Below are 72,089 nucleotides of genomic sequence, written 5' to 3'. Positions count from 1 at the left end.
AAATACTTCTATAACTTTCGAGAGAAGCATTTTCCCAAAGAATACACACGCATTAACTGTTTTAATCCTATTTTATGAACTACCTAAAAGCACAACAATCCTCCTTTTGTAAATCGTAAAATCCGACAATTTTATTCATTCTAATTTAATGTACATATTTTCAGAACGATTACATAGTTGGACGATTTTGGAAGTTCTTCGAGTTTTAAACATAATTTATTTTACGTAAAATATTTAAGGGAAATGTTGTCGCTGACATACTCCGATATACAATTATTATTAGACACTATGGCCCAAATGCTTCAATAGGAAATAACTTACATAATAAAAAATATTTTAAAATAAAAGCCGGTCAAATATTGTTCGTAGCTACCACTTACATATGTAGGTACATATTAAACTTCCTTATATTTTCTGGTAGTCATTTCTGAACATAAATCGAAAAACATAGGATCTAGATACGATACGCCGATACATTACCGAAACCGGAAATATTGAAACGATAGGTCTTTTTGATATCAAACATCAATCTGCTTATAAGCAACCTCATCAACATGTTTTCCTTATGATTCTCTTTGAGTTTTACTTTGTTAACATTATATTTCCATTGTTTACCATTTTTATAGCAGACATAAAACAACATTTTTCGGAATATTAAAATAACAAACCTTTTTTGTTCTGGGTTGGATCTTAAGTGGTTCTCGTGGTCTGCCACACATCCACCATAGTCAGTACATCCCAATCAATCAATCAACACTGCTTAAGTGTACATATCTGTGAATAGTACCCCTAATTTTGTGACAGGTCCTGAGTCTTAATTAAATTGTATGACAGTTGTTCCATACTTTAAACCGCAACGTAAAAAGTACATTCCAGTTTGTCCTTCTGGTGTAGTATCGTAAAATTTGAAGTATATATCGATAGGTTTTTTTTTTTTGTTTTCTAAGAATTAATTTTATTTTTAATGGAAGTATTTGGGATGGATTTTAAGTGGACACTGTGATGGAGAAATACGTGTTTTGCGTATAGAAATGATATTACTTTGATAAGGCTATGCATCATGAAAATCGCTTTATCGTTGCCACCGCTGACTACTGTCTAACTCCTGCTAGCGCAGAAACCAGTCACCGTCGACGACCTAGACACGTCCTTACGGATCCATCAGTTCCATTAACCTCAGCACTAGACGCCTTCAGCTCTAATACTAGGGGTAGGCTTAGGGACCCCTGTAACCGTACTCTTCGAACTCTGCAAAGAGTTCGACGTGCAATCTAACCATCAGCCCATTAAGTTTCTCGCCGGATCCTCTCAGACACAGCCCACTGAGCCCACTGAGTTTCTCGCCGGATCTTCTCAGTGGGTCGCGTTTCCGATCCGGCGGTAGATTCTGCGAAGCACGGCTCTTGCTAGGGTTCTTGTTAGCAACGTCGTCAGGTTTGAGCCCCGTGAGCTCACCTACTAGTTAAGGTTACGCTGGAATAGCCTCTCAAGGCTACCAGCTAAGGTAGGAAAAAAAAAGAAAAAAAAACGCCGGATATTCTCAGTGGGTCGCGATTCCAATCCGATGGTATATAGATTCAGCAAAGCACTGGCACCTTGTTAGGGCTAGTGTTAGCAAAATCGCCAAGCTGAGCCCGTCAACTCGTCTACACGTTCGGTGAACATAGTATAATCCCTCGAGTCTACTACGATAGGTAGGCATAAAAAGGCTCTTTCCTTAATGACATATCTAAACAAAAGTTGGTGTGAAAAAAATCCGAAGCACTCTATAAACCAATCAAGGTTTTATAAAGTACTTCTTTAATAAAATGATAAGAGAATAAGAAAGAAAGGAGATTAATTTCAATTAGACCCTTACACTAGTTTTTTACAAAGCAAGTTCTTCCCTAAAAACTCGTATACTATGTATTTAGTCTTACGGTTGTGAGTTAAGGCTCAGTTTGTATGATTACGTAATTTCAAAAATTCTTGCCTTTATCCTACATTATGTGGGGTCGGCACAGCATATCCTCTGATCATGGTGCTTAAGGATTTAGCATGAGTTTTACGTTATGCTACCTGCCTGACGTCAGCCCTCTTTGGATTATATCTCCAGTAGTTTATCCATTTTTGCCAGACTAGTGAAAACAAAAGAAAATAATACTCTGATTTTTTCATTACAATTAATAATAATATAATAAAATTTAGATGGTACTTCCTCTCGCCCTGGTTTAGCTGCAGCTTCAGTAGAAATTTCAAAAAAGCGGAAGTATTCGGGTTTGGGGTCTTCTTATTCTTTTTTGCCTTTTGCGGTTGAGACGATGGGCTCTTGGGGCCCTGAAGCAAAGAATTTTTTATCAGAAATCTCCAAACGCTTGAAGGAGGTTAAGTGTGATCAAATCAAATCAAACTTTATTAGCTAAAACACGGTTTACAAAGATGTTGATAGTTATTTTATAGAACAGCGTGTTTCTACCAGGTCGGCTTGCAAATATTATTAAAAAATTATTTACATCAAATGCAGATGATGATGCTAAGGCTGGCTGGTACTTTGCACAGAGGGTGAGTCTGGCTGACCAACGAGGTAACGCAGCCAGTATCTTGGGAACTGTGCCTCCTTCAAGCGCATTGGAAGATTTGTTCTACTGTGTGAATTGATTTATGTTAAATTATTTTGATTTGTTATTTATTAATAAAGTCGTACATTCATAATAATTATATTTTTGTTAATATTTAGAGATAAATTAACGTTATTGTAAAGACTTTCACAGATGGGAGATTTTTTTTTGATCAGGTGGAAATCGCTAGACTTCCGCCCTCCACTGGGGATGGAGGGAGGCGCATGTCAGAGTCGAGCTGACTAAAACCTCCTGTCGCTCAAAAACCCACGTCCGAATCTCGCTTGATACAGAACTCATGAGAAGGCAAAGGAGGGAAAGTGAAGTGTTTAGTACTGAGCACATTTCTCCCATCACCCTCCCCCTCGGGACGCCGGAACGGCGGTCGTCAGCGCCACGACCACTAGCCCTCTCGGTCGGCAGGCTATCCGGAGCCCGCCTAGATGGCGCTGGTTAGAGGGGGTTATGCTACGGAATACCCCGCTGGGTCAGAACCAGCGTGGGTCGAGGATAGCCGTCCTTCCATCACCCGGATGCTCTTGCGTAAAACGCGTGCCGATCTCTCACGCGCCCCACCGCCTCCTCCTGCGAGATCTGCACTCACAGAAGTCGAGCATCGCCTTTCACGGCTCGTCGCCGCCGAGCATCGTTCACAGACATCTACTCACAAAATGTTTCTGTTTGAACTTTTAAGAGATAATAATAACATTATATGAGAAAGAAAAAGTTTTTAATATATATTCACAACGCTACTACGTTCAATGGAACTATATTATGTTTATAGCTGTTCAAGTTTATTACATTTTATAACGGAACGTAATTTCCGAACGTGTGATACCGCCCCCGCCGCCGCCTTACCGCCCGCTGAGACAGACCTCTCTAAGCGCGAAAACACACGCCCTCAGCGCGCGCGACGACGACCAGTAAGATATTGCGAGTCTTAGTGTAACTGTACGATTCTCAACTCATTTTGTATTTTATTTTAGTTATTGTGTCGCTTTTATATTAAAACCTCATACCAAATCGGCGTAAACATTATTTCTATATCATCTTCGCCAACAGCCCGGAACAACGAACTCACGAAAACTCACAAAAGCCCGCCAGTCGGACTTGTAGTGTTAAAAATGGCGCCCGAACGTTTAGCTGTGAAGTGATATTTATATGAAATTATTGTGCCTACATGAACGATTTGTGTTTTCCTGACTTTACCGACTAAACCGTCGTCAAATAATGCCGCCAAAGAAGATGCCGAATTCCGAGGAGCGCGACGCGAGAGCCGCGTCGCCGCCCCACGCGCCGTCGAGTGACGCGCCGCCCGCCAGTGTTTGCTTCCGCTCGGAAGACATCACCATGCTGATCGACACCCTTCAACGAACGCAGCTAGACGCGTTCCGGGAGCTGTTAGATAGCGTCAGGCAGTCGGCGACTCCTACATTCGACCATCGGCCCGCCAACAACTTCAGCCGCTGCAAATCTGTATTCAGCGGACGCGCAGACGAGTCAGTAGAAGGTTTTATCGACGCAATAGAATCGTACAGAGACGCCGCCAATGTTCCCGATGACGTAGCCGTAAAAGGTATTTCCATGTTGCTAACACACACCGCCGCTACCTGGTGGCAGGGTATCAAGCATCAAGTTTCTACATGGGAAGACGTCATCTCAAATCTACGAAGTGCTTTTGGTGATCGCCGCCCACCCCACAGAATTTATGTCGACCTATTCGCAGACGGCCAGCAGCCTATGGAGAAAACCGACCTGTTTGTCGCCAGGGCTCGAGCACTCCTCGCGAAGCTACCTCGAGGCGACCTATGTGAAAAAGTGGAGCTCGATATGATATACGGATTACTGCATCATAAAATTCGTAAACGCCTTCGTAGAGAGGAAATCACCAGTTTCAATGTTCTCCTGCAAAAAGCACGAAGTATTGAGGATTCTACGAAAGAAGCGCATACTTCAAACGCCGTCGCCGAGACATCAAAGGGTGCCGCCGCCGCCGCCCGCGCTCGACTCGAGCCGCCGCGGCCTGCAACGCAGCGTGTACCTACGGCCGCTGTAGAAGTTTCCCCGCGCCAACGTTCGTCAGGCGATAACGCCGACGCCACTCCGACCGCCGAAAAACCCAAGAAACGTCGATACTGTGTTTATTGTAAAAGTTACGGTCATACGCGTGATCAGTGTCGTAAATTGTTATTAAAACAAACCGCGAATGACAGTAACGATAACGTAGTTAGTAAAGTAAATAATATTAAATGTTACGGTTGCGGCGCGAGCGGAGTCATACGTTCTAATTGTTCCAAATGTAGTTCAAATTTTAGCGCGGTCGATTTTATTCAAATACCGCGAACACGATCGCGAAGTACAACGACCGCTGAGACATCAGCTGTTGGTAAGCCGTCCGCCCAGGTGAGTAATTTGGCAAGTTTACCTATGGTTTTTACTGGGGCTGTACCTGACTTGTTTTTATCCAGTAGTGTTCATACCGAGCGCCCAAATTATGTTAATTCATCGCTACACACTGCTCAGATAAGTTTGGTATCATGTAATAATGTAAGTACACCCCCCGTAAATAATAATTTTGCCCGTAAATGTAATGTAAACTCGTCCCATAAACGTGTTGATAAACAAATTGTTTCAAATTTGCCGCGTTCCGATGATACGCCTTTGTTTACATACTTATCTCGTCCTGTTAAGCAGGGGGAGTGTTTTAACCGCACTCATGTACCTAGCGAATTGAAATCAGTATCTCCTAGGGAATTTTGTGTTAATCAGTGCGTCGTAAATAATAGACATAAATGGAAAACGAAACGTTCTCGTCAGTGTCCATCACGTGGTCCGTTACCAACTAGGGCGACCATGATTTTTTCAGGACAAAACCAGAAATTCGATAATAAAAGTAGGGTGACCAAAATTTTTTCAGGACACAACCTGGAAAGTTGTGCACCGGTTAAAGGGACCACAAATTTTAATTGTGATAGTTTTGTCACCTTTTCGTCTGTAACTTCTTCGCAAAATGGCAACGCGCGACGACCTATTTTAGGTATAGAGATTTTAGGAATCCGAGGTAGGGGTTTAATCGACACCGCAGCCAAGCGAACTGTTGCCGGTTCTTCACTCTACGCCCTACTGCAACAGCATAATCAACCTTTTGTGCGTAGTTCTATGCGTGTTAAGCTCGCCGATGGTTCAATGCAAACACGACAAATGCTGACAACGACACTTGACGTGAAGTTATTACCGTGTAAGATGATTCTCACAGAATTCGTCGTATTTCCGGACGCCCAGGATAATGACACATTATTGGGTGTAGATTTTTTAGTAGCAGCTGGTTTAGCCATTGACTTCGATACTTCGACATGGCGCTACCAAGGTTCTGAACGAGTTTTTCCATTGGAGTTCGAGTATCCCAGTGACCTCACGCCTTGTTCTGCTGCTAATTTCTTAAGAGAAGACGAGGGAACTATGCTGTGTCCTCCCGAGCGTGACCGCCTAGCTACTCTTCTGCAGTGCAACGAGGATATCTTCAGACCAGGGGGAGACCCAACGCCGTACGCTGAACATCGTATTGATACAGGAGACCATGCGCCCATCTCAGTCCCGCCGTATCGCCTCACACCTGCACGTAGAGATGTCATGAAAACTGAACTTGACAAAATGCTTGCGGATGGTATTATTGAGGAATGCGAGTCTGCATGGACCTCTCCTGCTGTTTTAGTTCCCAAGAAGGATAACGGCATCCGATTTTGTGTCGACTATCGAAAGTTAAATGCTGTCACTAAAACTGATAATTATCCACTTCCGCTCATAGACGAGCTTTTGCAGCTGACGAAACGTCATTGTTTTATGACTTCAATAGACCTAAAGGCTGGCTATTGGCAAGTCCAGGTGCGCCCAGCTGATCGCGATAAAACTGCATTTATAACGCCGTTTGGGACGTTCCGTTTCACGCGAATGCCATTCGGATTGAAGAACGCACCGTCCACGTTCCAACGTTTGATCGATCGGTTCCGTTCTGGCTCTAGTTTACAAGGTATTGTACTGCTGGCTTATTTGGACGATTTATTAATTATTTCTGAGGATTTCGAAAGCCATCTGGAGGACCTACGAAAAGTATTTGAACGTCTGCGTCTATTCGGCTTAAGGGCCAATCGTGCTAAGTGCTTCTTTGCTCGTCCAGAGATTAATTACCTGGGCCACGTGATAACCCCTGAAGGTATCAAGCCGGATCCCTCTAAGGTCGACGCAGTCCTACAAATGGCTAGCCCTAGAAATTTGAAACATTTAAAGTCATTTTTACAGACGTGCTCATGGTTCAGAAAGTTTATACCAAATTTTTCGCAAGTAGCCCAACCATTAACTAAACTCACTCGTAAAAACGAGTCATGGAGATGGGATAGTCAGCAGCAAGAAGCATTCCAGTGTCTAAAGGATAGGTTGACTTCGGCACCCATATTAGTTCAAGCAGACTATAATAAGCCTTTTGTGTTGCGGACAGACGCTAGCAACTATGCCTTAGGGGCTGTGTTATTGCAAGGTGAGGGCATTGACGAAAAACCCATCGAGTACGCCAGTCGATTGTTGATTCCAGCTGAGAAAAATTATACCACCACCGAGAAGGAGGCTTTAGCGGTTGTTTGGGCAACCGATAAGTTCCGTGGTTATTTGGATGGACATCCGGTTTATGTAAAAAGTGACCATCAGCCTCTCAAGTGGCTCTTAACTCTCAAGACGCCCAATGGACGTCTCATCAGATGGGCCATGAAATTGCAAGCCCTGGATATTCACTACGAATACACGCCTGGTAAGGCCAATGTTGTGGCTGACACTCTTAGCCGTCCTCAGTGCGATGATACCATCCTTGACAGTTGTGATGTCTGCAATGTTATCGTCGATTTGCCACGTATAAGTTCCGCCGATTTACGTAAGGAGCAGTTGGATGACCCAGAGGTTGCCAAAATCATCACTAGTCTTGAAGACCCCGAACCGGTCAGCACTCAATGGTTGGATAGAGGGTACCTTATGAACCAAGGTGTTTTATACCGTTATCTTCCAGATTCGGATAGTGATCAACCTCAGCTCGTGGTGCCCATTACTATGCGTGAGAAGATTTTGCAAGAATTTCATGACGCTCCCACAGCCGGCCACCAAGGAGTGGAGCGGACCTTTAATCGGATCAGTCATAATTATTATTTCGTTGGCATGCGCAAGTATATTGCAGATTATCTCAAGAATTGTGAAGAGTGCCAGCGTTACAAGGCATCCAATCAAAAGCCTTTTGGACTCCTACAGACACCAGTCCTCAATCAGCGTGGAGAAGTACTCGCCATCGATCTCTTCGGACCCTTACCGGAAGGCGAGCGTGGCGAGAAATGGGTACTATTAGTTGAAGACACCGCCACCAGGTGGGTGGAATTGTTCGCTCTGACAGAAGCCACTGCTGAAATTTGTGCGCCCGTACTCATTAATGAATACTTCCTTCGATATGGTTTCCCACGCCGTATTATCTCAGACAACGGTGTCCAATTTATTTCCGCCACCATGCAACAATGCATGTTCATTCTTGGCATCAAGCAAAACCTCATTCCTCTATATCATCCCGAAGCAAATCCTGCTGAAAGGAAGAACCGGGACCTACGTACTCAGCTCTCGATATTGGTCAAAAATGAGCACCGATCATGGCCTAAATTTTTGTCTTCCGTGCGATTTTCCATGAATAGTGCCACGTGTGCCACGACAGGTGCCAGTCCCGCTCAGGTTATGTTTGCCAGAGAAATGCGTACCCCATTCGACGCGCAGCGTGATTTAAGGGGCATACTAGATAAAGAGAATTTCCTTCCTCAAATTACTCCGTATCTCCGTAGGTTTTTAGATAATTGGGATTCAATTAGAGATAGGGCTGAACATCATCAGGATGATAGGAAGTTGCAATCCGATAAAAGTCGATTATCTGGTCCCAGTTACCAAGTAGGTGATCTAGTCCTTCTCTCTACGCACTTGTTAAGTGATGCCGCCAAAGGTAGAACGAAGAAGTTCATGCCTAAGCGTGACGGACCCTACCAGATTAGCAATATCGTTAGTCCTACTACCTATGAGGTTACTGATTTGAATTCGCAGGTTTTAGGGAAATTTCATGCTTCTCATTTGAAGCCGTATCGTAATCGAACCGGTCAGGTCTCAGCTCCAGTACAGCCTCGACGCCTGCGTGGACGGCCCCGTCTTGTTGTTTCTGCCGAGCCACTAACGAGGCGTTCTAGTGACTCGGAGGGGGAGGATATAACGGAACGTAATTTCCGAACGTGTGATACCGCCCCCGCCGCCGCCTTACCGCCCGCTGAGACAGACCTCTCTAAGCGCGAAAACACACGCCCTCAGCGCGCGCGACGACGACCAGTAAGATATTGCGAGTCTTAGTGTAACTGTACGATTCTCAACTCATTTTGTATTTTATTTTAGTTATTGTGTCGCTTTTATATTAAAACCTCATACCAAATCGGCGTAAACATTATTTCTATATCATCTTCGCCAACAGCCCGGAACAACGAACTCACGAAAACTCACAAAAGCCCGCCAGTCGGACTTGTAGTGTTAAAATTTGTTTTTGATCAGAAAATATTTCAATGAACACATGCTGCGGTCCCGAGCAGGAGTGAATAGCATCACCATGTCCATTTCTGCGAAGGAATATTAATGGGTTCGGCTTTGAAGGGTAGTTAAAGTGTTGCATCTATGCGTGCAATAGAATTTTCACTTAGCAAGCGAGTTCTGATCTCTGCGATGTCCAGTAACCGCTAAACTTGAAGTGGACTATAAAGCCTTCGTCAAACAGAACGCGTACTAAGCGCTTATAGCGCTGGCGCTCTGTGTGACGGTATGATACCATAGTAGTTAGTACAACACATCTCGGCATCATAGCGCGGCATTAGTTTAGCGCTCTGACGCGCGCTAATTACGCGTTCTGTTTGACGAAGCCTTAAGATCGTCTGTTCTTCTATATTATAAAAAAGAAATGCTGATAATTTTCTGCATTTATTAATATATTTGAACATTTTTGTTGCGTGCCCGAAAAAGATGCTATATGCTATATGATTGATTATATTATCATTATAATCTGTGGTATGCCGATTCATTCCCTGAGGATTTTTTTGTAATGATCCTGTCATCTCGTTTTCACCATAGCCCGCCACAAGAGCAGAATTAATCCATACTTTTTTTTTTAATTGCCGTATAGGCAGACGAGCATACGGCCCACCTGATGGTCAGTGGTTACCGTCGCTCATGGACGTCAGCAATGCCAGGGGCAGAGCCAAGGCGCTGCCTACCGTTAGCCAAGCCGCTGCCTACCGTTACTACTACTTAGAACCGCTGCGTTCATAGAGATATTTTTTTGCCAAATCTTATACCATCCGGCTGTGGTTTGGTTTGAGGTATTTAGCGGTAATAATGTAAGCTATATGGGACAAAATGCTTAAATAAGTGAACGTGCTGACAGTCTTCCTGGTGTTAAGTGGTTATTATGACCAATACACATAACTTGAATCCCACCACCGATCTTGAGACTTATAGTATATGTCTCAATTGTTAAAATTATTATCGGGTTTGATTTTTACTTCACGGTGTTATTGGTGTTATTCTCTCATCGTGGAAGTCATTCGTGAACATGTTTTAAGGACATATTTCATTATAAAATTGGTACCTGCTTACGGGATTCGAATCTTATCCTTTAGGCCACAGCAACTTCTTAGCTAATAATAGCGTATTTTCGTGTCATATAGTTTCTAGGTTTATTAAAAGCCACAGCATAGCTGTTAAGAAAAAGGCATATTTTTTATAGAAATTATCTGCAACATAATTTCTAGTAGAAAATATCATTAGTAAGGATTTTTTTCTAATCATAACAAAATAATGGGCGATTCGAAGTTTATGTGGAGGCAGGCTGCTGTCTAAGTTAACGTCTCTTTAATAACCCATAAAGATGAGAAAATGTTTCACATTCGTAATGCTTAAAAACTCATTTAAAACAAACGTTATACGAAATTGTAAACAGAATACTGGCTAGACCGTTAAAACTAAATTAAATCGAATATAGCCGCGTCATGAGGGGAGAATCATAAAAGTTTATATACACTAAATTCGTAACCACTTTGTTGACTCGCATTAAGGTTTTTTACCGGTCCAAATTATGAAACGAGTCATAGAAATCTCGTTATAATTAAGATCAACACCTTAATAGGTTAGATATCAATCTTCCTGCCCTCCAATTACGATTTATATACTTGGTTTAAATATACCATCCTCCACATGATACAATTACAAATTTTTAATTCATCCATCCGTTATCTAGTACCTATCGCACAGCTTGGTACAACCATTCTGCCTAATCGATACAAGTGCAGGCGTCATTTTCTTTAAGCCACGACCATTTGTACAACGGTAGGAATAGGCAGGATCGCATTGTGCATAGTTGGCGACATTGACTGTGGGCTTTCAAGCCTTTTTACTGGTGGTAGGACCTCTTGTGAGTCCGCACGGGTAGGTACCATCACCCTGCCTATTTCTACCATGAAGCAGTAAAGCGTTTCGGTTTGAAGGGTGGGACAGCCGCTGTAACTATACTTGAGACCTTAGAACTTATATCTCAAGGCGGGTAGCGCAATTACCTCGTAGATGTCTATGGACTCCATTAATCACTCAACTACTACAAATTCAGGTGAGCTGTGAGTTCGTTCACCCAACTAAGCAAAAAATTAAAACCGCATACATTTGCAACATAACCAAGTTAGTGGTAAATAAAATTCGATTTAATACATTAATATGTATACTTCGTCAAACCTTTTTTTCAAACTGAAGTTATAAAAAACATGTTTCAAAGGGTAACGACAAAGGGAAGACCTTCCACCCAGTGGGTGTTATTTCTCGATAGACCGATGATCCGAATGTTCTCACAACATGTATAGAGAGTGCCTCACAAAGGGCATATCAATCGGATAATGGTAGATAGTGTTCTATATTTAATCAATTCAATATCCCTGTGATATCGCTTTCATTCAGCCCTCGAGGTTACGTAATTAGGTACTTGAAAGACTTTTATCTCACCAAGATTTATGTTCGTAAATTAATTCAAGGTATAAAAGAGTAAAAATTAATGTAAAAATACCAAAACTGCTACAGATCTAAACGTATCCGTGACCTGGCCCCCTAAGAGCTAGGGGTCCCACCCGTTTTGTGCGGGGAGAGACCCAGACGTGGGGTGGCGTGCTTTGCACGCTCACCCGCAGTAGGAAGCCGGGTGATGGTAGACCGCGTTCCCCCGACCACTCTGGGGGAAGGTGTAAAGCGGCGCCATCAAAGCGGACTCTCGGCCCGCTGAACGAGGGAACCGGTGGTCGTGTCGCTGGCGGCCGCCGGTCCGGCGTCCGTGGGACGGTGGGATGGATGTAATGTGCTCTGCGTCAACCCTGTCCCGCCGTTTCAATAGCCCCGACTGGGCTCCGGCCCGGTCCGAGGTAGGGCGCCGGTTGTGAGCGGCAGGAGTTTTTAGTGAGGTTCAACTCCCACATACCACCTGCCGCGCGGGTGGGGATCCGGCGATTTTCTCTTGTAGAAACAGGTCTAAACGGGCGGTTTCTCTGAATTCAAAAATCACGTTATGTCAGCTGATTAATATACACACACATAAACACTTCACCGGCTTTTTTTTATTCGCTGGCAACGGTAGCCTATGAGTATTCCAGCTATGACCAGAAGGGGCTTCGCCTGTGCCTCTAACCGCTCCGACTGTTTCGGCACATCAAATAACTTCTTTGTCTTTGCAATGAAAATGAAATTTAGTAATATGTAATGGCCGTAATGCGTTTGGAATTTTGGTTTGCGATTTTGAACCTTAAGCGTCTAGTCATATGATAGCATTTTTTGTCGTTTTCATTGATTAAAATCAATTGAACGAATCTGCTGTTATCTATCTATTTCTAACGCGTTTAACCAAATTAACGGATTAATGGCATTTTTGTTGTACAATTCCAGGGTTATCATCAACCAGTTGAAACAATTAAAATATTAGTTTTTGTATGAAACTAAGTACGGCTTAGACGTTTTTAACGTGATCTGCATTTTTGAAACTATAGTTCGATTTCGGCTTGACATACCCATTATACATCCTCGACACCCTGAGGTACCTAAAAGCACCGATAGTGGATCAGGAGGATCCTAAATGGCGTGTTTTGGGCGACTGCGACTTTTTACCATTCAGTCCACAGGACCAGGTAGGTATGTATTCGGAAATTGAATCATTGTTGAAAGGAAAATCTCACGTTCACAATATCAAATATTTATTCAGAGATCACATTAATACAACTACAATGACTAGAATTACACTTCGCATTAACATACATACGTAGTTTCTAAGGATATTTATATAAAAGAACTATATTATTAAATTGGTAAACTTAAAATACAGTCTATTAAAATCACTTATATATGACTTCTATGTAAATATAATATTATAGGATTCGTAGTTTAATTAGAAACCATAATCGAACTTTACCCAAAACAGGGTAAAAGATTTGCCAAAATCACGTGGATTGCTTTGAATTTACGATTTAAAATCATGTATTAAGTATATCCGCCCTACTACCGCCGTGTACTAATTATATCAACTTTGAAAAAACATTACATTTTGTGATCAAATTTTCACGCACGAAATATAAATCAACCTGAACGAACCCATACTATGACTATCGTGTGCTATTTGCAGTTGTTACTGTCTATTATTTCCACATTACACTCCCCAGAGTCCTCAGCGGAGAGCAGCGGCTTAGCTGTAACCCTGGCATTGCTGGTGAGTGACGCCGACCACTCCCTATCAAGTAATTGTCCCCTTTTCGTTCTAAGGCAATGAAAACCCCAAACTTATGGCCCTCGTGGCCTAGGCAACGCGCCAATTATGTTAACAGAATAAATGATCCGTCGCAGTCCACAAACAATAATCCACAAAGAAGTGACGTTTGTCGGTCGGCTAGATAATAAAGGGCAGGAAACAAAATTGCAAATTTCTCTCGTGTAAGCCAGATTAATGCCGACTGGGATTACCCTCGCAGCCGCTGACTTGTAAAAAGTGTCATTCGTTTTTTTGTCACTTTCGGATCCCAGTCAGTCCTACTTTTTTCTTAGATTTTTTGGTATTTCAATGCTACTGAATTTTTCGTACTTCTTCAGTCTCAGTTCTATTTCTGTCAGTCCATTATACAACTATTATACCTATGTTCGAATATAACATGAACTTATTCACAATAGACACCCGTGAAAATATTTTAAGATCGACGAAGATTACTTAATTTTGTATGTGTCATGTGTTAAGCAAATACCTACCAAATCCCGCAGTAACTGCAGTACGAATCCCATGACCCACCTTGAACTCAAAGTGTCAAATCTTCATACGTGCCAACGGTCAAACATTGTCTACGCGAGGTAGATATTTTTGGGACACTTAAATAGAAGAAAAATATAAGTTTGCGAGATCCCATACCCGTATTTTTAACCATACCCGGGAAAGGCTTAAGAGAACCTATATTGTAGAAAATTTTAAATCAAAAGACAAAAAGTCACCTTTCAATATTCTTTGAAATTCGTGAACGCATATCACATACGTGCCCTTGTTTTATTGCACATTAGGTTCTTAATTGTTAAGCACCGTCTGGAATAAATGTAAATAGACATGCTAATTAATTGTAAATAGACATAACAAAACCCAACATCAAATAGAAAAAAAAAGATATTCCAAAAAAATATATACACTAAAAACCAATAATCATCGAAATCGGTTGACGTGATATTGAGTTATGCATCTACCACCATTATCAGAACTGGACTAAATTGAAATGTGACCACACGGGAAGCGTCAGCTTTCTAATAAAAAAAGAGTGATCAAAATCGATTCACTCAGTCAAAATTTATGAGGTATCTAACAAAAAAAAACGTCGAATTGAGAACATCCTCCTTTTTTGAAATCGATTAAAAAAGATATCGTTTTACTATACGCGATAAGAATAAAAAGCTACCAGAAAAATTTAGATATAGTAGGCATATCATACCTACATAGTTAAATAAATAGTTTTTAATGAAAAGCTTTTAATTTACCATAATTAACACTTTAGTAAATGCTTGAATTTTCCTATCAAATAGTCACTTCCTCGATTCCGAATTCAAACCAATTTCAATTAAAATATAGTCAAGTAACGCAGTTGTACGACATCTTCAATTAACGTGCGAATAATTAGTAGTTCTTTCGGTATTCGTGGTCACAAAACCGGAATGGCAATAATAAGGTTTCGTTAACATTCAATATTTGTTTTTTATTTAAACACGCAAGCTTATATCAATACGTAAGCACATAGTTATAATTTAATTCTCAGAGCGTTTTTTTTTTTTTTGGTTCGTTAGGAAATCCTTAGGCTTCTAACTAGACGATAGGTTGGCAGTCTCGGAGTTGAACCAACTAAAAGCCCCTATCGCTCAACGAGCCTTGTCCAAACCTCGACTGACACAGAACTCAATCGAAACAGACCCCTCGTCTGTTTCGATTGAGGTTTCGCGCATTTTTCCTCTCTCCCTAACTTTGGTATAATCTCAACAAACAAACAAAAATCGTAGTCACCCAGGATGCCGTGATCTGAAGTTTACATGATTTTTTGTAAACCATCAACTTCTTCTTCTTCTTTTTCTCCACCTTATCCCACTAGGTGGGGTCGGCACAGCGAATTTTTCTATTCCATTCTCTTCTCTCAGCCGTCATCTTGACACTCCCTCCTCTCTGTCTCTCATATCGTCATTCACATACTCCATCCATGTCTTCTTCGGTCGACCTCTTCCCCCTCTACCTTGCATTGCTATTTCCATACATCTCCTAGTCACATGCATCATCTCTCTACTAGCTTCTATTTTTCTAGGCCATCAACGGCCTCCGGATATCGTCCTCTCCTGTATTATACATGTAAAAAATATATGTGCAAAAAATGCCTAATAAATTTTACAAAGATAGATTCCGATCGGGAATCAAACCTGAATTCTGTAGTACAGTCGCCAGGGTCACTAATCACTAAGCCTACCGGGCCATCAAATTTCATCAAGCATGTCGACGAGGATCTTGTAATCGTCGACACTTTCATGTAATATTTAATATCACGTGAAAAATACATATTTAATACTATCCTATATAATATCATTATTACATATATATAGACGAAGACCTGAAAAAGAGGTTGCAAATAGATAAGCTTTCAAACAAACAAAACGTTTAAATATTTGAGTAATATATCGTATTAGTTACGTTTCGATTGAACCCAACAATCCGAAACTGATTGAACGCGTATAAGGCAATCGTCATAAAACATTTTAATAAAGATTTACGGACGCCAAAGGTCTCGGCGTGGCAATAAAACTGAGCCGCTTTACAAGGATCTGAGGACTACAGTCAGCAAATCGATCGAGTTATCATATTCCATGGATGACGTCGACAAAACTTTACAAAGAGAACTGATATTTTATTTATGTCTAAGTACGTATTATGAAATAAAATCCTTTACAAAGAGAACTGATAATATGTTATTTATGTCTACGTATTATTAAATAAAATCATAAAGATAATTTTTATTTTTAGTCTATGCACCTTTTTTTGGACAACTTAGTCGTTTCCCCAATGAGTGAACGAATTGGCCTTAGATAATTTTGATAAGCATATACTATCTTTGAAGTGTTTTGTTACGATCAGTTGGCAAATAAAAAGAATAAACTTTTAAAGATCACATTAAGTCGCGGCTATGTGCCAGCAAAAAACAATTACTTTTAAATTCATTACACGTTTTTTGTCGTCACTCCCCTCTTTCTTCCTTAACATTAGTGATAACAGTACTTATATGTATAGAAAAGTACAATAGATTAAAATTGGCACTCAATTTTCACGAACATTCCGTTCCTAAGCCCTTTTTTTTAGAAAAATGGGATAATAATTCTAAGTCAGTCGAACATTTATCAATACAAAATTCTATTTTTGAAGGAATGTTTAAGTATTTTTGCCCGAAAACGGAATACCGTGGGCTTAAATTAAATTTATGCAATTCGCAATTGTGACTCAAAAGTCAAAATTTAAAATTCAGTCCGATCATTTCACTCTCAACACATTTTTCCATCTATCAATGGAAGCGAATCATTCCCGAAATCAATTTCGTCTCCCGATTTTCGCTAATGATTTGCATAGCACCTTTGTTGCAGCTTCGAGGGTAGTTACATTTTACACCGCGTATAACTTACCAAACATTTTTATCAAAATCTGCTCGAATATTTATCATTACAAGATCTAAAAGTTATTAAATTTTACCCTTTAATCCAAAACGTGTTTTGCGGTTGAGATAGGCCAATAGATTGCCAATTTTTCGCACATTTCTAAGCGGACTTTATGCAAGGGCTAGTCTCAATTTATAAGTATTTACATACATATATCATAACTAAACAAAATTTTGGTAGTTGTGATTTAAAAAATAAACGTTTGCGCAAATTTTCATAATCGTCTTTGCTTTCGACAATGACATGTTATCGATCTACTTGTTACTGCCGGAAACCGAATTAGCCTTGGGAAAAGTCCACTATTCGATTGTTTGATACTGTTAAGTAACGAACTAACGTGTTTATCAACATAAAATTATTGTATGTAGGTCATAAACGGAATGTTTTATTTTATTTTTATTGCTCAAATGGGTGGACGAGCTCACAGCACACCTTGTGTTAAGTGGTTACTGGATCCCATAGACATCTACAACGTAAATGCGCCACCCACCTTGAGATATAAGTTCTAAGGTCTCAGTATAGTTACGGCTGCCCCACCCTTCAAACCGAAACTGATTACCGCTTCACGGCAGAAATAGGCAGGGTGGTGGTACCTACCCGTGCGGACTCACAAGAGGTCCTATCACCAGTAAAATGTTAAATGATAATAAGTAGACCGGGAACCCCAAACTTCGTTATTTTCAACTTTATAGTTGAAAACCTTTCACTTTAACTATACTTGTAAATAGGGGGTATTTAAATAGGGTAGACAATATAAAAAATATTCTTCATATCTACATATCAGACTACTCGATAAATACTATTGAACCAAAAAAAATCACAAAGATTTTTGACACTTTCAGTTTGATTGCCAGCCAACATAAGAAAAGAGAAGGCTTGAAGGTCAGAGTCAACATAAGTCATGTAAATTTTTTTAAAGTGGAAACTCATCTATCACATTCATTTTTTCACACAACATCAACTACAAATGTATAAATTGAAATACATAAAGATTCATCTGCTTAAACACAACGACGTAGGTTTTTATTTAATTCTATAACATCCCCAGTCCACCAGAACGTCAAACAATTTTCACTGTGACTAGAGTATCGTATATCATACTGGTTAATAGAATCATCAGAACTAGAATCTACGGCTTCATTATTCGTTTTCTCACTCAAAGATTTTATCGGGTCTGTGAAATGATATTGACCAGATCCGGTAGCCAATATGGGTCTATATGGATGAATTGATATGCTATTGCAGCAATCTTTGTATAAAGGAAACTGAAAATGAAAAAGTCAAGTCAAAAATAGAGTTTAAGCCGTCAAATTAATTACCATGTAAGCAATATATTCATTAAATAGTAAAATAGAATCTCATCCAGTAGCTGTACAATTGTGATGTCATGCAGGCTTCAAAATTAAACTATTTATTCAATTACTCTTTTTCAATAAAAGCTTTTAAAATAAAGCACACAAGCTATTAATATAATTAAAAATAATACCTTATAAGTAACATCATCAGTTGTATTATTAACTGGATCTAAACTAGAATGCCAATCTATATGATCAAGTGACCAAACTTTTACCACTCCATCTGTACCACCCGATACCAAATATTTTCCACAAGGTGATATATCAAAATAAATTCGTTGGTTCGTATTTACAACTCTACTCAGAATGTTTAGTGGTTTCCTATAATACCGTATGTCCCAAACAAACAGTCTGTGATCTTTTCTTGCACCAGAAACAAGCTTCAAAGTACCAGGAATGAATTTCATGTGCGTTACTCCACCTGAAGCAATAGAAAAAATCAAAACATTTCGCAAAGCCAAATGAATATTCATGAATATGCTAAATGATTATGAATGCACTTAAAGGATTTAAGGTTTCTGATAAAAATATATACTTGTTGTGCTATATATTATTATATAACTTAGTCTGGCCATAAATACTGTTACATAAAAACTTTTCTTTTTTTTCAACTTTTTAATTATTTTGTATTTGGAACATGTATATTATTTTAAAAACTTCTTTCGATTTTGCGCCATTTCAGATATTTTTTCGTGTTCATTATCAAATGACAAAGGAATGTGGTGTTAAGGAAAATAGGATTGCAGTGATCGCCTTGCGCAAAGTGGGTATTGAGCCGTCGGTCATATTCCAGACACTTCAAATGCTAGGTATCAGCCATTATGTTGGTACATCGAACTATCAACAGATAAAACAACACTTCGTCTGTCGAAGACCAGAAAAGATCGGTGCAGCCGCGTCCTGTTACAACTACAAAGGCTTAATGCTGTTAAAGCCAGAATCCGTCGAATTAGGCAGCAAAATATCTTATAGCGAGAAATGAAGATTCCCGATAGGACTCTGTCGCGTATTATAAAACAAGACCTGAAGCTCGCAGGATATACCCTAAATCAATCTTTATAATTAAAGTGATTGGATAAATGAAAATGCCTTTTGATGCGATATGCAGGTGAAAGGCACAGAAATATTCTCTTTACTGATGAAAAAAATTTCACTATTGAAGAACACTGCAATAAACAAAATGATAAAGTGTACACTCACAGTTCTAAAGAAGCTGCTGAAATGGTAGGAAAGGTACAAAGTGGTCATCATCCTGCATCAGTGATGGTTTGGTGGGGCGTGTCTTATCAAGGAATCACAAGCTATATTTTTGTGAAAAAGAAAGTGAAAACTTCAGTCAATGTGTATCATTGTCCATGTATCCATGTCTTGGATTATGCTGTAAAACCTCTCAGCAATACACTTTTTAAAAATATACTGTGGACTGGCCCGCATGTCTCTGCACCTGGTCACAAGGCAGGAACTACCCAAGCCTGGCTTGAAACCAATGTTCCAGACTTTGTAAGAGCTGAAGTCCAGCCTCACCGAGCCCAGACCTCAACCATTAGACTTGAAATTATGGTCAGTTTTAGAGAACATGGCCTGCTCTAAGCGATACAGCGACATTGAGTCTTAAAAAACCTTTGGAGCAAGCAGTGAAATTTCCCTTGGAAACAGTGCGCAAATTCATAGTTTCATGGCCAAACAGATTAAAGGCCTGTATAAAAGCCAAAGGTGGCCATTTCAAGTAGAATATTTTTCTTTATTTTTTGCTGACTTCATTTCTTTTTACTTCATTAAAAAAAAAACATTTTCATTTGAAACAGAACTTATGGCTGGATTAGGTATATATAGGTATTGGGTATATATATAACAATATGTAACAAACGTTACACCAATTATTCAGTGCTATTTACCTCCATGTCCATACATGTCCCCAATTTTCTTAGTACCAATTTCTGATTCATTATACAAAGTTATTGTTGTATTCCAAGAACCAACAGCAACTAAGTTATTTTGTGTTGAAATGCTAGATGCTGAACTAGAAATCTTTTGCTCAGTAAATTCTCTGCCAGGCCTAAAAAATTTACTGATTAATATACAAGCAAATAAAATAGACCTAGAACTCAGGCAGGATTGCAACAATTATGTTGTTGAAGTCTATGAGCTCTAGTAATCACTTAAAACCTAGTTGTATACCAATCAAAGAAATAAAAAAATTGTCTATCTTGAGCACATTACTAACTTAATGAGTATATTAAAAGATTTTACTTCCATACAACAAATTCTCTTTATATTAGTATAGATACGATAAAAGCTTCCTGCCTTGATATAAAGTAGTTATTAGCAAGTCTAAGCTTTGCTTAAATACCCACACTGAGCATGAAATTAAAGTTTTAAGATAAATTTGATAATGAAGAATTACCGCTCAACATCAAAAATTCTTAAATGCTTCTTATAGCCAGCAATGATTTTTCTACCATCTGAGGTAAAGCTAACTGATAAAGCTGGTTCCATTTCATCTACTGCATTGAATCCTCTGTATGAACATCTGAGTGATCCATCAAATGCATCCCACATTTGTATGGGAGAATTTTGTTTTGTTGTTAACCAGCTGTCAATAAAATTATTGAGTTACATGAAAGTTAGGCATTTCTTAAGAAATCTATTTCAGCTCCTTATTTTAAAGGAAGAGAAATTATGTTTACTGACAAACTAAAATTGATATTTTATCATAATCTCAGCCTGTCCACTGCTGAACATAGGCCTCTCCTACTGATGTCCACTATGTCATCAGCCCATCTGGTACACGGCACACTGCACTTGACAGTACGTGGTCTCCATTTAAGGATTTTTCTGCCCCATCGGCTGTCAATCTTCGTACTATATGGCATTCCCACTGCCGCTTCAGCTTGCTAATCCTAGGGCTATGTAACAAGTTTGGCTCTTCTATGGATCTCCTCATTTCTGATTCGATCTCATAAAGAAATACCAAACATAGCCCTCTCTATAGGTTGCTGTGTGACACTAAGCTTCTTAAAAAGTTCCCTTGTGAAACACCATATCTCAGAACCGTACGTCATCACTGGTAAAACACATTGGTTGTACACCTTTGTCATAAGGCACTGAGCATTTTTTTAATTTTTAGATTGGTTGATATTTAAGTAACGATATTTTATATTTACATCAATTCCATTGTAGACCAAATATTGAGTTTTAAATCTCACTCACCAACAGGAAGGGGGATTTGTGCTGTTCATGAATGGGTACCAACAGAAGTCGTAAACTGAACCTGTTTCTTTTAAATGTATCACTGATTCTAAGACATCGATTATACGATCGCCACAAACAACGCCCTGGTACAATTCACTAGGAAGCTCGGTAACATGAACACCATCGTTATTGACAACACTTAAGCAACAGGTTCCATCTGGGGACCACTTACATCCACGTAAATAAGGCTGTATATTCTCATTAGCATTACGACCCCTTGACCACGAGCAAGTGGACAATTCAAGAAAGCTTTTGCTTGTAAATAATGCTGGATATTGAAAAGCGTTTTCTGTACACGCCGAACCCAATGTAAGTTCACTCGGATTTTGAGTTATGGTTTGAGGTATATTTTCAGCGTTTATTCTTGATGGTGTCTCCATTGACCAATTTTCCATAATAAAGGTAGATCACAACACAATTTGTGATTATGTATAACAAATTGACAATTATTCCGCTCACGGTTTCAAAATAAAAACAAAATCGTCGTTCGTCAATCGACCTTACCGCCTTACTTTTTTTTAAGGGATTTTATGACCTGGTAACTAAGATCTTTAGGTCATGTCTTATATTAATTTATAATATTCTTATTTTTATGAAAAATGATAATTATATGGAGTGAAATGAAATGAAATGAGATGATATGGGATGAAATATAATCTCGAGATCGGGAATGATCAATCACAAGAACGGTCGTACATACATAACAACATAATTTTTTTTTGGGGCCGGGGGCTGAACCTCCCATGAGGTTCCCCCGCCTAGGGGGCACGCAGGGTATATGAGACTTGACGATCTGCAGATGTTGGAAGCAGACCGTAGGTCCAAAATTATTTAAGGACCCTACCGCACTAAACGACTCCCCTGCCCCTTATACGGTTGCTCTTCCACAGTATGTTCGACGACGACAGCGACGACGGCAATGCGGACCGCATCGCGGACCGCTTCCGAAGATGCGTCGTCACATGCCAGCACGCTACAGTGACAATAGCGTGTGGCGCAACCTCGACTACCTCAGGTCGCCCCGTGAACATCACCGGGAGGAGACTGCTTCTTCACAGGGGTTGGAGCTGGACGAACACCCTCCTCCAATTCCCGGCTCGGTGGCGGTGGCCCGGCGCCGAGAGGAAAGAAGAGCTCTCTCTCCCCGTTCCGCCGCCTCCTTCTGCATGATGGTGGACTCACAGAAGTCGAGCATCGCCTGCCAGGGCTCGTCGCTGCCGCACATAGTCCGGACCTATTTTTGCAACGAGGGTGCGGCGCTGCTTCGCGAAAGCGGGGCAGTATGCGAACGTGTGCTCCGCCGTGACACCACAACTATACATTAACCCACAGACACAACCCTTGAGTTTCTCACCGGATCTTATCAGTAGGTCGCGATTCTGATCCGGCAATAAATTCAATAAAGCACTACTCTTGCTACAGTAGATGTTAGCAAAGTCTCTCAGGCAGGTTAGCACGGAGATTTTATTATATGTTTTATGTATTTAAATTCAGATCTCACACAACTAAAGGCGCTGTGGCGTGGCTTGTTTTATTTTAAAATATCATCAAAATTCACTCAATGGTTGTACACGTCACGCTTCAATTAATTCAAAATAAATTAACTGAAATGCAGTCAAAAAAGTTACTTTGGAAAGTATATTATCTCGCAATTTTTATTATCTTCGTTCAAGGACGGTAGGTATAACCTTTATTCATTATTGATCAAATTAGTACATTGATGAAAGTGAAATATATTTTTATAAAGTATTTTCAGTGATTACTCGTACAGTAAACATATGAAAAATAGTTCTAATCTTTTGATAATATAAGTTTAAAAACTTTAAGAACATTTTTAAGTAATTAAAACTACTGTTAAGGTATAATCTCGCGGTTTTTATTGTCATCATCAAGATCGTAATCAAGAAAACATCATCATTAAAATATCGTCAGTGACCATGAAAACTGTAAAGTATTCAAAAATTAAATGTCGTATATTTAATGTCAGTAAAAAACGTGAGATTACATCGTAAAAGTAATTTTAATTGTGTCTATAAATAGCGGAAACGAACAAAAATACTTACTTTTATGTGATAAAGTTCGCAATAAAATAAAACCTAAATATCGCAGGGATTCTCTTCTGTTTTAGTATATTTAATTATTTGTGAAAACTGGTTGTGTATTTTGCTATAAGTTGGTCGTAAGACGTTATTACAAATTGTAATTTATTATTAACGACATAACTAATTAACAATTGCTACTGCCTGCTAGATCATTGATCAAACATAATAAAAAAGAAATCAATGCATTCATTGCGTTAAGAGATAGTTATTGAAAATGGAAAATATTTTCAAGGTTTGTATCTTACAAGAAAGAATTCTCAGCAATTTTATTTAATTTTAGTACATAGTTAAGAGGACTTTTTGCTGTCAATTCTCAAAACAGCTGTCGCTGTCAGATGTCTAACCTTTCGTCCATCAAAGATGACAAAAAATCAGGGCTATTACATACGGTATAAACTTATATAGAATACGATTATTGTTGTCATATATTCGTGCAATAAAGTCCCGAAAAAATAAAACTGAAATATTAATATAATTAAAATGTTGAAATTTTACTATATTACCATTCAATTAAAAATATAAAGATCACCTTGTAAATACAATGCTAACAAATTCAGCTCACGAAACATTTTGTAACTATGTTTTAATTTAGTATTAATAAATTTATTTTATGCCTTAACAAAATGTGGTCCAGATATTTATATTAAACTCTTTGCAGATGAGACTTAAATTCATTACTCGCGGAGTCCGGTTTGCTTCCAGTACGCTTAAAATAATGGAATTTTCCGATCCGCCTGCAAGTGCTTCATACTGCTGTGCAGAAAGCAACGATGGTATTCCACCAACCTTCGCTATGTATGAAGCGCTAAAAGACTCTTGTCAGAACAACGCGACATTCTTCAAACCGGACGATACAGAAAACGGACAACGTTTATATCAAGGATTCATGACATTAAGTGACCATATAGAAACGGTGTGGCCCCTGGTGGACCATGTACGAAAAGTAAGTACATTCCACTGAAACTTACCAACCTTGAACCAGTGTAAGGGACTATATTCAATTACTACCAAAACTATGCAATAGGAGCAAAATCAAATGGTTTCTAATCAGCTTAATAAAACATTTCATTTGTGTCATGACCTTGACAGAGCAAGAAACTGAATGCACATGCAATTAGAACAACAATTCAATAGAATTATTTAAAAATCACATTGTCATCATAAATTTTATTCAACATGTTTTCTCAAGCTCATTTAAATTACAATTCAATTGAATATGTGGTTTTTTATATGTGAATTTCAATTAAATAGCTTTACAAATAAACTACTCAGTGATTCTATGATATTATTCTAAGACTTCCTAATTATTTATATTGTAGTGATTTTTCATGAGAACTTTGAAACAGAGTTGTTGTATAAAACTATTGTATGAAATTAGCATGCAGCTATTACATACAAAGTCTGACACAATTTATCATCTTGTCATGACAAAAATGAATGTTAGTTAATGTCCATAGTCATATATTCTTCAAGGGAACAGTAAACTGTTTGAATTTTAAAATAATGTGGTAGATTACAATAAATAAAATTGTTACTATTTATATACCTACTGCAAAGATTTTTCTCTATGATGGGTAATATATCAATGTGATTCACTGGTGGTAGGACCTCTTGTGAGTCCTGTGATATGATTTACTGTTGACTCTGAGGAATCATAGACATAATGAAAACTGCGTTAATAGTTTAATCTCACCTTAATTATTTCTGATGTTTCAAATATAATTTGGTTTCGTGGTTGGTAGGTTATTCGTTGACAGAATAAAAATCAATATGCAAGGGATAAAATAATACTTCTAATTTATTATGCGACTAAGCTTAAAAATATCATTATGAGTTTAAAATATTTCATGTTGTAATAAAAGTTAACATTATTACCATTAAATTAACATTAATAACAAATAACTATTTATGTTTTCCATTTTTTTTTAGGTAGCACCACAATATGATTTTGATACAAAATCTCCCGGAAACGGATACCGAAGTTTTGTTTCAGTTGTAGACTCGTGTGTGTTATACAGTCTCAAACTAAGTCGGCAAGTCAGTACAGGACGTGAAGCACTTCTATTCCGAAAAAGCCACTTTGTGAAGTAAGTTCAAAATCATTCTCATAGTGCTTAGAAACTGGGTCGCAAACAGATTATGTAATGGACTTTTCACACTTAAATCCGGAATGCAACATTGCTTTACAGGAGTACGGAGAGTGGCAGTTTCAACCTATGCGAAGACACAACTCGCCCTGCTAGTAGTTAATGCTGGTTCACAATCTCAGTGTATTGATAGATATATATATATCTCATTGCCCTTGTAGGCAGATAAGCCAATCTGATGTTGAACAGTTACCGTCATGGATGTCAACAATGGTGGGGTCAAAGCCAGGCCCCTTCCGTTTTTTCTTTTTTTTATTGGCCTTGTAGGCAGACGAGCATATGGCCCACCTGATGGTGAGAGGTTACCGTCGCCCATGGACTTCAGCAATGCAAGGGGCAGAGCCAAGCCGCTGCCTACAGCTTAATACTCTCCACAAGCCTCGATTGAAGAAGAACATGTCATAGCGCTCGGGAAACACCTTGGAGGGGAGCTCATTCCATAGCCGTGGCAAAAAAGACCTCTGGAAACGCACTGTGGATGACCGCAGTGGCTCCAGGTAGTATGGATGAACTCTACTCCGGTGGCGGGCGGTGCGATGGTAAGAACGAGATGCCGGTATCATCTCGCGCAATTCCTCAGAGCACTCCCCATGGAACATACGAAACAAAATACAGAGGGAACCGAAGTCCCTCCGCAGACCCAGAGGTTCCAAACGATCCGTGAGAATGGGATTATTGACAATCCGAACGGCCCTCCTCTGTATGGAGTCAAATGGAAGAAGCTGGTGTTTGGGAGCCCCGGCCCAGAGATTGGAGCAGTACTCCACGCGAGGCCGGACTTGTACTTTATAAAGCAAATTCCTTTGTCCAGGCGTGAAGTACCGCTTCGCTCTGTTGAGGACTCCCAACATTTTGGACGCCAACTTGGCTTTGCCTTCCAAATAACTCCGAAACTAGACATCGCTCGAAATGTCGACCTCAAGGATCCTGATACTCTCGGAAGGTTGCAGGGATACTTCTTGGAATTGCGGCGCCATGACAAAGGGGTCCTTCTTCGCAGTGAACGCGCAAACTTGTGTCTTTAACGGGTTGAATTGAACCAAGTTCAATTCACCCCATTTGGAGACTCGCCCCAGAGAGTTCTCCATTTCAGACACAAGTTTTGATCGTTTCTCTTGCACCACGCTCCGAGAGAGACTCTGATGGCCGATATATCGCGCATCCCCCGTGCTGTCATCCGTATAGCAATGCATGCCATCAATAGACAGCATATCATTGATATACAGCACGAAAAGCGTGGGGGAGAGCACCGAACCTTGTGGAACGCCAGCGTTAATGGTCATGGTATCAGAACAGTCACCGTCTACAACGACCGTGATGCTCCGCCTATCCAAAAAGCTAGCGATCCACTTGTAGAGACCCTCGGGGATTCCGTAAGATGGTAGCTTCGACAGAAGTGCCCTATGCCAGAACCTGTCGAAGGCCTTCGCGATATCAAGGCTCACAGCAAGAGCCTCGTCCCTGCTCTCCGAGGTTTCAGCCCACCTGTGAGTAAGGTATACAAGAAGATCGCCAGCTGAGCGACCGTGACGGAAACCGTACTGTCGGTCACTGATCAGCTGGCGATCTTCAAGATACTTCAGGAGTTGTATATTTATTATTCGCTCCATCACCTTGGAAAGCAAGGAAGTTATCGCAATAGGCCTATAGCTCGATGGGTCCGACCAGTCACCCTTCTTGGGAATAGGGTGGACGTGGGTGGTCTTCCATGAAGACGGAACCCTGTTATCGCAATAAGAGAGACGATACAAACGCGTTAGCGCAGGCATCAACTCAGGGGCGCACGTTTTCAGAGCCACACCAAGGATGCCGTCTGGCCCACTCGACTTATCGACATCCAAGAGTGGGAGTTCCCGCCTGACTGCACACTGTGTAAAGCAGATCTCCGGCAGGGAACAATCACACCGGGGGATGTTCCATGGTGTGGCACCCCCGTCGTCCACAGTCGAGTTCGAGGCGAAGAGTTTGACCAGAAGGTCAGCCTTCTCTTTCGCACTATGGGCCAGACTGTCATCGGACTTGCGTAGTGCTAAGTAGCTATAAAATACCTGTTTACGGCTTGCTGAGCACAGAAACAAAATATTTAAATTACATTATGTTACATTGTGTATGTTTATCATTTATAGAAAACATGAATTGCAATATATTAAAGAATAAAGTTTATGCAAATTTTATATGTATCTTGGCCCTAATTTGCTACGGCAATATGCTAAAGCTATTATCAAATTAATGTCATTCGAATCAAAGCTCAAAATCAATCAAAAAAACGACTCGCTCAATGTCTTGTCCTCCACATAATTTTAGTTGTTACCTGAGCCCATGGACGTCTCAAATAAATGCTGCCTTCAGATTATTTAACCTTGCCTATTCCTTCTGCGAAGCAGTCATGCGTTCTTATTAAAATGCTGCGACAGGCGTTTTTTTTTTTACAATAATATTGATACTTCGGCCTCATGTCTCATTGACGGCATTAACGTTGTGATTTCTACGAGGAACGATAATTTTACACTAGGTGGGTCGAGAGCTTGTTAACCCATCAGCCCAATAAATAAACAAAAAAACATCAGCTACCCTTGAAATTAAAACACGTGACCGCTTCGGACCCAAAATATGCATCTCTCTTTCTTTCTCTGGGGCCCCACACGTACGCATCACTCAATACGAACACACCAAGCATTTTACGTAACAAGCCAAGATTCGTTCTCTGACTCCATATTTTAAATATTAAATCACATAAAAGCGATTTGCAACTCACGTCTCAATGGAATACTGGCTATATTATTTTGTTTATGTGTTATTAGTTAATACATACCATCATTACAGCATGCGTATCAAGGGTCACTATTTTAAAATGAACGTCCTCAAGAGGGCTTCCGCTTGGCAGTCTATCAACAGCAATAATACAATTATTGGCACTATGAATAAAATCTATATTATCTTATACTCTTCTTATAAATAAATAAAAATAATTGTAAACTGTTTGTTTGGTTTATAACATTCTTTCATTAAGTTTCACCTGTATCTATTTATCTATGTTACTTAATCTTTCAAGGTAATTTTCACCAACTTCAAGAGTTCAGATTTACTTCAAATTTGCAGGACCCATCAATGACCGATAGCAATACAATATTGCCGTTACTTTAGGCCAATTACCCTAACTAGGATATCCACTAAAAAGGCTAATTTAAATTTTGAGTTCGATTTGCTATTACAGTCGCTATAATAATATATTTTCAAAGAAATTGTCAGCGAAATGATTAGTCTATTTTAAAAAATAAATAGCTTTGCCCGTGAATTTGCTCCCGTAAAAAACAACTTTCCCGAGATGACATCTTATCAAAATCCGTTTAACGGCTTACGCTCAATATCTCAATTAATCAAGCCATTACTTCATTTTGCCGAAAAAAAAAGAAGAAATCAACAATTTTTGTTATGATAATGAAAAGTTATTTCCGGTTGAAATATGATGGTTTTGTTTGGGATAAAAAGTAGCCCATATCACTCTCCTGACCTAATACTATCACTATGAAAAAGGGAATCAATGCAAATCGATATGAAAGTAGGACAAACAGACATTTTCATATTTATATTATTAGTATGGATAATAAGAACAACTTGCGAAACTTCTTCTTTCACTACGGGCCTACGTGCTAGGGGACTTTCTAGTGTTGTATTAGTACCTTAAAACAAAGTCCAATTTTATTGAGAAATGATAATCCCACCGCCTAAACCGAAATGCACGACTGCTTCGCAACAGCAATTAGGGTTCATAATACGTCTCAACGTGTAGGGTAAAACCTGGATAGATGCCGCAGCGGGATAGGTGCCTCATGTTCTAAAAACCTAACTTCCCGCACTCATTGCAAAAAATTAATTTAATAAGTAAGAAGCACAGTCACCCTATACCTTATGTACCATTTGACAATCGCGTGGTGACGAAGTGTTTTCCTCGTACATATAATTTTCTCCGCGCGGAATTTCACGAACACGTCAAAGATTTAAAGGTTAGTATTTAGCGTGGTATAACTTTATAATTAGTGTAAAATTCCATTATATTTTTTACTGCGTAAATATATTGGTTCATTGAGCCTGCATCTAGGTATAAATAAATGCTATTATGTTTATAATTTATTTACAAAAAATTTGGGTATCTATCCTTATCACAAAGGATAGTTGCCCTGATTTTTTGGGGTATAGGTGCCTTTAGGGGCATCTATCCCTCCATACTCTGTCATTTCAGAATATAGCAGAAATATGCCTTGAAAACATAAAACACAAACAAATTATTTACAGTTCAAGCAGCGAAGATGAAGACAATCCACTTAACTATAAAATGAAAGGAAGTAAAACAATAGATTTGCCCCTAAAGAAATCTAAGGGATAAACCTAAAACGCATGTAATCTGCATAAAATATCTGCATTGAATGTTTTGAAAACTATAAAAATACGAAGTCGCAATCCGACTGGATTCAATGTTTAATGTTTCAGAACTAGCTACATGAAACGTGTTTTTCAGAAATGATGTAGAAGATGTGGAAAATTGAAAGCACTATCCAGTTAAACTTCAATTGGACAAAATAATAAAGATATCTTTATTGTGTTAATTCAATATAAAAAAGTATGATTTTGCAATGTACACATTGACACTTAATGTGAATATTTTATAAACAATTAAGAATTTATATTTTTGTTAAATAAATATTTGTAAAATTTTATTTAATAAAAAATAGGATGATGCATGTTGAAACAAAAAAAATTGTAGTTTAGCTTACGCTTACTTAGCGCTTTAAAAATTTAATTATGATCATTTGTGTGATATGAGAATTATCTTTTAATTATAAACATTCAAAGACTTAAAAAATACAAAATATTTTTTATTATTATGACCAATGTTTCTTGTAGACAATTGCTCTGTTAGGAATAGAACTTCTTAATATTTGGTTTGGTTTTTTCGTTTATACGGTATAAAGGGCATGTATCCTTCACTGCAGGCATCTATCCTACTCAGTATTTTCTTGGTGGGGCAACTATCCATACAGGTAGGCATCTATCCTCCAAAAAAAGGTTCTACGATAAACGAATTTCTGCAAAATCTGTATTTTATAGGTTAAAAAAAATGTATACTAATTAAACATAAAGGATTGAGCTAACTACATTAATAGAAATTATTCGTATAAAACTAATATTTTCAAAATTACATGACTATTTCAAAAAGTGGGGCATCTATCTCGGCTTTACCCTATACCAATCTAGGGCTTAGCAGAGCTTTATTTTATCATTTCCGTTTTCAGGGAAATAGAGTCGTGCGGCCAACTTTTAGCATCGCTCGGAACCTGTTTACATCACCTTCAGACTTTACTTGGTTGGGCACCCCCCGGAGAACTGTTTCCTACCGAACATCATACACCCGAAGAACTATTCTCTCAAGCCGACACAATAAATCAGTATTGCTTCTACGGAAGATGTCTTGGCTTTCAAGTAAGGATCTATATGTATATAAAAAAAAAACTTACATAGTCTGTGGGGTAAACGAAAAATGGAAAATCTTCTACACAGCGGGTGAAATGGCTTGGTGTACCAGCACTTCGAAAATATATAAAATTGTGTTGAAAATTTCGTTAGGCGTATTCAGCTTTTTGTCGATATCTTTAATTCTATGACAGCTACAAACGAATGCGGTAATTATGACAAAGAGCAGTCTACAATCTTAAGCTTGGAAAGTATTATTTAACAACAACATCTGGTATTTTTAGTGATGTAAGAATAAACCGAAAAAAAATTACAATCAATGCTTAAATTATGATATAAGAGATCTGGCCTAGTGCCTCACGGATGCTTCTCATGCTAAATGTCAATTCGAGATTTTGGCAATGGACAATCAGAGCGAAATAGTTCACAGTTAAGGAAGGAAGAAAAAAGCCTGTCTTTTAACGCGGTAAGATCCTAACGAGGTTCCACTTCGCGCTGTACGTAACCTCGATACGAACTAGGTAGCACCGTGGACGATGACGACGGTATTAAAAACTACTTTCAATATGTGACGGGCAAGATTGTTTTGTTTGCAACTACCGCGGCTGTCGATCGTTGTCACCGCCGCAACGGGGTCGTTTAGGTGGTAGCCAAGACTAGGTTTTTCGACCCGGGATTCTACTAGCAATTACGTCCAAACGCTATTATGTAACGTCAGGGTTAACACATAGGCTTTACGACCCACCGGTGAGCCCAGCGTGCTATACCATTCGGGCCTAGCCAAATTCAGGGATTCAGTAATACCAATACCATTTCTATACATCTTCTAGTCACATGCATGAATCTCCTCTCTACGCATCACATGTCCCTCGCATTGATATTTTCATTCTAAAATTTATAAAATGCGATAATTTGGACGGAAGATAAAATTAGCGACTTTTACCGTCTAGTTTAGATATTTCAAGAGACTCACAGGTGACCATCATAGCAATAGTTCAGTAAAATAAGGCTCACCTGTGAGCACCGCGACCCGAATGACAATACTCGATTTTTCATATGTCGTACAGCGTGTTAACATCCCCAAGAGGGCTTTTACACATACCCGTCGAATTTCACCCAAACGCTACAAATTTGTTGGCGTGTGTTTTAGTCTATCCGAAAAACCAATGGTTATGTTCAAGAAGACCACACTTGATTACGCCTTAATGATTACGTACATCAACAACTAGTTTTCGTAAGATAACTAAAGACATTAATGTTTGCTTGCACGTATGATAAAGTAATGTAAGCACATTAAACAAAAGATTAATTGAGAAAATAATAACATTACAAGATTTGTGTTTTTAGATCGGATATTGTTTTCATTGAAAAAAAAACGAACAAACTATTAGTTGCCTTTCAGTTTTAGTTATAATTATTAATTGAAATAGAGACAAACTAGTCAGTTAACTTCAAGATGAGAATATCATAAAAATCAATGCGTAAATAATTTAATATTCAAGGTCGAACCAGTTTGCACATATTTAGTTGCTATTGCTTTATTATAAAGTATCTATTTTATAATTATATACATACATATACGTATACAAGAATTTATTTTAAAAACAACCTTTGGCCTCAAGCTTCCTCTTCATTAGATATTTAATAAGATAAAACACATCGTTAAAATTCAAAACATCTATTATTCAATAGCGAAGTAAGTTATTTCGTATTCTAAACGATTTGAATAGTTAGTTCCTTAAAAATTAAACACTTCTTAATTGTAAGATTTTTGTTCATTCTACTCTCTGTTGCAACCAATTTCACCCTACATTAATTAAAAAATGTCTTCCCATAATTTCGTCGAATAGGATTTTCAAATGCTCGAATACATTTCTGTCCATATTTTGTAAAAATTCGTGTATTGCAAACGGTTCATTGCAATGGAAGATTTGTCATTTAAATGAATTCAAACATTGCAGTTCATACCATCGATGCGCGGAATACTAAAAGGCATATCCATATGTATGGCGGGTTTCTCTGAAGCGTACTACTGTCACGGAAACGTGATTAGCTCTGTTTGGACCGGAGGGCAGTACCTGATCAACCCTGAGTTGAGGGCTAGGCGTATCGTGAATATATCGCAGTCGGCGAGTATAGAATTCTGCAAGGCGTTTTGGTTTTTAGCTGAAAGCGGTGAGTTTGTTGTGAGGTGTCTTATTTATTCATTTATTTAGTCTACTTACAAATTAACAGTATAAACCAAAACATTTGTAAGGTATTAATAATTAGCTTAAGTAATTCCTAACAACAACAATAAATCGCTGCAAACCATCATGGAATATATCCATTTCCGGAGCATAGGCTAGCAAGCCATTGAGTAGCGAGACAGCACGATGCGTCGGAGAGTTAGCGGTGTGCTGCGTGCGCGCTTGCGTAGTACTAATGTTTTGTGTTATTTAATTTTTTTATTTAAAAAAGGTTTGTGTGTTTTTGTTTGGGTGTAATTTTTAAAGTAGAAGCTATCGAACAGTACTGGTGGTAGGATCTCTTGTGAGTCCCCACGGGTAGGTACCACCGCCCTGCCTAATTCTGCCGTGAAGCAGTAATGCGTTTCGGTTTGAAGGGTAGGACAGCCGTTGTAACCATACTTGAGATCTTAGAAATTATATCTTAAGGTGGGTGGCGCATTTACGTTGTAGATGTCTATGGACTCCAGTAATCACTCAACTAGTACAAATTCTAATCAAAATGGCTTTTGGTTAAGTACTGACAAAGTATATTCCAGAAAAAGAATGGAAGTTATATAAATTTGACCCGCCCTTTCAGCTTACGCACAATATCACTATATCGATTTTTACAATTATAGAGTAGGACACAATTAATACTATATATAGGAAAGATGTCATTGATAGCATAAAGCCTTCAATAATTGGTTCAGAATTAGTACGCAGCGCATTGTCCAATTCTTCGAGTTACATGGCAGCGTCTAGATTAATCATTCATGTCCTAGATTGTCGAAGGCGTACTTACAGGACATAATTATGTTGATTGGTACAAAGTTTTATCGATTAAAGTCTTACGAATATTTCGTAACACCAGGTGGGCTGTGAGCTCGCTCATCCATCCACCTAAGCAATAAAAAAAAAAACGAATTCGTTTTTACTAATATCACGTTTATTAATAGATCAAATAGATAAATGTCGTCCTAAATCTATACTAATATATAAATCTACAGTGGTTTTTACGGATGTTCCGTTATAACGACTGAACCATGCATCCAATTGACTTGAAATTTGGTATCCATGTAGAAAATACATGTACCTAATGGATAGGCTAATATATGAGTGTTGGACTCCCTACACCAGTTGCGGGGGCGTTAATGATGAGAATCTTTGTTGGGGGTGAGAAATAATAATGTTAAATTTAAATGCCCAGCGAAGCGGACGGGTACAGCTAGTTTTCTCATAATTATCTACAACAAATTTAAAAAAAAAATTACAGAACAAGGTCATCGCCTACGAAAGGTCATCCGGCCCTAATTTAAGATTGTGTAGATTAGGATTTGTTATCGGTACCAGAGACTGACAAACACACTTACATACGTTTAAATATACCCATATATAGATAATAACCGCCCTGACAAAGAGCAAACAAACATGCTCATCACATGAATGTTTGCCCGACATGGGAATTGAACCTACGATCCTCGACGCATTAAAACAAATTACTAGATTAGATGATCAATCTGAAATATTTAACGACCTTCGATATCTAATATTGTAAATGCAAGAAGTGGTACTTAAAAGTAACAAGGTCGTAGTCCTAGCACAAAAGTCTCGTGTAAGTTCGCTTTCATTGAATTCTTCACAATGATTGTGGGGCTTTCAATAGCACCACCATATCTCTTCTCATAGGTGTCTTAAAAGGCGTCTACGATATTCAATAGAGAATGAGCAGTAACGTTTTCTGAGTATCCTACGAGTATATTTCGATCACCAACCAGCATTTACTGGAGTTAGCGCGTATTGTAAATAGGTACGGGTAGGTGCCAATCTTCCTACTTACCTACCATACCTATGTAACAACGGCGGATCCAGGGGGGGTGGGATCATGGGGGTCATGACCCCCCCCTGAGCTATTTCCAGGACTTGAATTAACTTGGACTAATTGAAGAACATCATGATTTATTTATTATCTATTGTTATCAAAATTAAATTATAAGTTCTTAACTTGCCCACGACTATGTGACCCCCTCCTGGCGCCAAAGCTGGATCCGCCCTTGCCTATGTACTCCTTCGCTCGCGTGCGCAATAAAAAGAACCCATTAGTAAGGTCTACGTTTTCTACGTTGCTAATAAATCATTTAAAACAGATCTCCAGTGACGAGTTCCACAACCATCGGCGTAAATTGTTTTCACTTTCAGAAATAATGAAGCGTGTCCCCAGTTTGATGTCTTCGACGGTGGCCGTTAATAAAATCATAACGATACCACCTGAACCGTTGACGGTGACCACCCTCGAAGATAAGGAGATCACCGTCCTACCACCCACCGTACATATAGGGCTTCAGGGACTGAACATCAGACTTATTAGTGTAAACAAGAGGGTCGGTATGGTAAGTATGAAAAATAACGTACATTTATATAACAATTTAAAATAATTAATTTTAATTTAAATACAACAGTTTTGTTCGTACAGGCCGGCGAGAGTTCCTCATCGCTGCCGCCGTCGGATGGCGTCCTTTTCCACTGCCACGGAGGAGGCTTCGTGGCCCAAAGTTCCAAGTCGCACGAGACTTACCTCCGGGACTGGGCGGCCAAACTGAACGTGCCAATTATGTCGATCGACTACAGTCTTGCACCGCAGGCGCCCTTTCCTAGGGCTTTAGAAGAGGTCTACTACGCTTATTGTTGGCTGTTGAATAATTTTAAAACAGTCGGAACTACGGGTTAGTTTTCCTTTTACTGCTAGCTATCTTTAGGTATCTAAAATTGCATTAATTGAAATGTTTTAAATTGACGGTAGTCAGCATAATATACAAATATCTACGAATAACACTTTGAAAATAATATAATGATAGTAATGTAAGATTAAAGAGTTATAATAGTTTTAATTTTTAATTTAACTGCTACAATATACGAGTAGGTATTAAAAAAAAAAACAATGAAATGCGTTATACAACTTAAGCTCATCAAATTTCACATATATTTAATTAATATTTAAATCAAAATAAAATAATATTTAAATTACAATTTATCAGAATTATTAAAACATAAAAATGAAATCCAACCAATGAAATTGAATTAAAATTATTAAAATAAAAATCGTCAAATACTAATATAAAATTAAAATTATTTTTCATTTTTTAGTTGAATTTCAATTTATTCAATTATTTTTTTTAAATATGGAATTGTCATCGGTCCTTAATAAGTATGCCAAATTTCGAGCTAATCCAACGTTTTGAAGAGGGTCAAAATCATGTTCAAAGATTCCGTTACATACTAACATCCCTTACATAGGTACGTCTGAAGCTAATAAAAGCGTATTAAAAAAAGAATTATTTTTCATATCGCCAAGATCGCGTGTCCTTACACAAATATATATTAATATTATAAAGATTTGTTTGTTTGTTTATATTGAATAGGCTCCGAAACTAATAAACCGATTTAAAAAAATTATTAACTGTTTGGAAGCTGCACTATTCCCGAGTGACATAGGCTATAATCTTTTTTGAAAAAAATTGGGGATCCCTACTAAAACTCCAATAGTGTAAACCAAGGTGTAAAAAAATTACCTAAAATATTTTTTACATCGCGTGCCCTGCGAAAACTATTGATGATAGAATAAAATAATGTACTACGACTTGGTAGAACACATTATTATTTAAAAAAAAAGTGTCGCGACAGCATATGTCTATTATAGTTATGCCGCAATAAGTGTTCTTTTATTTAAAAAAATAAAACAACGTCAAATATCGTTGAAATTTTTGTTAAAGACCCGAGCGGAGCCGGAGCGGACCGCTTGTAAACAATAAGCTGGTTTCAGGTAAAAGAATAGTGTTCGCCGGGGATTCGGCTGGTGCCAATCTGGTCGCGGCTTGCACTGTGAAGATATTATCGACCGGCCTGCGTAAGCCTGACGGCATGTTCCTGGCGTATGCTCCTCTCAACGTGAACTTCGTGCCGAGCCCGGCGCGGCTGCTGTGCCTAATGGACCCTATACTCCCCTTCGGGTTCATGATGAGGTGTCTGAAAGGTAAGGTCTTATATATTTTGATATCTTTGACAGTTTTCAATGTGCACTCAGCTCAAACTCTATAAAGAATAACATTGATATCTATAATGAAACTGGTGATAGGACCTCATGTGAGTCCGCACGGGAAGGCACCACCACCCCGCCTATTCCTGTCGTGAAGAAGTAATGCGTTTCGGCTTGAAGGGTGGGGCAGCCGTTGTAACTATACTGAGATCTTTAGAACTTATATCTCAAGGTGGGTGGCGCATTTACGTTGTAGATGTCTATGGGCTCCGGTAACCACTGAACACCAGGTGGCCTGTGAGCTCGTCCACCCATCTAAGCAATAAATAAAAAAAAATACAAAATTGGATTAACTTTTACGCTATCGAGAACGTTAAAAAACTCACACTAAGCACACTGATCCCAAGTTACTAAACGATTATTAATTGATAATTGAAAGAGTCGTTTAGAACAGTCGCTGTATCAAATCGCTTCAACCTCACGTCTCAAGGGCAACAGCACTTGATTTCAGGTATATTGTGAATTTCTACCTACCCTCTGCAAATAGTATTTACGAGATTCTATTAATTTAGCCTACGCCAGTCCAAACATGAGCGGGAACAGCAAGGACAGCAAGGACGACAAAGAGAACAACCAAAGCGTTTTGCCGAACACAACAAGCACTCCGAGCGACACAAACGGCTTCCTGAAAGTTAGCCAGTCTCAAGGTATCTATCTCCTTTTTCTCTATATATAAAAATGAATTGCTGTTCGTTAGTCTCGCTAAAACTCGAGAACGGCTGGACCGCTTTGGGTAAATTTGGTCTTGAATTATTTGTGGAAGTCCAGAGAAGGTTTAAAAGGTAGATAAATATGAAAATGTTCGGAATTAAATAAAAATAACAATGTTGTTTTTCCTTTGATGTGTCCCCCGTCGGACGGATTCCTTTTGTTTGTTTTAAGTTTATTTTATACAAAAGTTTAGGTATTTTTATTTATCGATTGAGGCACTACGAAGTCTGCCGGGTCAGCTAGTTTGAAATAAATATTTAACTATAAAATAATTACGTAGGACGTACAGAAACAGTTCGAAGGTCAAATAAAAAAAATGCAGTGTATTTTTTTTTAACTCGCTCCTGGACTATTAGATTGACTATTAGCTATTTATATACACATAACGGAATCTTTGAACGTAATTATCATCGATTTCAAGATGTCCGATTAACCTGAGAATCTGTATGATGAGGATACAATAATCTTACTCGTTTTAGCCTTAATGTCCTGACCAGACATACATAAAAGAGCAAACCCGACAACAGTTCCAAAGAGCGTCCTAGAGGGATCGCCCAATTGGAGTGACCTTATTTATGACTTTTCTATTAACGTTTACCCTGCATATATGTTCGAGTGTGATTAAAAAAACTGTATTTTAAGCTTTTAATCCTTGACTTGCTTACTTCTGCTGTAGAGCACTAATGATTTGTAGGGTTTGGTTACTGGATGGGGCAGCCGTTATAATATACAATTCAGTCTTAGACCTCGTGTCTCAAGGTGGGGAGGCCTCATTTATACACAACAGTATTGCGTACGGGCTTCCGGTAAACACTTAATACCTGTTGGGCCGAGAGCTCACTTACCCTATTATAATATGGCATATTTTTTAAAGGTTACATACGAATGCAATATAATAAATAAAAAATAGAATAAAAATCTTTTATTTCGAAACATCATAGTCTCATAGTGTGTTAATATTATTACAAATAACTTAAGAACTATGTCGGTGTTACTTTTTTTATTAAAGTAAATCTAAGTATATCAAATCCGTCTCCGGCAGCCTCATCGTGTAGAACATGCAGCTTGATTAACTTACCCAGGGTCGGTCCATCTAGCCTTTCTGCTAATACCCTCACTATACATAGTTAACATATCGACGCTTGAAAGGCAAACGTGACTAAGCGACAATGCGTGAACTTTACAGTAGACTAATTTAAAGTTGAAATACCTGAAAAAAATCTATTTTAACGAATCTAGCTGTAGGATTGTAATGATTTTAATAGACCTAGAAATATTTTTTTTTTGCGCATCGAATGCCTATCATTAATGTATAAAGCAAGTTATTGTCGCTTAGTCACGTTTGCCTTTCAAGCGTCGATATGTTTCGAGAACGTTATTTCTTTACAATTTTTTTGTATATGTAATTTTATGAATATAGTTACATGGTACTGGTTTAAATCGCAGAAGGTATCAGCGAAGGTCCGTCGTCGTTCGAAGAGGTTTCACCGTCGGACCTCGCCGAGCTTCAGGCGCACAAGTCCGGCAGCGAACGAAGGAAGTCTTCGGACACCACGATCAGTGCGGCCTCGTTGCAGAGCGAACACACCGTCACCGGTTAGTGAACAAGACCGGCCGCTGTCACCACTTTCAGGGAATGACCACTTATAAGCAATAAAAAAAAAAAAAAAAACTGAAGTGGACTGGTGAAGTGGTGAATTGAGTTCGTTCGAGTCAAAGCACTTGAAGTACATATGTGTGAGAATTTATTCCAAATGTATCCGGATTTTGCTTTCCGGTGCACACTAGAAAACTCTCCTTACTATATATATTACTTTGTTAACAATGAACTGAGTATGAGAAAATACATTTTTTAATTGTTTTTTTATTAGTGAGACGAGAAAGATGTTTGCTTTTACTTCATTTTATTTCTATAGCCTAGCAGAATTTTATAAGAATTATATAATAACATGTTGAATTTTCCAACGTTTCACCTGAAGAATTGCATAATTTGCATAGGTGACGCTATCGCACCTTATGTGTGATATGCGATCAATGAAACTGCTATACATTGATTACTTCTATGGATCTTTGATGATGTAGTTCATATTACTGATCTAATGATGAAGTCCGATGGTGGCGTCTCAACGACGAAACAAAACAACGCCATAACTTAGTTAGTTTTAATAATAATAATTGAGAGCAAATCGCGCATGGTTATCCGGCTCCAAATTAGGGTTCCCTGTGTTATGGGTACCAGAGACGGACATACATTGTTGTGTACGTTTAAATATATAGATAATAAACACCCAGACAAAGAGCAAACAAGTCTGCTCGTAACACGAAGTTTTGCCGGATGTGGGAATCGAACCCACGACCCTCGACGCAACAGTCAGCGTTGCTAACTACTGCACCACTAAGTCAATCAGTCAGTTAGTTTAACTGTAGTTTATACCACGGATAGGTACCGCCACCCTGCCTAATTCTGCCGTGAAGCAGTAATGCGTTTCGGTTTGAAGGGTGGGGCAGCCGTTGTAACTATACTGAGACCTTAGAACTCATATCTCAAGATGGATGGCGGCATTTACGTTGTCTATAGGCTCCAGTAACCGCTTAAAACCAGGTGGGATGTGAGATGGACCACCCATCTAAGCAATAAAAAAAGCCCGTTATTGGTTCAAGGCACAACTCCTCCCGAAGACAAGTCGCAACAGTACGTCACGGATTTCTTAGAGCGTTACGTGCTGGACAGTGATACTGACTCCGAGGGGCGGAAACTGAATAGAGCAGCCAACAACGATGGCTCGCAGAGGTACTGGATTTGTGTTTCAATAATAATAACTCTCGTCATTACGGATGCTCCCGATCCACTAACGGTGTTTTTAGGTACCTCAAGCACCGGTCATCGTTCTCGAGTAAATTATCCCACAGACACGGCCCACTGAGTTTCTCGCCGGATCTTCTCAGTGGGTCGCGTTTCCGATGCGGTAGTAGATTCTGCGAAGCACTGCTCTTGCCGAGCTTAGTGTTGGCAACGTCGTCAGGTTAGAGCCCCGTGAGCTCACCTACTACTTTGGCGAATCTAGTATAACCCCTTGAGGTTACTAGAATAGGTAGAAAAGACAATATCGACAGCAGCGAAGTAAGGTGCATTTCAGAATGAGGTTCGCTTAATTTAAAGTGATTTTTATTAAAAATACATCCTAAAAATAAAAATGGTGCTCGTGGAACTTCGTGCACATGAAAGAAGTTAAACTTATTTTGCGGTATGTAGTATAGTGGTTTTCTTCATTTTTCACCCTTAAATCAAATTTCGCTAGTAATAGGGAATGCTTTGTATAAGATAAACGACCTCTTCACCATTTATATTTATTTTAAATGATGTATAGAAAAATACATATTATTTTCTTAATTCCTTCATTAAAAATAAAAATTAAGATAGTTAATATGTTATTGTCATCTACAGGAACAATAAGAAACTGATAACAAGCCCTGGTCGATGCCCGTAAACATAATATATATAAGAGAAACGACCTAGCTCGCTTTTCCTTTCTCTCTCTCTCCACGGTCGAGTGGTTCGCGAGACGCTCTATTTTCTCACTCTTCCTAAATTGTATCTTTTCTCTCTACCTGTAACAAATCTGACGCAAGTTAAATTTTACTCTCCGCGCGCCTAAAGAAGTTTCACTTCATAAAATATCTTAAACTAACGTTGAACGAGGGTAATTTGTGCCAAAACAAAAATAATGACATTCTATTATTTTATTTAAGTACGTATTTTATTAGAAAAATTTGTACCTGTCTGCTAGATTCGAACACGGGCACAGTCGCGTCGCTTGATGAGAGTGTGCCGGGCGTCTTATCATTTAGGCCGCGACGACCTCAAATATGTTTGTCATGTTTGCAATAGGGAGATCGAATCGGAAAACTCCAGTACACTGGTCGCCGAAAAACCGTTAACAGTCCCAACTGAAGAGGAGGGCCCCGACAACAGGATGAAGATTAAAACCAGGTAAATAGAAATAAATGCAGTTGATTTGGAGTAGCTGGAACTAGTGAATTTATTTCATAGACTTAACTATACGAAACATGGCTCTCGTCCGGCTATAAAATAGCGAGACGTGAAAAGCGAATTTTCTTTAAGCGACATTTCGCTTAATACGCGATATTTATTTATTACTGGTGGCCGGACCTCTTGTGAGTCCGCACGGGTAGGTAATACCACTCTGCCTATTTCTGCCCTGAAGCAGTAATGCGTTTCGGTTTGAAGGGTGGTGCAGCCGTCATACTACAACTGAGACCTTAGAAGTCTTGTCTGAAGTTGGGTGGCGGCATTTATCGTTGTTGATGTCTATGGGCTCCGGTAACCACTAAACCGGTAGGCGGTGAGCTCGTCCACCCATCTAAACAATAAAAAAAAACTGTAATTAAAGGTCGGTTTTATTTGATAGCATCAACAAGTCGATGTTTTGCTTGAACTTTAATTATGTTTACCCCATTCAAAAGCTGAAGAACTTTTTTGTCATATTTTTTCCAAATTTTGATCTTTATAGACGCTTAAAAAATAGCCTTTTACCTCTCGATATTACTCTCGATATTACTTACCTCTCGATACAACTCAAATAGAATTCATAAACAAAGTGTAAATCATGTTGAATTGCTTATTTGAGTACTATCATAAATCGATCAATATTTATTGGATGGCATTTCCGTTGATGTAATGAACTCTTTGTATTGATCAGACATCACTAAATTGTGAATTTACATTGGAGATGTCCATGGCATGCCATGTTATATAAATGTATATTATTAAGTTTTAAAATATGTATATATACACATGTGTACAAATAAAATAGTGGTGGATGTATGTATGTGCGTATTGTGTTTCTATTATTGTAAATTTAAGTTTATAAACTTATTTTCTCTTTGTTCACTTTCTACTCATATGTGATTTTTGGTTTTTGTTTACCTTTTTTTCATATATTATACGAGTATGTGAAGACATGAGTTGATGAGGGGAAAATGATACAATTTGTTAATTTTGAGAAAACGGGCAACAAACTTTTGTTACTTGTACTTTTCTTCGTATATAGGTCCTTCATCAGATGCAATTTCTGAAAATAGACTTTAAACCCGGAATTTTAAGGTCTAATATGGTTTATAGGCACATAACATCCTGATTCAATGTAAAAACTCAAAAATCTTAAAGATCCAATTACTAATTGATTTCGTGCCATCTCTGCAACGCTTTTATAGTCGATACGACATCCCTAGATTTAGCGGGAACATTGTGGGCAAGTCGAGCAGCTTTGATGTGTGTTTTCGCTATGTGACAATAGATGACGTTGTACTTTACGCGCTTTTTCGTCGTTACGGGTTCCTTTGGTATTCGTTTCGGCTATTCGGCGATAGATGACGTTACTCTTAACAGTACTATTGATTTCCCTAATAAATAAATATGTCGCAGAATAAGTGAAGCGGCCACCGGCTTCATGGGCGCGATGCAGACCAGGCTGGCCTACATCACGGGGTCCAGCGCCATCGTCAGGCCCACACAGGAAGAGTGAGTAACGAGCTGGTTTCACATTCACATTGGACATTATATAGTACAACCTCGATATAACAAATCTGTAGGGAACAAATAAATATTCGTTACAGTAGATTGGGGGTAAAAGGGACAAATCTGGGATGTCACAATACTTTTGTTGAGTTGTTGGAGATTTAACTTTGTTGAACTGAAAATGACTTTTATTTAGTGTTTAAGAATATTAAATAGTTTAATTTAGTCATCAAAGTTTTGTAACTCATTAAAGATATTAAAAAGTTAATTACCTAAAGTTAGGTACCTACCTAACAACTAAATAGTGCCATTCTCTCGGATCGTTTGGAACCCCTGGGTCTGCGGAGGGACTTCGGTTCCCTCTGTATTTTGTACCGTATGTTCCATGGGGAGTGCTCTGAGGAATTGTTCGAGATGATACCGGCATCTCGTTTTTACCATCGCACCGCCCGCCACCGGAGTAGAGTTCATCCATACTACCTGGAGCCACTGCGGTCCTCCACAGTGCGTTTCCAGAGGTCTTTTTTGCCACGTACCATCCGGCTATGGAATGAGATCCCCTCCACGGTGTTTCCCGAGCGCTATGACATGTCCTTCTTCAAACGAGGCTTGTGGAGAGTATTAAGCGGTAGGCAGCGGCTTGGGTCTGCCCCTGGCATTGCTGAAGTCCACGGGCGACGGTAACCACTCACCATCAGGTGGGCCGTATGCCCGTCTGCCTACAAAGGCAATAAAAATAAAAAGCCCTATCGAAAAACTATTGGCCCAATACGTAACCTGATCCACCCCAAAGCCAAGGTGAATCGGGTCAAGCTAGTTTCTTCAGATTTTATGTATTTTTTATGGGTAAAGGATTTGGCAAGCCAAAATTCGTTAATTAGAAGAATTTTCACCTTTTTGTTAGTTGAAAATTCGTTATAAAGAGGTTGTTCGCAAGAAACCTTCGCTTATTTTACATTGATTCTTATGGAAAATTCAAAGGGATAACGAGGAATCTGTTAAATCGAGGACGTTGTTATGTTGAGGTTGCACTATATCACGAAACAGTCATTTGAAACTTGTAGCGACCGGAAGTAATTGGTCTTGTTACATTCAACGTAAGAACTTTTTGTATCCTCATTAACGTATCTTTTCGTATGAAATTCTATTAATCGATTTTAAACTTTGTTCCTGATGGGTTAGAGACGAATTTTTAAGAGCCACACCCTTGAGTCCACAGTTCGTATTTCAAAGTGGAACTTAAAGTTTCTGTTTAGCAGGATTGTCCGAATTTTTCATAACTACCCTCATCATTAAACCTTGTATAAATAATAACCCTTGAAACAGCTTGGCGGTACGCACGAATTTGGATGCTCTGATAGCTCGCAGTCCGTCCGAAGAGTTCATATTCTCGGTGCCTCGGGACCCTTATCTGTCTCCGTACTGGGCCGATGATGAACTGCTCAAGATGTTCCCACCCGTCAGGATATTGGTAAGTGTCCTTCGACAACGATGACTCCGGCCCTCATAAGAACTGAACGCTGATACACATTCATTTAGGGCCATTAAATCAAGAAACCAAAGATAACTGATGCTACATATTATCGATCGATTATTCAGAATCATAAACAAGGTTAATACCAGAAATTGTCAACCAAACGATCGACCGTATTTAAAGGCAGATAAGAATCAAAATCGTCTCCAATAAAACGAACACCAAAATAAAGATGGAAATTTTAATCTAAAGTCTTCTATCAGTTGTCCATCACGAACCTATGGAAATAAAAACTTTTTTTTAATTTAACGTCAGTACTAAAACTGTCGTAGTATACCGGTCAAATAGACTATTGACTAAATTTTGTAAACTTTACACATTTACATATTATGATACTGTTATCTAACTATAAATAAATTATTTGAATGTGCACGTAATATTTTCTTCACTCTTTACTTGTAGTAGTTTTTTTTTCATTTTCCAAAAAAATAAGCAATTATCAATTTGATTGCAGACTGTACATTTGGACCCGTGCCTGGACGATTGCGTGATGTTCGCCAAAAAATTGAAAACACTCGGAAACGTTGTCGGCATCGAAGTGTTAGAGGGCCTGCCTCACGGATTCCTCAATTTCTCTCTCGTGAGTGACTTGTATATTATTATGCTTATTATTGTCTCTGGAAGCAGGCGACCCTATACTGCCTATTGGCCCTTATTTCCTCAGGTTAGAGACACGTAAGCTCACCTACTCGTTCTGCGAATCTGGTATAACCCCTCGAGGTTACTAGAATAGGAAGGAAAATGCCCATATACTGGTGGTAGGACCTCTTGTGAGTTCGCACGGGTAGGTACCACTACCCTGCCTATTTCTGCCGTGAAGCAGTAACGCGTTTCGGTTTGAAGGGTGGGGCAGCCGCTGTAACTATACTGAGACCTAAGAACTTATATCTCAAGATAGGTAGCGGCATTTACGTTTTAGATGTCGATGGGCTCCGGTAACCCCTTAACGCCAGGTGGACTGTGAGCTCGTCCAACGGTCTAAGCAAAAAAATATTTATAGACCGCACTTACTCTAGACCTTGTCGATGGATTTCACTGTCATAAACAATGTCAAATTGAAATTTATCGATTACTGAAAGAGAGAGAAATTTATCTCACTAATATGAGACTGCTTCGTGACAGAGCTGGGTAGCCTTGCCTCTAAAAAACTGAAATACTTCATAGTGAAATCGTGACGTGTCTTTTGTTTTAATTTCTTGACGCGAATTAAATGAGTCGCTCGCACTAGTTTTGCACATTAATAAAAACTATTCCCTGTTAACAAATCCCATCCCTCCCGGCTGAGTCTTTGCTCGCCCACCTGTCCTGGTGAAGCTGGAAAGGCCTTTCGGCCATTAGTAATCCTTGCTTCATAAAAAAAATAATGCCTTAAACCAAATCGGTGTCAACAGATGGTCAAGGAAGCGAACGAGGGTTCGAAACTTTGCGTCGAGAGAATGAAGCAGTTATTCGATTTGGACGCGGCGCCCGCGGCCGCCGATAACCAATTATGAATGTGTGGCCTCTGCTGCCTTAAAACGTAGTCGTTACGAGGCGAGGCTGCACGCGGTGCCTGTAATCAATCGCATCGGAACTTATTGACAAAAAAAAAAAAAAACAATCGAATTTTAAAAATCGATTGTCTATTCGTAAATAATTCGGTATTATGCGAACAATATATATGTGTATATATATTCGGACTATTGTGAGTTTAAAAAATAAATACTATTTCGTGGGCTTATTACAATACGTACATGTGATTGATCATACTTTTACGGTTTAATCTCAAAATATCCGTTATATTTCGTTGAATTATTTGGTTTTAGAACACTCAAGGCAACCCCTTATTAATGCTGGCAACTCCGTGATTAGCACGCTATATGTTTAATCCAGAAAATGAATTTGTTATAATTTGCTTATAATATTTGGTAGATTATTTTATAAGTGGAAACACCGAGCTTTATATAAGAATCTCGGTTATTTCACGTTCCCTGTGAAATTTGTTTAGGGATATACAAATAAAATAGAGAAACGAAATATGCCTATAGTGTATTAATACATGTTATTGTACACAATGTACACTGTTCACAATGAGGCTTCATTGCCGATTACTATCAGAACGTTAGTTTCATTATTGCGTTTAGTTTACTTTTATTTTGATACAGAATTAAAGTAAAATAAAAGAATAGATTTGAAAATCCTTATAAATCATGTACAGATGAATTATGAATCGCTTGTGTTCCGAATAAAAACGTGAAACGGATTTTGTATGTGAAATGTTGTTCTCGGCTCGACAAATTTACTTTGGGCTTGGACACACCAATCGATACCAAGTCGAGGATCGATATGGAACTTGCCCAGCAAAGTATCCAAGGTCCTTGATGTACGTCTAGGATTCAACGCACCTGAGACTGCCGCTGCTATTTCTAAGCGAAGTGTGCGTACGATGTTGCTTCGCTTCGTCATTCGGTGAATCCAAACATATAGAGGGGATTGGCGTGTCGAATGTCAATTTTGAAATTTACCACAAAGACTACAGATTTTTTTGTCAAACGTTACCTTAGAACTTACTTCAAGCCAACTTAACTGATCAGTACAGTTCAAACGCATAGCTCTACATAAAAATCATGTAGCGTTCCTTTGCATTAAAATATCACTGATATGTATTTATCACTGAAGTATTATTGTACAGCAATTTACAATAAGAGAGCAACTGTTGCATTGCTTTCGTAATATTAATATATATTCCAAGTACATAATGTCAACGTCCTTAAAACAATATGCTCACTAGAACTTGCTATAGAGGAATATATAAAGTCCTAATTCTAGTTAGATCTCTCAATAAGATCTGTCCGCATGTTTCGACCAAATGAAAGTTACTTAGATTAAATTAAAATAGTATATTTAGTGTTATTAAATTTTACCTTAGATTTATCATTGTTCAGTTATGTTTGATAGAAGTTATTTAAACGCAAAAATAAAAACGTGTACTGTCATGGTGTTGCAAGAAAAATAAATGCTTCCAAAGTGAAAAAAAAAAAAAAAATGGCAATTGAATGATCGCAATATTTTAAAAGCATTTTAGCTGTACGTACCTGATTGAACAAACACACTGCATTGCTTTAATACTTGATATCTGTAGTGATTGTAACCTTAAATTTATATTTATATATATTTAAATATATTGTTACTAGTACTAGGTAGTTTATATTTGTAAACAAAGATGAAATATTAAACTAATTGTTTATGAACAAGATGCATCGTATATTATTTTTTAATATAATTAATGTGATATATTTAATAAATGTAGTTTACAAATACGTTAATAATTCTGAATATAAAAAATATCTTAATTTCAATATTATATATTGTAACAAATTAAATAGTCCTAATTAAACACTATTACTATACTAACTAACCCTATTAAAGAACACTATCGAGTTATTAAAGAACCTGTTAAATAATAGTGTTTACAATGTATATAACCCCAAAAGTTTAAAAAAAATCATAATCCAAAGTAAATTAATGAATCATGTTTTTAGTTACTTCAAAAACTGTTATCACAACCAAATTAACGTAACATTATACAATTGTATATAATCTGTTCAAATAAACTGTAATTCTATTTTTGCCTTGGTTTTATATGTAAAATACAATTATTTTTTTATAACAAAAAGTTCGTTAAAATGTTGCATTAGTTAACATATTTGCTATATTATCTGTTTGGTAAAATAAAACAATTAAAATTAATTTAATAACATTTTTATAAATCGTATATTTTTTTTTAAAAACGAATAGCCCTTTTTTATTATTGTCTGACACATAAAATGTTATTGAACATATACAATGTACTATGTACCAAAGTTGCCTTTATCAGTATTTCAACTTATTTACTGATAATATTATTGGTATTATTATATAATTCCTGATTTAGCTTCAAATTTCAATTTAGAATGATTTTAAGCCTACCAAGCTAATCAATGCAGCAGCCTGAACCAGTTCATTATTGTTTTATACAATAATGAATTTTGCAACATTTTGACCCCAATGGTTTAATAATGTCACAATTTTTTCGCCGCTGGCGTAAATAGATCCTATTTTTATCTCGAAATTGCTTCATTTCGCTTACGTCGTCGTGGCCTAAAGGATAAGACGTCCTTAACGAATACGTACTTAACAAATGTTCACGATTGACTTTCACGGTGAAGGAATAACATCGTGTAGTAAAAATCAAACCCGCAAAATTATAATTTTATACAATAATGAATTTCAATAATGAATTCAATTAATATTTAAATAGCATATTAAATATTAACATCTGTGATAATGAAATGATGTTTGTAAAAATGTTAAGAACAGCATTTAAACGAAACACGTACTTACTAATTATATTGTATCTTCTAATAAATGAATTCTTAAAGAGATTGTAAAATATATATATATATCGACGCTTGAAAGGCAAACGTGACTAAGCGACAATGCCTGAACTTTACAGTAGACTAATTTAAAGTTGAAATACCTGAAAACAAAATTTATTTTAACGAATCTAGCTGTAGTAGAATCTAGCTAGTAGCTGTAGGATTGAAATGATTTTAATAGACCTAGAAATATATATTTTTTACGCATAGAATATGGTCATTGCCTATCATTTATGTACAAAGCAGTTATTGTCGCTTAGTCATGTTTGCCTTTCAAGCGTCGATATATATATAATAAATATTTTTATAGTGCATCGCATTTGGTTTTGTGAAAGATTTAATTTACACAACTTTAATGTGGTATGTAGTTATTTGATCGAAATGTCTTGATGTTAACTAAGTATGTTTACTTAAAATTAATAAATACAATATTAAACTAGCATGCACCACGTTTTGTATATTTATTTCCCGTGTAAGAATGACTCGGCGTTAAGCTCTGCAGTGTTGTGGTTAACCGAGATATTGTATATCAGTAATGTAAAATTTTGAAAAGGATGACTAGTCACAATAAACATATTATATATATACTAAATGTTATTATGTTACTTATTTAAATAAATTATTGAATTAGACTGCTGGGTTTCATTGCTGTAAGAAAACATTTTCTATCCTAATCAGGATATTAAGTCTATACTAATATATAAATCTACAGTCGTTTTATAGATGTTCCGTTATAACTACTGAACCATGCATCCGATTGACTTGAAACTTGGTATCCATGTAGAAAATAGATGTACTTAATTGGATAGGCTAATATTTAAGAGTGTTCGACCCCCTACACCAGTTGCGGGGGCGTTAATTATGAGAATCTATTATAAAATTATTGTAACCTCATCGGTGTGTGGTTTGAATACAGGTTTTAAAGTTCGTCCGATGTCTTGAAATTTGTGAAAATTTGTCCGGTCATCGTTCTCGTCGAACCCGTCGCTTGCGACGAAGGGCCTGGCGAGTAAGTTAACCCACAGGCAGCCCACTCAGTTTCTCGCCGGATCTTCTCAGTGGGTCGCGTTTCCGATCCGGTAGTAGATTCTGCGAAGCACTGCTCTTGCTAGGGTTAGTGTTAGCAACGTCCCCAGGTTTGAGCACCGTGAGCTAACCTACTTGTTAAATTGAAATCGTTTAACTTGAGAAAAGCTTAGATTTTTCCTTAAATTTGATGTATATTATTATCCTTTTTTTTATTGCCTAGATGGGTGGACGAGCTCACGGGCCACCTGGTGTTAATTGGTTACTGTAGCCCATAGACATCTACAACGTAAATGCGCCCCCCACCTTGAGATATAAGTTCTAAGATCTCAGTATAGTTACAACGGCTGCCCTGCCCTTCAAACTGAAACGCATTACTGTTTCACGGCAGAAATAGGTAGGGCGGTGGCACCTACCCGCGCGGACTCACAAGAGGTCCTACCACCAGTATATGTAATAAAAATTGTAATATAAATTGAAAAAGATATAGAAATAGTTAGGAGTTACATGCGTTCTGAGCGTTCTCAGTACCGCTGCGGTATGCATGAGAGAAAGAGAGATTAGACAAACTGGCGCCATAACGCGATAGGTAAAGACGCGGCTTACTCCCCCATAAGTTATCACTTCAAAAATGAATGGAATACTATGATTACTTTAATAATTATACCTACCCGAGCGGCCTAGCAACATGCCCCACCGCCAGATATAAACAGATGACTAATTTATTATTTTGCCATGTCTGCTGCATAAAATAGCAGAATTAGCTAAATCATTACTTGCTTGATTGTCACAAACGCTTTTCATTGAAATTAAATCTACCATTGCATTTTTCATACAATCGATAGGTATATTAATAAAAGTGCCTACATATTACTTCGGTTTCCTATATTCGGTTTCCTCCCAGTCTAACTGATCTGTTTGAGTTTCCTTATCTCTATGATATCAGGTGCTGTCACAGTGCTAAGTTGTTGCACATATCACAGGAGAAAATGGTTCATGACGTCGCTGGCACCATTCATTCTCACTAATTTCAATGCAGATTTAAAAAAAATATTGACTGATTTGTTTGTTTTCTGTACACAAAAATAAGATAGTGCTATTGCATTAAAATAAGTACTCGAGCCGAATGTCGGTATTTCTTCGCATTAACGAAATGTGCAGAACTATTCGTATCACATGTCCTTACTTAAAATTAGGAAAGTTATAAAAAACTATTAACTAAATACCTACTACTAAGGACGCATTATGAAAAATACTATTAACAAAGACTAAGAACTTAGCAACTTATTATATATATATTATATATTATATTATTATCAGCCCACAGACATCCACTGCTGGACATAGGCCTTCCCCAAGCCTCGCCACAAAGACCGGTCCTTAAAGAATAATATTTTTGTGTTAGCGATAATAATTATTTCAACAGAGTACCTCGCAAAATTATTACAGAACACTTTGTATAGCACATTTTACTAGATTAAACAATTCTTATTGTGCACACGTTAAGTAGATGCTGGTGCAATAAAAATTAATGCTGCCGTTCACCTTTTTACCGATAAGTGAGCAGGAAAAAGTCTTACTTTGTTTCGTAGTTACCTACGTCTACACAACGTCAATATCGATCGATGCTCTCTTACCTTGAGGTCGAAGCCACATTTGTATTTCAATATCGGGTAACTCATTAATCGCTTTGCAGTAATAAGTAACGGTAACTCAAGGTTAACGTTCAATGAATAATGATCAATCCTATTTATCATCCTATGATGACGTTTTATCACAAAATTAGAACATAATAACACCTCCAGTATGATAACGAAATATATAATACTACTGGAATCAAATTATTTACATATTTTAACTATCCACAATCCATCACACTGATTCTATGAAAACTTAAAAGGGCTCTAGAAATATTAACTCCACTGTATTAAACCTAATAGAAAAAAGTATACATATTATATGACTCAGCAACATTTTGACCCCAATGGTTTAATAATGTCACAATTTTTTCGCCGCTGGCGTAAATAGATCCTATTTTTATCTCGAAATTGCTTCATTTCGCTTACGTCGTCGTGGCCTAAAGGATAAGACGTCCTTAACGAATACATACTTAACAAATGTTCACGGTGAAGGAATAACATCGTGTAGTAAAAATCAAACCCGCAAAATTATAATTTGCGTAATTACTGGTGGTAGGACTTTTTGTGAGTCCGCACGGGTAAGTGCCACCACCCATGCCTATTTCTGTCGTGAAGCAGTAATGCGTTTCGGTTTGAAGAGTGGGGCAGCCGTTGTAACTATACTGAGACCTTAGAACATATATCTCAAGGTAGGTGGCGGTATTTACGTTGTAGATGTCTATGGGATCCGGTAACCGCTTAACACCAGGTGGGCCGTGAGCTCGTTCACAAACCTAAACAATAAAAAGAATATAATAATATATAAAAAAGTCGTCTACTCTGTTCTGCTAATCATTTCTATTAATGCCCTTGGAAATATTCTTTTAAACAAACATAAAAACAATGAAGGTAAATCAAACATTTCAAAAAACAGTTTATTTAAAATTGTTTATTAATCTAGTAGTTATGTACTGCTAGTCTGAATTCAAATGTAGTTATGGGTAATAATACAAAGTTTACATTACAAATTTTGGTAACAGATATAAGAATAGCTTCAGGCGAGGTACTAGACGGTTCTCTGCCTATTATATTCATTTTTTATGAATGAATCTAAAGAATTAGCGGTAACAAGCCCTCTTAACATTTTAATTTCATAGTTTTTTGTCCATATATTTAAAACTGGCAATTATTCTGATTCTGATTTTCCAAAATTGTATACCTATGCGGATAAATTAGAGGTTAAAAGTATATTTGGGAAATTCGTCAGTTTTGAAGGAAATATCATGAATATTGCCATTAAAACTTTTTTCGTTACGCCAGATATTCAATACGAAGACAGGATTCGTTATTTGACGTATGTTTGTGAAACACAGTTATTTTCATGATCTTATCATAATAATATCCATCGGAAATGAAACGCCTAGACCGCTTGATCCTGTCGTTTCATAGCAGAACTGCACCATTACAATCCTAAGACACTATTCTGTAGACTTGAAAATTTCCATTAAAATTTCACATCAATACCAAATTTTACTGCAGAGATGAAAAACTAAGCATTGTTGCAATTAACTTCTTGCAGTTGGAAAATTTAAGTTACCTACATTGTGACGAGCGAACAAGAACAATTAAATCATTAACATTTCCTGACCTTTCAATAGATTTACCTGCAATCAAAGATGCTCCATCCGCGCCTGAATCTTTATGGAATTATTAACACACGCGTATTAATGATTATCCCAAATTATCAATTTTACCTTGCTCATGAATATTTTATTACACATCATCACTTGTTGTCTTACTAGAAATGTTCTTTAGATGAACCATCTAGTACCCCCTTTACATTTGCTGGAGCTACGCACGCAAATTAAATCAAATACATTGTTAAAATGCGCGTGTAGTTAATAACCGTAACAATAAAAAATACGTTATATTTTCAACATAATTTACACAAAACAAGCAAACAAAATCCTGTAGTATAATAGCTGTTTAAAATCATATTTTTCACGTTCATTACTTCAATGTTCAATTCATTGCGAGGCGTACAAACGTTCGTTTTGGAAATCGAGCTTAATGTAAATATACTATTATTATCTTACAAGTAAATACTACAAATTTATTATGTGAAGAAAAATGGACACTACTTTTATGTTTTATGAAAATGTTACTAGAACTACAACTATTAGATTATATATTATGAATTTTTTATTTATAGAATGTATAAATCAGATGATGAATGCTTAAAACGTAGGTTCAAATAAAAATTATATGATACCAGATTGTTATTTATTTAAAACTAAAATTTATTTTGTCAAATGATCATGCTGACCATATCACCCCAAAGGAAATAAATTTCTGTGGTAGTGAAATGTGTATCACTTGCCATATTAGAGATACAGAAAACCACAATGTTTTAGGAAATGTAATATTTTCATATATTGATAAACCTTATCATTTAAAAAAAAAAAAATGGTGAATGATTTTTTTTCTCTCTTTTGCCATATATTTTTATATGCTGTAGTTGAACTTCTAAAATTATAAGTGACCTTTGCCTTATGACACTGTTTACTTAATTCTTTATAACTAATTTTGCTTTGTGGATAACATTTTTGTTCCGATTTTAGATTCAGAAAATTTTTCAAATGTATTATAATTAGGGTCGTTTTTGCATGACATGCACAATTCTTTCTTTATTTTGTGATCTCTATCTCCAACTATTTTTATTAAAATTAAGAATCCATACAAAAGTAGATTCTAAGTGTTGTTTCTTTACTACAATATCTTACTGTCTAATGTAAATATTTTTTGATTACAGTTCATAAACCAATAAAACGATTCTTATCAACAACTGATATCAATGCCTTGGATGAATATGGTCAGTCAGAAGTACTATTTCTTAATATAAAATTTTGCCTTTACATTATGAAACTATAAAATTTTGCCTTTACATTATGAAACTTGTTACTTATTTTTGGATTACAGGCGACTTTTTAACCATTCGGTGAAAATTATTCATAGGATAAAATACAAGATAAATTAACAACTACAGTTCTGTACAGAAAATAATTTCAATTCAATCAGTTTCGATATAAGTTCTAATTTACTTGATGGATATTTCATATTGATTGAAAAATCAACCCTTAATCATATTCATATTCCTTCAAGGATAGTGCCTGCTTGTTTTTTCAAGTATCACATTATGTGAATGAAGTAGATACAAAAACTCATGAGGAAAAACAGATTTTAAAACATATAGTTAAACATATAGTGAAAATTTATACAAATTTACTTTTAGGCCTCAATATTATGTAATATTAAATGTAAGGTGGTAGCATTTAATTTGTTTATCAAAGAAATTTCTGAGATGTAGAATTTGGCACCCTAATTTTTGGTTTAATCTTACTGAACATTGGGTATGGATTCAACTTAAAGTTAGTAATTACTTATTAACTGCTATAATTACATTTAGCTCTAATCATGACTGTTATTTAACATAATTATCACTTGCTCATTTGACATAGTCCAGAATTTACAAATAAAACATTATGTTGTTTTGTTGTGAGCCTGCATCATAGCCGTTTGTCTTTGTGTGTGATACTGACCCGTTGACCAAAGGTGTGCTCGGTAGTCTTATGGTCTTTTGTAAGACATGAGCGTCTGCTGGTTCTATTCTCTTATAGTAACGTTCTTTTGTTTCAACAATTTCAAAGCCGAATTTCTTGTAAAAGTCTATTGCACCTTCATTATTCACTTGTACGTGTCTAAAATAAAGATTGTATCTTTTATTTACTGTATTAATTGTGATTAATATTTACTTGAATTGCTTCACACACTCCAAAGGACCAATTAAGATATTTAACCTTCAATCTCAATATATATATATAGACATTGATTCAATAAATAAACAAATCTGAAGCTAAGCAACTGATGATAAACCTGACCTGATGATAAAGTATATACTCACAAAAAAATACTGTCAAAATTTCCATCCTGTTTCACATAATTGAGCACATGCTTAACCATCATTGAACCAATACCAAGTCTTCTATATGGATACAAGCATCCCAGTGTCATAATGTAAAGCCGCCGAGAGTTCTCCGATGTGTCTATCCTGCAGCACACGGCTCCCACCACTATGTCATTATAATAAGCTAATTTTGCGAGTTCACCAGCCTCCAGAACATCTTTGTAAAACTTATCATTATATGACACTGGAAATACAACTGTGTTCAATTTTTTCAACTGCTTTATATTATGCGGCGTCACGTCGCCGAGTTCTATTTTAGCTCTGTAAAGGGAATGTGCTGGTTGAAAGAAACTCAAATGATATTGATGATACTTTTTTGATACAAGCCTTATGATAAATGAACATTCATGTTTATGTTATATAAGTTTAATGGAGACTTACCTAGTCATTTTAACAACTAGATTCAACTAAGCTAAGTATATAAACACTAAAATTTAACTTTACCTAATCTACTCAATTCTACAACACAAGACAAGTCCACTCCCGCCATCTACGTACGGAATCTAAATCTGACTGCACAGACTACTTAATGTAATTTACTCCTTTATTTTAGTCTGTGGGCTTTTACCTCGAGTTTTTGGGCTTTTTAGCGAAAACGTACGGAGCCAAGCTTTGTGAATTCAATTTCGTGTTTCTTTAGGTTTAAATGTGTGGGAAAATGATACAAAGCTGCTGAAAAAGTACATCTCATTCGATTTAATTTCATACCGATTGGTTAAAGTTGAAATTAACCGCTTCATATCATTGTTCGTAAAGTACTTACGTACCTAAAGGCAAGTTACTAGGCCATAAAATCTAAATAATAAATAAATAAATAAATCATTTTATTTTTTTTAATTAATTATTTAAATTTTAATTAATTAATAATTGAAATTTTTTTTCCATAATTTTTTCTAAATTATTATTGTTCTGCTTGTGTACTGCAGGAAACCCAATCGTAAAAAGGTACAAAATGAAATTTTGTTGAATTGTTGACTGTTGGCCACTTTTTTTAATGCAAGATGGCTGGACGAACTCACGGCTCACTTGGTTATAAGTGGTCACCAGAGCCCAAAGACACCAAAAACGTAAATGTGGCCACCCACGTTGAGACATTAATTCTGAGTTTTAGTTTTTCAGTACAACGGCTGCTCCAACCTTTAAACCGAAACGTGTCACTGCCTCCCGACAGAAATAAGGTAGTAATAAGTAAGGGTTTAAATTCAATTCCTTGAAATAGTAGCAGCGAAGCAGCCGGTTTGAATAATGAGACAGCCATTTTGTGCCAGTGCTTAGTACGTGTTCTTTAACGTTCTCACATTTGACTTCGTTTGCTGCTAGGCGCGTTGTTCCAACTGCTTTCTTCACGGGTCGTAACTCCTTACGAGGGCACTTGGTTTTACGGGGACATGGAGTGTTCCAGCTCCATACAAATTTGAGTCAACTTATACGCTATCGAGAACTTTAAAAAACCTCGCACTAAGTAAACAAGGCAAGTTTGGCAAATAGCACGTTGTGATTTTTATGGGCTCCGGAAACCATATCACAACAAATGGATCGTGAGCTCATCATTGAAGTAAAGGTCTATGGAGCTCATTCACATTTAACTACCGCTACCCACATAGCCCTATGACTAGAATTTGGCTATACCCTCTACCCCACAAATAAATAAATTCCATAGACAAAGCTGGGCTACAATCCTTTGCCTATTCATATGAGAAATAAAAAAGGAAAAGAAGCGCAAAAATTCAAATTACCTACTCAAGATCTTCCATTGTTTTATTGGCATTTCGATATCTTGAAATTTCAGATTTCTGATAAAAACCCTCATAATTTCTAATAAAAATAAAAATGTTAATGTGTCAAGTTCGCCACCTTCAGTTACACGGAAGGTTGCATTTACTATCGAGATTTTTAAGTAGAAGTCCAAATTCAAGTCAAAGTGCGATTCCTCAACAACTATCAAAAGATGATCTGAAACAAGAACATTCACCGATCGGTGCTTTGCCTGTTGAAAACAAAAATACCAACGAAATATTTCCAACAGCAAGAGTTATTCCAATGATGTTGACCAACAAGGAATCTGTCGTGTTACCTTTTGACGATGTACCAGGTCCGAAATCATTGAAGTATTTGTCGACAGTGCGTCAGTATTTATCGGATATCGGCACTCAACTGACTGCTGGTATACTGACATTTGGAGTCAACATAGGTTAGTATCAATTTATTTAGAATTTATCATTCATCATCATCTTAGGCCTTACAGCCCAGGGTGGGCCTCAGCCTGGTCCAGTATGTCTCTCCAGACTGCTCTGTTCAGGGCTTTCTCCTTCCAGTTCCTGACACCGATAACTTTGAGGTCGTGCTCTACGCCATCTAACCATCGGAGTTTGGATCTGCCACGACTTCTGCGGCCCTCTGGTTTGCCATAGAGTAGTTGTCTTGGCATTCCGCTCTCCTCCATTTGAACTACATGTCCTGCCTATCGTAGGCGTCCAATTTCTTTTTTTTTTTTTGAATTTATCATTGCATCTAGTTTAAACAACCTACATAGAATGCCTAGGCAAGTCGCTTAATGAACCCAATACCCAGTCTACGGACGGAGGCAGTTATCCCGGTCTCAAGAAGAGAGCGAGCTGACCGAGAGCGTCTTAATTTCCTGCCCGCGCAGTTGCTGCCGACGTAACCTCTGCTGCTTGGAGAGAGCCAACGGCCGTATGCCACCAATGTGGTTGCAACGAGGATACGGCACAGCACCACTACTGTGTACTTGTGGCTTAAAATGCATTTAAAAAAAACTGCATTCAACATGAAATACATTACAATTCTAGGAACCTTCATAAATAGTAGAAAGCCTTTGAAAAAGTTTTCCGCTCTATTCGATGAGTACGGTCCTGTGGTACGCTTTATAAGCCCAGTGGGTAATGACATTGTACTGATCAACCACCCGGATCATATTCAAAAAGTGTACACGATAGAAGGTGATTGCCCTGTCAGGTCAACATTGGATTCCCTGGAAAAATACCGTATTGAACACAGAAATCATATCTATGGAGGACTTTACACACTGTAATTTATTTTCTTTATTATTCTTACTATCTCTTTCTCTCTCATAAATAAAAGACAATCTAAGTATGACAAAAAGGTACTGTAATTGTAGATTGGGTAGATTATGGCGATGTGCATAGATCTGATAATGTGGTCGTCGTTAATGTTACATACTACGTATGAAGCAGAGATCACCAGCTTTATCTAGATAAGGAAGTGGTCCTAGGATCACTATCCACTGGTGTAGTGCATTATTGCGAAACTTCTGTTCAAGTATGTTGAGCTCCAGGATAAGCGGTATTTTCAGAGCGCTACATGTCTTTCATCAAAGAGGCTTAAGGAGAGTATTTTAGGAAGAGAGTAATTAAAAGGCGGAGATCTCCTTAGCGCTGCCGATTTACAGGGGCAGCCGTTACCACTTTCCATTTTGTGGACCGCGGGGTCATTTGCTTATTAAATCAATAAGAAATAAATGTATCCTTGATTTGACTTTAACGGTTTTGATGAGTGACTCTGTTCTCGTGGCGAGTGGTGCGATGGTTAAAAAAGGAGATGGATTTTGAAATTTTTAAGTATTTTTTTGCATACATGGATGAACGAGCTCACAGCCCACCTGGTGTTAAGCGGTTACCGGATCCCATAGACATTACGACGTAAATGCCGCCACCTACCTTGAGATATAAGTTCTAAGGTCTCAGTATAGTTACAACGGCTGCCCCACCCTTCAAACCGAAATTCATCACTGCTTCACGGCAGAAACAGGCACGGCGTTGGCACCTACCCGTGCGGACTCAAAAAAGTCCTACCACCAGTAATTATACTTATTAGTTTATTTTTCAACATCATATAATATTTTTTTATTAATTACTGTTGTAACCCGGTCGTGCTCTTTTGTAACCATAGTTAATTGTGTAAAAAACATCGATTCCTGGTTATAACCAATCGTATGGCTCCTATCGTTCGTTGGTGCTACTATGATAGAAGTCTTCCCTGGAGTGCCAGTAACTGCGCCAAGCTTAATCACAATCGTATGAATGGTTTAAGAACGCTTACAGAACAATTACAGATACTTTCTATTCCATGAACCTACATTGATTTTTATTTACATAAATAGGTTAGCTTTATTAGTTATATATTTAGTAACTGCGTTTTTATTTGACTAAACTTGGCGTCAAGTATTTTATCTAAAAATTATAGCTGTTAAATTTTATGTTTCATGGAGTAACGGAGAGGAATGGAGTCGTCAACGATCTATTATATACACTCCATTGCACAATGCGGTCACTTATCATATTCAAGGAATCGATGACATTTGTGAATACTTTTCTCAAAAAATTTATAACATGAGGAATCACCAAGACGAGATCCCAAAAGATTTGTATAAAGATCTACATAAATGGGCTTTTGATTGCTTGGGTAAGTGTGCTGCCCAAGTTTGGATACCAAGAAATAATTGATTTAGCAATGCCACCAAGTCCTCTAATTAGTTTGTGGGTTTTATTTGATACGCTAATAAATTTTAACTTACAAACAGAAAAAAGTAAAATTCGAGTGTTTTGGAATCGTTAATAGAGTATTCAATATAAACCTTTTAATTACTTATGAGCTATAATTTACCAATGCTAGACTTCACACAATAGCCCTCTTATCGTGACCACCGCTAATTAGATATCCGCCCAAGCGACGAGGTAACGCAAAGCCGCCGTCTTCCGAAGCATGTCTTATCGTATCCGCCATAATCCACTCTCGGTTTAAGCTCTTCAAGCATCGGTCGACGAGCGAATTAGCCTCTAGACATAGCCCTCTGAGTTTCTCGCCGGATCTTCTCAGTAAGTCGCGATTCCGATCCTATGGTAGATTCAGCGGAGCTTTTTTTTGCTGCCTAAGCTGATAGTCTAGAGAGACCATATCAGCGTCACCGAGCTAGTAGGTGAGCTCACGGGGCTCAAATCTGACGACGTTGCTAACACGGTCCCTAGCAAGAGCTGTGCTTCGCAGAATCTACCACCGGATCGGAAACGCGACCCACTGAGAAGATCAGGTGAGAAACTCAGTGTGCTATGTCTGTGGGTTAATTTATTCGCTGAGCCCTTCGTCGCAAGCGATGGGTTCGACGAGAGCGATGATCGACTGCGGAGCACTGCTCTTACTAGGCTAGGCTAGCTAGGCTAGGCTAGCAAATTCTCTGAGGTTGATTCCGAGAGGTCAAATACCCGTCCTCATGCACCTGAAATAGCCTCTTAGCCTACCAGCGAATGGATAGGGGGGGAAAAGCTAGACTGTAAATAATTTTATAGACAGCCAATATGCATCTTGTTAGTATTGCCAGATATCTTGTTTCACAACAAAGGTTTTCCATTTTCAGGTCTGATACTGTTTTCGAAGAAGTTCTCAATGTTAGACACTGATCTCGTATACAGTCAATGCGACATGTCTTGGATGTATCATAGTTTGGAGAAGGCTACCGAAGCAGTCATCAAATGCGAGTCCGGTTTACAGTGGTGGAAGATATTATCTACTCCAGCTTGGTATTCTTTGGTCAAATACTGTGATAGTTTGGATAGGTAAGCATATTTTTATTACATTTTGTACCCACAAAACGAATTACTCTTAATATTTTTAAATGTGTTCTTGTGTTGAATTGCCCCAAATTGTAACATTTTTGATACGAAAAAAATTGCTATAATTTTTCTATACATGCTTGCTTAAAGATATCGTTCTAAGCCGTAAAGCCTACCATTGTTGCTTTTATATTTGTTTACTAACGATAATGTATTTGTGGTGTCCAATTAAAAAAAACGTGTTTTCTTCAAAATACACTTTTCTTTTCAGTTTGATTGGCAAATACGTCCTGGAGGCAGAACAGGCCATTTCATACAAAGCTAAAGAAATCGAAGAGCAATACCGTAAGTTTTTTTTGCTTTAGCTAGAGTCTAGATGAATAACCTCCTTCCCCCCATGTTTAGTATTATCCGAGCCTAGAGGTATCATAAAGTGAATACCGACACTGATAATTAGATATGAAGTAGAAGTCAAGTCAATATAACGGCTGCTCATGCTTTAAACCAGGGGTTCCCAAACTTATATTGTCTACTGACCACTTTGAGAATTTTTTAGCGCCCCCATGTTTTCACCTTCTTAACAACCACTATAGCGAGAGCTCAGTCAATATCTAAGAGTCCTCCTAGATGAAATTACAAATCGCCTCTCAAGCCTCGACACAACGCCCCCATTTATTTTCTGGGTCTTTTACCGCCCCCCATTAGGCCTGCAGCGCCCACAAAGGTGTGTTATCGCCCACTTTGGGAAAGACTGCTTTAAACCGAAATACACGACTGCTTCGCAGCAGCAATAAGCAAGGTAATGGTTGAATCACACCACAGTGCTATTCCATATAATTTTTCCGAATTCCATTAAACTGTGAATAACGTCTCTACGACGATTCCTTCCTCGGCTGTGACGTGTCTTCTAAAAAGATTTAAAACGTCTATCGGATACTCTTATCCTCATTGATTAGCAGCTTGACCAACCATTAACATAGACGGCAATCACAATTAGCTGACCGGAATCTTCGTACGATTGGAAAAAATTATCTGGTCTATGTAGCAATTGTTAATATCCGTTTCTTGTGCAGCCAATAGCAATATTTTGATCAACGCAATGCTGCTCGGTCAAGAAAAGATGAATCCTGAAGATATAGCAACCGTCATTATGGACATGTTGCTGATTGGAGTCAATACGGTAATTGCTTAGCGCCTAACTGTACATGATACTACACATGACACGTCCCTTATTTTTCTTCGCGATAAGTATAAAATTTAAACTAGCTGACCCGGCAGACTTTGTAGTGCGTCATCGATAAATCAAAGACCTAAACCTTTGTATAAAATAAACTTAAAACAAACAAAAGGAATCCGTCCGACGGGGGACACGTCAAAGGAAAAACAAAATTGTTGTTTTTATTTAATTCCGAGCATTCTCATATTTATTTACTTTTTAAGCCTTTTCTAGACTTCCACAAATAATTCAAGACCAAAATTAGCAAAATCGGTCCAGCCGTTCTCGAGTTTTAGCGAGACTAACCTTTAACGAACAGCAATTCATTTTTATTTTCCCAGGATTACATTTTCCCAGGATAAAGAATTGCTTCTTTCACTCTTTGTTCCATGAAGCACCAAAATCACGAACAAGAAAATATGTCATAATTTTTGTGACGTGACTTTTTAAAGTAAGACAATAAATCTTTTCAAATTCTTGGTGACACTTTCCAATAACATTTCAGATTACTTCTTCAACATCATTTCTTTTATACTATTTAGCGAAATACCAAAAAGCTCAGAAAATACTTTATAAAGAGATCCAAGAAAATTTTCCTGAGCAGAAAATTATGGATTTAACAAAAATAAGAGAGCAAACACCATACCTTCAGGCGTGTATCAAAGAAACATTAAGGTAAAAATAACATTATTATGTTAATGATACAAAAAGCCTAAGCAGCAGAATAAAATATGTTTAATAATTACACCCTGCCGAACAGCCATGCATTTCACTTTTCAAGCTATTGAGGCCTGATTGATGACCTTTTATTTCATTATTTCATTTCCTTTTATTTCAAGATAGGTATTGACGTTATGGTGAATGTGGGCTGCGGCAACCACTTAACACCAGGTGGACTGTGAGCGAATTCACCAGTATATGTGATAAAAATAGTAATAATTATAGTGTACATATTATGGTTTGTTTCAGATTAACACCTCCAATTCCAGTGCTTACAAGAATATTGCCGAAAAATATAACTCTGGATAAATATAAGTTAGTGCATGAAGTGACCTCATATTATTAATCTATTTGAAGTTTCCTTGATCTCACCATTGCCTTTACAGCATTCCACGTGGAACTTTAATTATCATGTCTACCCAAGATGCATCATTAAAAGAAAGTAATTATGATGATGCAAACACATTCTGTCCAGAACGATGGCTGAAGTCAGACTCTAATGAATATCACTTGTTTGCTTCAATTCCTTTTGGATATGGTGCTAGAAAATGTCTAGGCCAAAACATAGCCGAAACTATGATGTCTCTCTTGACTGTCAAGGTAATGTATATTTAAATTGTCATTTTTTTTTATTGCCCTGGTAGGCAGATGAGCGCACGACCCACCTGATGATGAGTGGTTACCGTCGCCCATGGACTTCAGCAATGCCAGGGGCAAAGCCAAGCCGCTGCCTACCGCTTAATACTCTCCACAAGCCTCGTTTGAAGAAGGACATGTCATAGCTCTTGGGAAACCATGTTCATGTCATGTCATAATAATATGATGTCTACTAAAAAAACTAGTACAAAAAGACAATAAATTTACATCTATGACAGAAATAAGGTCAAGCATGTATAAATTATCCAATAACAGATATTATCTTTCAGCTTTTACAAAAATATAAACTGGAATATCACTATGGTGATTTGGAACCAACACGAAGCTTTATTGCAAGACCTAAGAGAGCATTGAAATTAAGGTTTATTGATAGAATTTAATATTTCTGTAGTTTTAACTTATTGTCTTGAAGGAAAATATAAAAGTTGGGTTGTTAAAATAAAATATTGAGTTTAAATAAGTTATTTTTAATTTAATCTTCTAAACAAATATTTGCATATTATCTAAGTTAATTTATCCAATTAAAATATTATGCATATTTTCTAAAGTCTAAAAAATATAGAATTTACAATGAATCATTAATACAATAATTTAACTCAAAAGCATAATTATATACGTTTTGAGCTGTCTGAGTTGTTCAAAAAGTTTCTCCAATAAGATAACAACAAAACAAGGTTTTCTTATTTTAATCATATAAAGACTAATATTGCACCAGACACAATTTATGGTCATGTCTATAGTAGCAGCATCTGTGCAGTACTAGCATGCAAATCCTATAGGTTGTAGTATTTTATTTTCAAAGTAATTATTTAGTACCACAAATTCAATACATTCATTATATTAATTCACAATTCTAATATATTCAAATATATCATTTACACTAATAAATATCCATCAAATTTTCACATCTGAACCAAAGTAGTTGTGCATTCCAAAGATAGAAAATACAAAATATAATTTAAACTAATCTCATGTTTCAAAAAGGGAACCTTCATTGTATATCACAATTTAGCTGCTGTCATTAAAGTTGCTTTGTAGTAATGCAAAGTTTAAATGAAACTGAAATTTACACAAATGTGATTGATCTGAGAAGTGGTCACAGGTAAATAATATTGCTTGTTACCACAATGCTAAGGGTTGATTGATAAGAGTTACTCTCATGACCACTACAATTATTTGAAGTTAGAAATTTTAGACTGAAAGGTAAGATTATACATAGCTTTAGTAATATCTGCAAATTTCAAAAACAAAAAAAAAAACATTTTAATGCTAGGACTACACTTACTCCTCTTGAAATTAAGTATCTACCGTTGCCTTTTTGATGCAAATATATTCAAGTATTTTCCACGGGTCATCTCTTTAGCTTCTTCCAGGCCCAGTTGATAAGCTAAGTCATGAAGTTTTTTGACTTCCATGATGAGACCACTCACTGTAAGTGTTCCAAGTTCTATAAAAAAAAAAAAACTATTGTTAAATAACAAGTATTGAATTTTTTAATGTTTCATCACATATTAATTAGTTTCATTTTTATCCATAAACATGTTGCTTTTAATTACTTTGTAAGACACTATTGCTTCCAATGAAAGCAGTCGCTCCTCTGTAATAAGAAAGTTGTGGTATCGAATGCAGCACTTTTTATCATTTAATCATTAAATATATTTTGGAGTAAAACTTTTTTGATGGTCTTGGAGTATTAAGATCCTTTTATTACTGGTCCTGATCTTTATAACATACAGATTTATAAAATTTAACAATTTATTCTTAATGAATAGGTTACTGTTTCATCTAATACTGGGGATTGTACCAGAAGTTAATTTTTTCTTTTTTGACTTTCACATTAAGTGAAAATATTTTTTATAAAACAATAAACTATTGATTATTTTACTTGACAGTAGCAAATGTAAGTGCAATTAAGGTTCTAATGTTTGATTATCATAAAATACAACTAAAATTAATTGTGATACTATTTACGATAATAAGTTGCTCCAATTATTTTTTGGAATGTATTCAATTCAATCCTTTGAGCGCAAAAATTTATGGTTTAATTTCCTCTCCCTTGTCTCTCAAATGCTCTACTTGTGAAATGTTCAAAATACTATTAAACTCCTAAGTGTTAACTGTTGGATAAAAAACATTTGGGTCACATATTGTCAATATAATCCCTTGTTTCCGTGATAATTTAATACTTTGTCTTGTTTAAATGACAGTTTTATTTATTTGTAATGAATAAGAGATCAAATTGTAGTTTTAATTATTGCTAGGTTTAATGGTGATTGAAAATATATTTTACTTATATGAAAATTATAATGAATATATTTATTTAAAATATACATTAATTTTTGGTTCACCTGGAAGTAAAAAATAATATTTATTCCATTAATTTAGTAATTGTAAATAGCTCCTTTCCCATGCTGTAGCTCATTAAGATACCAAAGGCGGTGAATGGCAACAATAATTGTGCGCCGCGGACCATTTCATGTTACAAGATTAAAGCAATAGTTATTAAACTTTTACTTCATTTAATAACTAACCACTATTGGAATATATTTAAAGAAATGTACTTACGTTGCATGTAAGTGTAGTCCTGTTTTGTGAGACCTTCATTCCAGGAAGGCTCCTGCGTGCCTGGCATCGGTGCAAACTCCGATACTCCCGGAACTGTCAAAGAATCGTTGGAACACTGAGATTCTTCTTCAGAAGTGAGATTAACGTTATTCTTCTCCATTGTATAAGTTTAATGTTCAAAAGAGTTCGTTTCTAACCGAAACATGTTACGTTCGCAACATAAAGAAAGGAGTGACAACTGACAACATCACGATCCAAAACATTATCGCGCCATAATTTGAAAAACGAAACACATTTGTTTACAAGTCAAGTGAATACTGTGAGTGTGAAAGCTAATTGAAAAACTTACTTTGTTCAGGCCATAGTTCTGGTGAAGCTCTATCAAGCTTCTCCGAACTGAAAAGACTTTCCTCTAAGGATGTCAACGGAATATCATCGGATGATGCTTGGTCTGAAAAAAAACCACAAATAAAGTAACACCCTCGACCTGATACTAATTTGCACTAATATATTGATTAGGACTTATGTATCAAAATTAAAAGACGAACTGGTTAAAGTTTTTGGGGAAAATAGGCTCAAAATAATATAAAAATACCATCAACGATTGAATTTTGTTTCGCGGCCATGTTCACCATAGATTAGGTTCTCAAACCCACAGAGCACTCTGAACCAATAAAAATCTCTAATTAGTTCCAGCTACTTAATCTTACAACACCGTACAAATACAGCTTTGTCTTTGTTAAGCGTCCACTTTGTATACTTATATTTCGTAGTTTTACTAATCCAAATACCATTTCTGTAATTCTGAGAATTATGGCGATTTGACCGCTCATGGTCAACCTTGTTTAACGATTATCCATAGGCAGAATTCATTACTAGAATCAACACTATTGCTATACCTGAAGATGGTTGCTTATTTACACCTGCAAAATAAAACACGATAAATGATGGTCCAAACGTATAGAGAGACTTACAAATCACCCTTCGATAGTAGTGCCATTACTTGTATTACATTATTTTTAGAAAAGGAAATTAGCATTTGTTTCTGCCTACGTTAGCGTAGTTTAGCTTTGGGTACTTGCTAGATGCCCTTTAAATCACCAATCGACTTTTTCGTTGGAACGCGAGGAGCAAAGTGGTGTAAATTTTCTTGTTTGGTTATTGTTTCTGGAAATGATGTTGATATCTCTGAAATAGTTATGAATTGGGACGAAATCAAACTAAATGAATCGAGATGAGATTTTTTATTTATTGCTTAGATGGGTGGAAGAGCTCACAGCCCACCTGGTGTTAAGCGGTTACTGGAGTTACTAGACATCTACAACGTAAATGCGCCACCCACCTTGAGATATAAGTTCTAAGGTCTCACGTATAGTTATAACGGCTGCCCCACCCTTCAAACCGAAACGCATTACTGCTTCACGGCAGAGATAGGCAGGGTGGTGGTACCCACCCGCGCGGATTCACAAGATGTCCTACCACCAGTAATTACGCAAATTATAATTTTGCGGGTCTCATTTTTATTACACGATGTTATTCCTTCATCGTGGAAATCAATCGTGAACATTTGTTGAGTACGTATTTCATTAGAAAAATTGGTACCCGCCTGAGATTCGAACACCGGTGCATCGCTCAACACGAATGCACCGGACGTCTTATCCATTAGGCCACGACGACTTAAAATGTCGAATTCGATGAGATCAAATTATGTCACAGTTACATAAATGATGGAAATTATTTACACTTTGGGAGTTTAGTAGACTTCTTGGAAAGATCCGAGCAGCAACGTACTTATATATCCATACTTTCATAGGTATTAAACAGTTAATAAGCAATCATTCTTATGCGAAACATCTGAAGGGACAGTAATTTAAGATGTAAAACAAATCAGAAAACTTTCGGCCTTGCGTTGCTGCTAAAATATCTATACTTTGTCAATTCCTATAAGTACAAGCAATATATCTGCCTTCATGAATTAAACTCTAGCATAGTTTATTGTAATTATTTATTGTAATTTTAATTTTATTGTATTTTGATTTAAATATTATGTAATTGTATGTGAAATTTTATGGGCTTAAGTTGCCTGAAATAAACGCATTTCATTTCATTTCATAGCTCAATTATTTGTACGAGTACCCTGGACTCGGTTCGTACTAGGCCACGAACATTTTAAAACTGTTCAGTGTGTGGTGTATGTAGCTGTAGATGTATAATACAAAAAGCTGTTTCTGTTTTTCTGTGACAGAAAACAAGTTTGAAATTTTACGCGTCCTTGACAGCTCCATTATTCATTCGAAAGTTTTTAACACATGCTGATTCAGGTGAATGAAGTTAGCCCCTCAAAAAAATTTTTTTTTCCTGTTTTCTACTTATTTTCTATTAATTCGTTTGTTCATCATTTGTTCTTGATTGTTCATTGTTAATAATTGTTTGTTCCCCATTTATTTATTTTAAAAAAAATATTAAAAATATATCTAAAAGTTAGCCCCTCGATTGCAATTTTTAATATTTTTTCGTCCTTAATTACTCGTAAATATTCATTTTCGATTGTTCTTATATAAAATACGTTTGTTCTCTTTCGAAATTACTCATTTTTTGTTTAATTAATTGTATTAGTTGAATAAATGGGGTGAATGAAGTTAGCCCCTCAAAAAAATTTTTTTTTCCTGTTTTCTACTTATTTTCTATTAATTCGTTTGTTCATCCTTTGTTCTTGATTGTTCACTGTTAATAATTGTTTGTTCCCCATTTATTTATTTTAAAAAAAATATTAAAAATATATCTACAAGTTAGCCCCTCGATTGCAATTTTTTATATTTTTTCGTCCTTAATTACTCGTAAATATTCATTTTCGATTGTTCTTATATAAAATACGTTTGTTCTCTTTCGAAATTACTCATTTTTTGTTTAATTAACTATTTGTATTAGTTGGATAAATGTATACAAAATATGTGTACTGCGCATGCCATAAGTGTATAATCTATGGCGCATGCGTCAACTATAATGCCTAATCTTTCTACGCGGTTTTAATCGTGAAAAAAAAACAATTATAAATCCTGAAGGATCAATTAATTGGTATACAGTTTAATTCAAAAAATTAAAAAATAAATAAATAAAATAATGTGCATTCACGTAAAGGTAGACCAAATACATTTTTTCCATCCTCCTATATACCTATCGCTATGAAGGTATAAAAAAGATAGGTTAAGACTTCGTTCACATAGGTAATATAAACAAATAAGTAAATATGTTCATTATTTATCTTTCAAGAGATAATGTAGGTATACATTATAATAACATTTTGACACAGTCGAAATTATATTCCTAACATTAGTAAAATAACATTTTAATATTTTTTTTATAGGTTATGTATTGAAATTGTTGGAAAATTATTTCATGTTTTAGCTCGAAAACGACATGGAAAATTATATGCAATACAAGATAATGAGCTCCATCAAATGAATTCGAATGAAACCAAACTGTTTACCATCCAAATTCGATTGTCGGGCAGATAGAAAACGAAAATTCACTCATAGTGAACCTCGGCCTGCATTTGTGAAACGGCAAAGACTCACTATTATCAAGGAAATTGAAGAGACTACTAAAAATGAGATGTGTCGTATTATTATACCTTTGCCATCTTGTAGTCAAGGTAGGTGTAACTGTCAATAATTAGTTACACTCACAGATCTCCTAATCAAATAACAATATCAGAAAAAATGAGAATAGTTAGTTAGTTAGTGGAAGTAGCCAAAATGGGCAAGTGGACCTCAGTTCCTATTACATAAGGTACTAGGAAGTTTGTGATAATGAAAATTTATCACAGTGTAATATCACTTACTTACTTTAACAGTGAAGGAAAACATTGTGATGAAACCTGCACACCTAAATGTTCTTAGGATTTTCTTAGGTGTGTAATCCACCAATCAGCACTAGGCCAGCGTGGTGGACTAAGGCCTAAAAACCCTCTCAATGGTAGCGAAGGCCAGTGTCCAGCAAGGGGATATATTATATGGGCTGATGATGATGACTAGGAACTTAAATACTACTACTACGACAGTACACATATAATCCTATATATTTACAAACTATAAGTTTGTTGGAAATTGCTAACATTATTTCATATTTCCAGATGTCCAGCCACTTGAAAATAGGTGTAGTAATGACAAAGCTATCCAAGTAGCTCCAGCACAGGAACACGAAGGCAAGACAAGTGTGTATTGCCACATCACCCCTTAATATATCTGAAGCAAGTATAAGTAAACAATCAGAACCAGCAAAAAAAAACTGTTGTTCCTGAGGACAAATTTGACAGTGCTGAGTCAAATGCACCAGCAACAGAAGGATCAACTGTTGACTATGAGTTATCTCTCTATATCTCCACTCCATCAAAGACTTGTGCACTTCAGACTATAGCTCTCAAGAAGACTGAAAAAGTTGAAAAAATGAATGTGTTAACAACTTTATCTAAAGTGAAAAATAAACAACGTTTATATATTGATCTTCCACAAGAATTATATTTCATAATAGGCTTGATTGAGAAACATACAAATGTTTCTGAACAAAATATTATATTATGTTTGATGAGAATAAAATTCAATAGAACATTCTCTCAATTGGCTGATGATTTCGATTTATCTGTAAGTCAAGCAAGCAATATATTTTTCAACAAACTCCCAGAAATTGCAAATGTAATATCACCCCTTGTTAGACTATAAAAAAAACAATACAATAAATATATATGCAGGAAGGATAATTGATGTCAACTTGGTGGAAAATAGAAAGTTTTTAGATAGTTTGCCACCTACAAAACTCTTTAATTAAATAAGTAATCCTTACTTATAAATAGGAATTTTTGTAAGTATTTTCACTCTTCATTCAAAAACTACTGAACAAATTTTAATAAGACTTCTATGCTGGTCTTCTATGGCTAGCAAGTC

The 72,089-nt window shown here is 37.0% G+C and overlaps 5 protein-coding genes across 7 annotated transcripts; 2 read left to right on the top strand and 3 right to left on the bottom strand.

Annotated features, from left to right (window-relative positions):
• Positions 1–12,902: 12,902 nt before the first annotated feature.
• LOC101744129 (telomerase Cajal body protein 1 homolog) lies at positions 12,903–22,067 on the bottom strand. Of its 2 annotated transcripts, none has more exons than XM_038017271.2 (5): positions 21,494–22,067; positions 20,688–20,876; positions 20,179–20,339; positions 18,415–18,704; positions 12,903–18,193 (listed from the first exon to the last, which is right to left on the bottom strand). In XM_038017271.2, exons 1-5 carry the CDS (start codon positions 21,928–21,930, stop codon positions 17,930–17,932), a joined length of 1,341 nt encoding a protein of 446 aa, XP_037873199.1. In that variant the 5' UTR covers positions 21,931–22,067; the 3' UTR covers positions 12,903–17,929. The 2 variants fall into 2 exon arrangements, with proteins under 2 accessions (XP_037873199.1, XP_037873200.1); XM_038017272.2 differs by having other exon boundaries at positions 18,614–18,704.
• Positions 22,068–23,934: 1,867 nt separating this feature from the next.
• LOC101737209 (hormone-sensitive lipase) lies at positions 23,935–50,366 on the top strand. 2 transcript variants are annotated; one of them, XM_038017196.2, is made up of 16 exons: positions 23,935–24,026; positions 24,296–24,580; positions 25,567–25,724; positions 31,076–31,262; positions 33,215–33,428; positions 35,660–35,850; positions 35,934–36,183; positions 37,281–37,490; positions 38,066–38,200; positions 39,711–39,860; positions 40,926–41,055; positions 42,154–42,255; positions 43,711–43,806; positions 45,130–45,274; positions 45,792–45,917; positions 46,729–50,366. In XM_038017196.2, exons 1-16 carry the CDS (start codon positions 23,973–23,975, stop codon positions 46,828–46,830), a joined length of 2,535 nt encoding a protein of 844 aa, XP_037873124.1. In that variant the 5' UTR covers positions 23,935–23,972; the 3' UTR covers positions 46,831–50,366. The 2 variants fall into 2 exon arrangements, with proteins under 2 accessions (XP_037873124.1, XP_037873126.1); XM_038017198.2 differs by having other exon boundaries at positions 24,012–24,209.
• A 5,434-nt stretch (positions 50,367–55,800) lies between these two features.
• Positions 55,801–56,863, bottom strand: LOC732937 (N-acetyltransferase; the record flags this gene model as incomplete). The annotated part of the gene is given in 3 exon segments (NM_001046936.1): positions 55,801–56,137; positions 56,341–56,664; positions 56,785–56,863. Coding segments are annotated over 3 exon segments (564 nt in total). The 3' UTR covers positions 55,801–55,905.
• A 1,319-nt stretch (positions 56,864–58,182) lies between these two features.
• Positions 58,183–64,964, top strand: Cyp339a1 (cytochrome P450 CYP339A1). Its single transcript, NM_001127720.1, has 10 exons — positions 58,183–58,594; positions 59,214–59,451; positions 60,653–60,846; positions 61,796–61,994; positions 62,263–62,336; positions 63,065–63,171; positions 63,713–63,882; positions 64,177–64,242; positions 64,314–64,527; positions 64,854–64,964. The coding sequence occupies exons 1-10, from the start codon at positions 58,234–58,236 to the stop codon at positions 64,962–64,964; spliced, it is 1,734 nt and encodes a 577-aa protein (NP_001121192.1). The 5' UTR covers positions 58,183–58,233.
• A 560-nt stretch (positions 64,965–65,524) lies between these two features.
• On the bottom strand, positions 65,525–67,793 carry LOC692891 (Myb-MuvB complex subunit Lin-52). The gene is given in 4 exon segments (NM_001046735.1): positions 65,525–66,031; positions 67,150–67,242; positions 67,499–67,600; positions 67,745–67,793. Coding segments are annotated over 4 exon segments (369 nt in total). The 5' UTR covers positions 67,776–67,793; the 3' UTR covers positions 65,525–65,888.
• Between the last annotated feature and the right edge of the window lie 4,296 nt (positions 67,794–72,089).

Source organism: Bombyx mori, chromosome 18, assembly GCF_030269925.1.
Source record: "Bombyx mori chromosome 18, ASM3026992v2".
In the NCBI taxonomy this organism is placed as follows: domain Eukaryota; kingdom Metazoa; phylum Arthropoda; class Insecta; order Lepidoptera; family Bombycidae; genus Bombyx; species Bombyx mori.
This window is presented reverse-complemented; position numbering and strand designations above follow the sequence as displayed.

Coding starts and splice junctions, on each gene's coding strand:
- LOC101744129 (XM_038017271.2), bottom strand. CDS start 21,930: ATGGAAAATTGGTCAATGGAGACACCATCAAGAATAAACGCTGAAAAT. Junction 20,877..21,493: donor ACAAATCCCCCTTCCTGTTG/GTGAGTGAGATT, acceptor TTTTATTGACAG/CTGGTTAACAACAAAACAAA. Junction 18,705..20,178: donor GGACATGTATGGACATGGAG/GTAAATAGCACT, acceptor CTATTGCTTCAG/GTGGAGTAACGCACATGAAA.
- LOC101737209 (XM_038017196.2), top strand. CDS start 23,973: ATGTCTAACCTTTCGTCCATCAAAGATGACAAAAAATCAGGGCTATTA. Junction 24,027..24,295: donor AATCAGGGCTATTACATACG/GTATAAACTTAT, acceptor AACTCTTTGCAG/ATGAGACTTAAATTCATTAC. Junction 39,861..40,925: donor GAGCGAACACACCGTCACCG/GTTAGTGAACAA, acceptor TATTGGTTCAAG/GCACAACTCCTCCCGAAGAC.
- Cyp339a1 (NM_001127720.1), top strand. CDS start 58,234: ATGTTAATGTGTCAAGTTCGCCACCTTCAGTTACACGGAAGGTTGCAT. Junction 60,847..61,795: donor ATGGGCTTTTGATTGCTTGG/GTAAGTGTGCTG, acceptor TTCCATTTTCAG/GTCTGATACTGTTTTCGAAG. Junction 64,243..64,313: donor ATAACTCTGGATAAATATAA/GTTAGTGCATGA, acceptor TTGCCTTTACAG/CATTCCACGTGGAACTTTAA.